The sequence below is a fragment of the Triticum aestivum genome, chromosome 6D, assembly GCF_018294505.1.
Source record: "Triticum aestivum cultivar Chinese Spring chromosome 6D, IWGSC CS RefSeq v2.1, whole genome shotgun sequence".
In the NCBI taxonomy this organism is placed as follows: Eukaryota; Viridiplantae; Streptophyta; class Magnoliopsida; order Poales; family Poaceae; genus Triticum; species Triticum aestivum.
Genome location: NC_057811.1, coordinates 490,943,695 through 491,015,783, shown reverse-complemented (window position 1 = coordinate 491,015,783; position 72,089 = coordinate 490,943,695). Strand labels below are relative to the sequence as shown.

At 44.1% G+C, this 72,089-nt stretch overlaps 2 protein-coding genes and 1 pseudogene across 2 annotated transcripts; 2 read left to right on the top strand and 1 right to left on the bottom strand.

Annotated features, from left to right (window-relative positions):
• Positions 1 to 3,339: 3,339 nt before the first annotated feature.
• Positions 3,340 to 4,062, bottom strand: LOC123142254 (putative ripening-related protein 1). Its single transcript, XM_044561243.1, has one exon. It carries the CDS (start codon positions 4,043 to 4,045, stop codon positions 3,503 to 3,505), a length of 543 nt encoding a protein of 180 aa, XP_044417178.1. The 5' UTR covers positions 4,046 to 4,062; the 3' UTR covers positions 3,340 to 3,502.
• A 15,215-nt stretch (positions 4,063 to 19,277) lies between these two features.
• On the top strand, positions 19,278 to 23,149 carry LOC123146332 (replication protein A 32 kDa subunit A). The gene is made up of 10 exons (XM_044565979.1): positions 19,278 to 19,531; positions 19,624 to 19,740; positions 19,842 to 19,939; positions 21,670 to 21,711; positions 21,840 to 21,917; positions 22,003 to 22,081; positions 22,199 to 22,294; positions 22,384 to 22,466; positions 22,640 to 22,708; positions 22,791 to 23,149. The coding sequence occupies exons 1-10, from the start codon at positions 19,445 to 19,447 to the stop codon at positions 22,873 to 22,875; spliced, it is 834 nt and encodes a 277-aa protein (XP_044421914.1). The 5' UTR covers positions 19,278 to 19,444; the 3' UTR covers positions 22,876 to 23,149.
• Positions 23,150 to 35,944: 12,795 nt separating this feature from the next.
• Positions 35,945 to 68,585, top strand: LOC123142805 (ran-binding protein M homolog; annotated as a pseudogene).
• Positions 68,586 to 72,089: the final 3,504 nt, after the last annotated feature.

Here is a 72,089-nt window from a genome sequence, read left to right as displayed (position 1 = left end):
GGGTCGCCACAACTCCCTGAGCGACCGCGTCTGCGAGAGCCTTTGCATCTCCGAGGAGGAGGATGTCGCTGTCGACGACCAGAGCTCTCAGCGACGACGTGGCCCGCCCGCGTCCCATCGAGGCCGTGGAGGCGTCAGTTAGTAAGGGCCACGGAGTGTAGAAAAGGGCGAGCGGCCATGCAGGTACGATGATTTACCACTCCTATTCTTCTGCATCTTGCAATTCTTTTCCTTTGTCCGTTGCCTCTGAATCTGATGTGCCGATTGGATTACCACAGGAGGCCAAGAAGGCCACAAGTGAGGCATCCAGCTCGACTTCGCCATGCGGGTCGCGCTGCACATTCGTCCCATCGCCGGCAAAGCATTCGTCAGTTGGGAAGGTGAGCAAGCAGGTAATGCCTTACGCTTTTTGTTGTTCATTTTCCGTTTCATTTCTTGATCAGCATTCGCGTCACCACTTCAGAATGCAGTTATCTGAAGCTTATCTTGTCTTCTTTGTACTCAAACATTATTGTGAGTACGCCATTTTATATTACTTCTTAGATTCTTGATCGACCGAGTAGATACTTTTGGAGACAAAATGACTCTTGTCTGAAACTTATGATCTCCCCAGTGTACTTACATTTTGGTAGCATGTGCACTTCACAATTATATTAGTAGAAGCACTGCTCATATTAGTAATTTATACGTACATACTCTCCAATTCACCACGCTTGAACATTTTGATCCGTGTATCCCGATAATTTCTTAGCTTTGTGAACATATAGTTTAGAAGCCGAATATACTGTTATCTGAAGCTTATTATCTAATCGGTGAAATTAGCACGCTGATGATTGTACTCTCCAGCTCTCCAGGCTTTAACATTTTGGTCAGTGTAACCTGATCATTTCTTAGCTTCTTCATAATTGATTAGACCATCAGATACTACATCGCTGATTTTCATCAATGGTTTGCTTTTCTGTTCTCAGGTTCAACAGCTTGATGGTCAATGCTGATGATTGGGATTCCATGGATCCATGCAATATATGTACATATTTGATCATGTCTCCTAGATCTGATCAACCTTGGTAGAAGAAGCCAACAATGTGGAGCAGTGCAATCTCTCTGCCACTTAGCCCTTGTAGGCAGTGCGGTAATTAGCCAATTAAACTCGAATTATAAATCTTAAAACACATGGTAAAATACTTAGCAAACAATTTTTTTCCCGGTACACATCAAATTTCAGGTTTGAATGTTGTATTATTGCATGAAACCAATACTATAGGTACTATACAATCGGCATTTAAATTTCTCAATGCGAAGCAATTTCACACCAAATACGATTAAATTTGACATTTTTTGCTTACCTCTTTGTTGGAGCTTGTAGGATTATTGTGATAGACTAAATGTAGAATTCTCTTGCGGGCGAGAATGTGTTGTACAAATTTTCCGAAGTATTTGTAGTGCCTATTTATTTACTCAAATATATTGTTTTTTCCTCAATATTTCTACTTTTGAGATTTTATGGCGGGGGCCTTTGCGAGAGAACTCTTTCTAGGAGCCAAAAGTGGTCACGATAAATCACAACATGTATCCAACTATCTATCAACCATCCTAGAGACTAATACACTTGAGACCCAAACATGAACCAGCTACAAGTCCATCAGACCTAAGAAAAAAGATCAACACACAACTTTCTTGCAATCCAATAGGACTCCTCTCTTCAATTGCATACCATGATTTGTAAAATGAAGGAGAGAAGCACGAGATGCAAGAAAGCACAACACCACTCCAAAGCTTTGCAAACAATGATATACAGATTACTTCCTGTCCCTAAAAAATATAGAGCAAAATTAGACGGGCACGGCAACGCGCGCCATCAATGATCTAGTGAAAAGTTATGATGGCACTATCTCGGTGAACCAGGGTCTAGCTGGGACTGGAGTGGTAGCTCGGGACGATCAACGAAACGTTATTTGTGGAAGGATTATGAAGTATGATTCTATCACGGATCCATTGGTGATTGAGACGCTGGCCTGCAGGGATGGCATGGCCCTAGCAATCGAAAAGGGTCTCACACATGTGGTGGTAGAGAAGGATTGGCAGACCGTTTGTAACCAGTGGATGAATGAAGATGCTTGATCAGTGGATGGTCGGGTGCGAAGGGAGATGCAAGCCTATCTCCATTTTTTCCAAGGGGTTTAAGTTGCAACATGTTAGTACAGAAGCAAATGGCGTCGCTCACACAAGTGCTAGAGAGGCGCTTAATATGGAAGCGTGTTTGTTTGAGTTTGATGTACCCATGTATTTCTGATTGACGATGTACAATCTGATTCAGTTACGCCTACAAATGAATAAAGGCCTTAAGGGCGGATTCTAAAAATAAATAAACTGAGGTTGCGAGGAGCGCTTCTCACGTGGGCACGCGTGACATAACCCTGGGAAATAGAACTTGGGATTGATTATTTTTAGTCAAAATAATTAATTAATATTAATATTAGCATGCATTAGTTTATAGACATCAAAGGGGATGTAGCTCAAATGGTAGAGCATTTAATCAGCTATTAAAAGGCAGGGGGATCGATACCTCCCATCTCCACATCCTCTTTTCACCTACTTTTATTTTGGCGAGATATTATTTTCCCCGCAGAATTTTTTTCTGTTAGCGGTTTCCCGCAGAAAATGAGACCTCCCAAAAGACGAAAGCAAAGCACATTGTTCAGCCCTTCTATGGGCTTCTCCCTGGATCTGTAACTGGGCTGGGAGGTGGAGACTGGTCCACGACGGAATAATCTGTAACTGGGCTTTCCCTGAAAGAACATATGTCACTGGGCTCGAATGTTGTGGAGGCTGCTTTTTTTTCGTGCGCATCTGAAAAGCCTCTCCATTGCCGAGTTCTACTACGTTTTTGCCACGTTTTTAAGGCTGATGCTCGCATTCTTTTTGTTTGCCAACGTCCTGATAAAAAGCACTCGGTAAAACTCCAGGCTCTTGGGAAAATCGAAAATCCTAGACGCACGGATAGTTACAGGCATCTCACGGAATCAACAAATATCTCTCCCCATGATTTTCTCGCCCTCCTAATCTCCAATCAAAAACCTCCACCTAAGCACAGTCCGTTGAATCCATAATAACCATCTCGTGCGTGTAGCATTACTCAGGGAAAATTGCCGATTCCAGCAAGGCCCTTGGTGTGATGGTCTTGCAACACTACTCCGTTTGCAATTTTAGCGAACCTAACAAAATAGGTGATTGGTAATTAGCGATGAGAAGTCTTTTGCTGTTACGAAAAAAAGAGCAGTTTACTTATTCATGGAGGAGACTACATTATACTCCCTCCGTTCGTAATTACTCGTCCCAGAAATGAATGTATCTGGATATATTTTAGTTGTAGATACATCCATTTTTATTCATTTTTGTGACAAGTAATTCGAGGGAGTATTTCAACACTACATCAAAACCACCACACGTACACATAAGCTTCAAATAAGCAAGAGAACACTACATTAAGGCACCACAGGCGTCATGCATCTGACCAGGTGATGCCGTACTCGCCGACCTCCTCGCCGGTGATGCCGAGCGCGTCCCACACCGCCTGGGACGCGTCGACGACGTTGTTGCGGCATGGCGGCTGGAAGGCGTGCTCGCGGTCGCACCCGTTCAGGGAGTCGCACTCGTCGACGACCTTGGCGAGCACGGACCTGCCGTTGGCTCGGATCCGTATGCGGTCGCCGCAGCGGGAGCCCCCGGCGTACCACCCCGTGGACAGCGCCACCACGCGCTCCGAGTTGCGGTGGAAGACTTCGTCGCACGCCGACGGGTCCCCGCCGTCACCACCCTCGTCGAAGTCGTTGAGCGTCATGATGGCCCTGGTGGCGCCGGCGACGACCGGCGGCGAGCACCGGTACGTCGGGTACGCCTTCCCTGCCTCGCAGCAGTCCTCGCACGAGTGGCCCTTGCCCGGCCGGAGCGTGCCGCTCCGCCTGCACTCCTGCGCGCCCACGGTGGTCGCCAGCAGCAGTGCCAGCACGACGAGGCAGCTCATGGTCATCTTCTTGTGAGACATCGGGTTGTGTTGGCTCCTCGATCGTCAGAGAAAGATTGCACCACTGGCTAGCATATATAGCTAGAATAGGACGCGTGTGTTCGTGATCTTGCTTGTTTGGGGTGGCCATGCGAACATAAAATACAACAAAGTCAAACTGACGTGGTGATGGGGAGAGGACACCACACTGATGTGGATGTGAGCACCCAAAAATTAGTACGTACTGTACTATACTAGGCGTGTCGTTAAGTTACGGGCTAATTCAATGCGACGACATATGAGATACTACTACATGAATTTGAACTATATATGTTTGATTCGTCAAGAGCGAACAAATATGAACTTGCTTAGATGTTGGGGCAACACATATATATAAAATTTGGATTCCTATAAAATTATGTAGTGGCTAGCATTCCTTTGTACTAGTTGACTTCTAAACTTTATTTGTCTTTTGTTATGCCACATCACTCGCTAATTATGTAATACTCCTAGTGTGTGATAAAGATTTGCCTTAGCACTGGTAGAAAAAAGCCCTTTAGTCCCGGTTCGCAAAGGCCTTTAGTCTCGGCTATGCAACCGGGACTAAATATGCGCGACTAAAGACCCCCCCTTTAGTCGCGCCTCTTACGAACCGCGACTAAAGGCTTTAGTCCCGGTTCTCGTGGCTGACCGGGACTAAAGGCCCGTCCACGTGGCCGCCAGGGGTCCATCGGGGCGGAGGACCTTTAGTCCCGGTTCTCGTGGCTAACCGGGACTAAAGGCCTCGTCCGCAGGTTTAGGGTTTTAGCCCCCCTAAACCTGGTTTCTTTTTAATTTGTAGTGTTTTATTTCTTTTATATTTTATTTCGTGTTTTGTTTTAATTTTGATGAAGTTTCAGTACACATATTCTACGATACTATATACATGCATATGAAATTTCAAACAAGAAGAATTCAAGAGGAATATATAATATATATTCAATCTCGGGTGACCATATACAACTTCGAACAAGTTTCCATACACAATTAGGATGGAGGACCATATACAACTTCGAACAAGTTTCAATCTCGGGTATGCATATAAATGTCTGCGTCCTCGGTATAGTGTTCTCCTTTAGGATTGATGACTTTTCTTAAGAAAAATCCTGCTAATTCATCTTGAATTGGTCGGAAGCGAGCTTCTAGACTAAGCCTCCTCCGCAAGTTATCCGTCGCCTTCCGCACGCTATCCGATGCCTTCCGCTCAGAGGTTAGTCTCCGGATGTTCTCACAAACATAGTATCCACATAGATTGGTCCCCGGTGGCTGCTTATCCACATTAACTAACCTTCTAAAATCTAGCTCATGTTTGAATTCATCGATAATTTCTTCTGAGAACCGTCTCCAAACCCTACAGGGCAAAGAAAATTAAATGAACAAGGGAGTTATTAGTTACTTGATATTAGGAAATGAACGAAAGAGACCGATCGATATAGAGCTCAAATGATTGAAAATAATTACTTTTGCAGCATTTTTCTCATGTCGGCCCAACGCTTTGGATCCGAATCCATAGAGTCCATGATTAGAACTCTAGAGGTGTGAAGTTCAATATTTAGCAGAATCCAGTGGAACCTGCGGACACGTTACATGCACAGTCATGCATAACTCATCGATTAGACATACCATGCATGGAGTAAACAAAAGAGAATGGGCACAAGAAAGAAACACTCACCCAAAATGGTAAGGAAATAGAATATGACTTTTGAGTTGATGCTTTCTAAGAAACTTGTACAAGTCTTTCTCCACGTCTTCGGGGTGATATTGTAACACATGTCCATTAACGATATGTGGGTCAATGAACCCAACATCATGGATGTTTCTTATATATATAGTGCAGGCAATGAAGAACGAGATGAGGTAGAAATAAATCACTTACAGAACGTAGCAAATCAGCATAGATTTGTCGAGGTCGCGCAGATTGAACAGCTGGAACAATTCACTCATATGAACTTGTACAGAGTACCGTTTGGTGTGATGCTCCTCTGTAACATCCGCATAAATATATTCTTTGTCGGCCCATGTTATGAATTGCTTGTACCAACATAGCAGATTTCGCATTTGTGGCGGTAGACTCTTCTCCCGCGCAGGCTCGACGAGAGGCCCATTCCGCACATATTGTAATGCTATCTCACATACTGTCGCATCCTCAAGGCCTAAGAAGGCACGAAGAGTCAAACCCATCTCGGACGCTTGTTTCATGGCACTCGCTACAGTCAATCCAAGTGCTGCCGCAGCTGCTATGATCTCGGGGTCCTCTTCCGGACCGGCTTTCACTATGAGCGGGGGGATCGATTGTTTCTTCAGCATCCCGAGCTGGTCAACTTGTTTCCCGCTTTTTTTACTTTCTTCTTTCTCCTCCTTCAATATTTTTGCTTGCCTACGAAGTTCATGTCCATAGTCGTCAGGCATATTCAGCTCGGCTTGGGACGGTGTCGTCAAAAAATCCTTAGCCCACTTCTTTTGCTTCTCAGTGAATACTTGCTTGGGCTCAGGCTCTTTTATCGCCTTCATATCCGCCTTCCATTTCTCATAATCAGCAGACGCGGCCAATTTGGTTTCAGCTTCACTAAGTTCCCCAGGCCTTGGGAGGAGAGGCTTCAGTGATGGCTCCGGTACCCTTGTGGTCTTAGGTACATAAGGGTCCGGGTTAATAGTCCAAGAGCGGGTTTCCTTGCTGTCCGCTTGCTTCTGCTTCTTCGCCGGAGGTGGATTGGGGGGCGTCGTACCCGCCGGAGGAGGATTGGGGGGCGTCGTACCCGCCGGAGGTTTTGGATCGGGGGATGGCGTCGAATGGCGTGAAGGAGGTGTAGGTGAACCACCACGACCACCACCACTGCCACCACCGCCACCACCACCACCATCGGAGGGGGTGGACTTGCTAGCCTTGGCGCGTCGCCTGGAAACACTATGTACTTCTTTTTCCATAGAATGATCTGGCGCTTGACATCTCCAAGTCTTCTCTCCCCTTCGGGTGTAGGTTTGTCAATCTCCAGGTCCTCAAACCCTTGGACTATGTCTTCCACCGTGACACGAGCATAGCCATATGCAATGGGGTTGTTGTGGTGGAGTGCTCCAGGTGTACAGGGTAAAGCACTGCCGCTAGCTACCTTCGTGGAAACGTTCCCCACGGGATAATGCAGATCACATTCTTTCATCTCCTTTACATCATCCACGGGGTAGTGAGGCTCCGGTGCACGAATCTCGATCAACGGTGCACTAGCACCAGGCGGGGATCCGTGGAAGCCACGCTGCTTCTCCGCTGCTGGCTTCCGCGATCCGCTTCATGATCTTCATGCGGCCCTGCAGCCGATTTTTCTTTTACTAGTTCATGCACGGTCTGCTTCAACTCATGGAGTTCCGATGCAAACTTCGTCATAAGATCTGCATCCCGGTCCGTCTTTCTCTTACGGCTTCTGCAACAGTACGGGTCATTGTCCTGGGAAAACCCTACTTTCCACGGAACTTTGCCTTTGCCTCGTACACGTCCTCCGTGTTCATCATTCCCGAGGGCTGTTGTCAGTGCGTCTTTCTCTCTGTTGAACTTGATCAAGCCCTCTTGAGCTTGGGTCATTGCGTCAATAAGGGCTTGGGTGGGAGCAAACTGTCTCTGCCGGTGAACACACACCCCTGTCTCCGGGTCTAGCGATCCCCCATGCCCGTACCACCAGCTTTTGGCCCTTGGGTCCCATCCCTCTGTACCTAGAGGGATTCCTCGCACCCTCAGGTCCTCCTCCATCTTCTGCCACCTAGGCTCCGAAAGGCGGTATCCTCCTGGCCCCATAATATGATGGAACTTTTTCTTACTCGCATTATCCTTATTTTTTTTCGATATTTCCTTGAAATGCTCCGATTGCTTTTGCCTCACAAATTCTGGCCAATCATCTTTCAGTTTCTCATGTTGTCCATTGAAATCCGGAGTCTTGCCCTTGTTGACATAGTCACGGGTTAAATTTTTCTTGAAGTTCCGGAATGCTTCGCCCATCTTCTGAAGAGCGAACTCTTTAACTAGCCTCCTCCTCTGACGTCCACCCGGAACCTCGTTACCGAATTCATCGACTTTGTTATATTCCGGAGGTAGAATGAAATGTTCCATAAGCTTTCTCCAGCAATCCTTTTTCGTTCTCTTTTCGACAAAACTGAAACCAAGACGTGCCTTCTTTGGCTCCTTCCATTCCTGGACGGTGATCGGGACGTTGTCTCTAACAACGACTCCACATTGGTTGATAAACTTTGAGGTGTGCTGTAGGGGCTTGCCGGTTTCACTGACAAACTCAATGGCATATGTTTCTCCTGTTTTCATCGCCTTGGATTTGCCACGCTTTGTCGTACTCGATCCGGAGGGCTAAAAAAAGAAAGAGAGTCACGCGCGTTAATACATATGTATTCACATTTCAGTAAGTTTGTATCACGAGAGGCTCAATGTATATATATACCTCGCCGGAGGTGGTTGCTACTTGCAATTCGAGATCGTTGTTTGTTGACGGTTGACCTCCGTCGACAATGTCCGTTCCTTCACCTTCTTGATTATCGACAATCTCTGTTCCACCGTCAAGGTTCAGAAAAGAAGAGACTACATCCTCTTCTTGCTCATATTCTGAGCCCGGCACATAAGGAATCTCGTTGTTGATGATGCCCATTAAATAACGTTCAGCCTCCGGATCCCTAAGCGGCTCGGCTCTATCGTCCGCCATATGTCACTCCTGCATGTAGTAAAAATTCTTTAAGTATAAAGGAATTAAAAAATAAGATTAAGGGGACATAGAGGAGGAGGAATTAAAAAATAAGATTATTGAGCACTGCCAAGTATTTTGTTTTTCCTTTTCTTTTTCCTTTTCTTCTTCCTTTTCTTTTTCCTTTTCTTATTTTGTTTTTCCTTTTCTTCTGTTTTGGTTTCTTTTGCATTGGTTTCTTTTGTTTTGTTTTCTTTGTTTTTCTTTTTGGTTTTCATTTGGTTTCTTTCTTCTTCCTTTTTTCTTCTTTTTTTCTTCATTTAACATTTAACATTTAACAGTTTCTTCCTTTTTTCTTTCTTCTTCCTTTTTCTTTTTTTTCTTCCTTTTTTCTTTCTTCTTCCTTTTTCTTCTGTTTTCTTTTGTTTTTCTTCTGTTTTTTTCTTCCTTTTTTTTCCTTTTTCCTTATTTCTTCTGTTTGTTTTTCTTCTGTTTTCTTTTGTTTTCTTTTTCTTTCTTCTTCCTTTTCTTTTGTTTTCTTTTTTTCTTCCTTTTTCCTTTTTTCTTCCTTTTTCTTGTTTTTCTTCTGTTTTTCTTTTGTTTTCTTCTTCCTTTTTTCTTCTTCTTCTTCTTCCTTTTTTCTTCTTTTTTCTTCATTTAACATTTAACATTTAACATTTTCTTCCTTTTTTCTTTCTTCTTCCTTTTTGTTTCTTCTTCCTTTTTTCTTCTTCTTCTTCCTTTTTCTTTTTTTTCTTCCTTTTTTCTTTCTTTTTCCTTTTCTTCTGTTTTCTTTTGTTTTCTTTTGTTTTCTTCTGTTTTTTCTTCCTTTTTCCTTTTCCTTTTTCTTCTGTTTTTTCTTCTGTTTTCTTTTTCTTTCTTCTTCCTTTTTCTTTTGTTTTCTTTTTTTCTTCCTTTTTCCTTTTTTCTTCCTTTTCTTGTTTTTCTTCTGTTTTTCTTTTGTTTTCTTCTTCCTTTTTTCTTCTTCTTCTTCTTCCTTTTTTCTTCTTTTTTTCTTCATTTAACATTTAACATTTAACATTTTCTTCCTTTTTTCTTTCTTCTTCCTTTTTTGTTTCTTCTTCCTTTTTTCTTCTTCTTCTTCCTTTTTCTTTTTTTTCTTCCTTTTTTCTTTCTTTTTCCTTTTTCTTCTGTTTTCTTTTGTTTTCTTTTGTTTTTCTTCTGTTTTTTTCTTCCTTTTTTCCTTTTCCTTTTTTCTTCTGTTTTTTTCTTCTGTTTTCTTTTTTCTTTCTTCTTCCTTTTTCTTTTGTTTTCTTTTTTTTCTTCCTTTTTCCTTTTTTCTTCCTTTTTCTTGTTTTTCTTCTGTTTTTCTTTTGTTTTCTTCTTCCTTTTTTCTTCTTCTTCTTCCTTTTTCTTTCTTCTTCTTCCTTTTTCTTTCTCCTTTTCCTTTTCCGGCGGGAGGCGCGCGGAGGACGGCAGGCAGGGGCAGCGGGCGGCGGGCGGCGGGCGGCGGGCAAGGGCAGGGGCTGCGGCGGGCAAGGGCAGGGGCACGCTGCGGCGGCGGCGGAGCGCTAAGGGCAGGGCACGGGCGGCGGCGGCGCTCACTGGGGCAGGGCTTCGGCGTCGGCGTCGGCGTCGGCGTCGGGGCAGGGCTTCGGCGTCGGCGTCGGCGTCGGGGCAGGGCTTCGGCGTCGGCGTCGGCGTCGGCGTCGGGGCAGGGCTTCGGCGTCGAGGGAGGAGAATGGGAAGTGGCAGAAACTGCTAAGTGCAGTATATATAGACATACCTTTAGTCCCGGTTTGGGAGGCGGACCGCGACTAAAGGTACCCTTTAGTCGCGGTTGGCCACACCAACCGCGACTAAAGGGTACCTTTAGTCGCGGTCCGCCTCCCCAACCGGGACTAAAGGGTTTTGCGCCGCTTTCGTTCCCGCGCACAAAGAGCCTTTAGTCGCGGTTGGGGACAACAACCGCGACTAAAGGGTACCTTTAGTCCCGGTCCGCCTCCCCAACCGGGACTAAAGGCATTGTGCTGCTACGCCCGCGTTGAAAGTTTAGTCCCACCTCGCTAGTTGAGAGGGGCGCGCAGTGGTTTATAAGCCCCACTGCCGCTCCCCTCTTGAGCTCCTCTCCATTGCAGGCTTACAGGCCTAATTGTCACTGCTATGCCTGATGGGCCTACTAGGCCTTCTGCGGGCCTGAATCCTGGCCCATCGATGGGTTTCTAGTCGTATTCAGGCCGTGGTGGCCCAGTAGGTGGCATATTTTTTATTTTTTGCCTGTTTTTTGTTTTCTTTTTTGCTTTATTTATTTTGTTTTGTTTCTACTTACAACAAAAAACTTATTTATTTTATTTTATTTTGTTTCTAATTACTTATTTATTTTACTTTATGATAATTATTTTTGCTATTAAAGTTTTTAACAAAAAAAGTTCTTTATGAAAATTCTTTTAGCTTTCAATGATTTTGAACAGAAAATACTTCGATTTTAAAATCTTGAAAATACAAATAATATATCAAAAAAATCAGAAAAATAAAACTAATTCATTTTAAAATCTTAAAAATACAATTATATATCAAAAAATCAGAAAAATAAAACTAATTCATTTTAAAATCTTAAAAATACAAATAATATATCAAAAAAATCAGAAAAATAAAACTAATTCATTTTAAAATCTTAAAAATACAATTATATATCAAAAAATCAGAAAAATAAAACTAATTCATTTTAAAATCTTAAAAATACAAATAATATATGAAAAAATTCAGTTCATCGATCCCTTGAAGGTTTGACAAAAAGTTTGATACATCATTCAGTTCATCGACCAAATACAAAATTTGGTACAATAAATTATTACACATCAATTCTTCCCTTGTGTCCCTGCTTGCTTACGATTGTGCCGTATCCATGGAGCATCCTCATCATTTAACTTAATGCTTGGGTCAGTGTTCACTTTGAAGGGCGGAATTTCACCAAACATATTATAATCTTCTGACATGTCTGTCTTGTCCTCCACTCCCACGATGTTTCTTTTCCCTGAAAGAACAATGTGGCGCTTTGGATCATCGCATGATGTACTGATCGTTTTCTTATCTTTTCGTTTCCTCGGTTTGCTACTCATGTCCTTCAAATAAAAAACCTGAGCGACATCTTTGGCAAGGACGAATGGTTCGTCAAGGTAACCAAGATTGTTGAAATGCACCATTGTCATTCCGTATTGCTCGTCCACCTTTACCCCACCTCCTGTTAGCTTGAACCATTTGCACCGGAACAAAGGGACCTTAAAGGAGGGTGCATAGTCAAGTTCCCATATCTCCTCTATGTAACCATAATATGTGACCTTTCGCCCATTCTCGGTTGCTGCATCAAAGCGAACACCACTGTTTTGGTTGGTGCTCTTTTTATCTTGGGCGATGGTGTAAAATGTATTCCCATTTATCTCGTACCCTTGGAAAATCGTTATAGTCGAAGATGGTTTCTTGGCCAACATGTACAGCTGATCTCCAACATCATTGTCATTCATTAAATGTTTTCGCAACCAACTGCCGAAAGTCTCCATGTGGGCCTTTCTAATCCAGGATTCAGGCTTCCCCGGGTTGTCCGAGCGTAAAATATTCTTGTGTTGCTCGAAGAACGGAGCCACCAAGCTGGAATTTTGCAGAACTGTGTGGTGTACTTCAGTCATAGAATGACCGTCCATACATATCGTTGATTTCCTTCCGATCGTGCCTTTTCCACTTAGTCTCCCCTCGTGCCGCGATTGAGGAATACCAATCGGCTTAAGGTCAGGAACATAGTCAATACAAACTCAATTACCTCCTCATTTCCATAGCCCTTGACGATGCTTCCTTCTGGCCTAGCACGGTTACGAACATATTTCTTTAATACTCCCATGAACCTCTCAAAGGGGAACATATTGTGTAGAAATACAGGACCGAGAATGGAAATCTCTTCGACTAGGTGGAGCAGGAGGTGCGTCATAATATCGAAGAAGGATGGTGGGAACACCAACTCGAAACTGACAAGGCATTGGACCACATCGTTCTGTAACCGTGGTAGATCTTCTGGATTGATTACCTTCTGAGAGATTGCATTGAGGAATGCACATAGCTTCACAATGGCTACTCGAACATTTTCCGGTAGGAGCCCCCTCAAAGCAATCGGAAGCAATTGCGTCATAATCACGTGGCAGTCGTGAGACTTCAGGTTTTGGAACTTTTTCTCCGCCATGTTTATTATTCCCTTTATATTCGACGAGAAGCCAGATGGGACCTTCATACTGCTCAGGCATTCAAAAAAAATGACCTTCTCTTCTTTGGTAAGAGCGTAGCTGGCACGACCTTGAAACCATTCCGGATGCCGGTCATCTGGGTCTTTCAAAAGTTGCTGGTCCTGCCGTGCTTCCTTTGTATCATTTGTCTTCCCATACACGCCCAAGAAGCTTAGCAGGTTCACGCAAATATTCTTCGTAACATGCATCACGTCGATTGCAGAGCGGACATCTAGGACTTTCCAATATTCTAGCTCCCAAAATATAGATTTCTTCTTCCACATGGGTGCGTGCCCGTCAACTCCCCGCGGAACTGATTGTCCGCTAGGACCCTTTCCAAAGATGACTTTCAAATCCTTGACCATATCAAATATCTCAGCACCAGTACGTTCCGCAGGCTTCGGCCGGTGATCTGCCTTGCCGTTGAAATGCTTGCCTTTCTTTCTTACGTTATGATTTCGGGGAAGAAATCGACGATGACCCAGGTACACGTTCTTCTTACAATTAACCAAACGTACACTTTCAGTCTCATGTAAGCAGTGCGTGCATGCATTGTATCCCTTATTTGTCTGTCCTGAAAGGTTACTGAGAGCAGGCCAATCGTTGATGGTTACAAAAAGCAACGCTCGTAGGTCAAATTCCTCTCCTTTGTGCTCATCCCAGACACGTACACCAGGTCTGGCCCACAACTGTAAGAGTTCTTCAACTAATGGCCTTAGGTACACATCGATGTCGTTGCCGGGTTGCTTAGGGCCTTGGTTGAGCACTGGCATCATAATGAACTTCCGCTTCATGCACAACCAAGGAGGAAGGTTGTAGATGCATAGAGTCACGAGCCAGGTGCTATGGCTGGAGCTCTGCTCGCCAAAAGGATTCATGCCATCAGTACTTAGACCAAATCTTATGTTCCTTGCGTCAGCTGCAAAATCTTTGAACACTCTGTCGATCTTTCTCCATTGCGTTCCATCAGCGGTGTGCCTCAACTCCCCGTCGGACTTACGGTCCTCTTTGTGCCATCGCAACGACTTGGCATGCTTTTCGTTCCTGAACAGACGTTTCAACCGTGGTATTATAGGAGCATACCACATCACCTTGGCGGGAAACCTCTTCCTGGGTTTCTCGCCCTCAACATCGTCACCAGGGTCATCGCCTCTGATCTTATAACGCAATGCAGTGCATACAGGGCATTCATTCAAATTCTCGTATTCACCGCGGTAGAGGATGCAGTCGTTAATGCATGCATGTATCTTCAGAACCTCTAAACCTAGAGGGCAGACAACCTTCTTTGCTTCGTACGTACTGGCGGGCAAATCGTTATTCTTCGGAAACATATTCTTGAACATTTTCAGCAAATTTTCAAATGATGAGTCACCTACACCTTCCTGTGCCTTCCATTTTAGCAAATCCAGTGTGCAGCCCAGCTTTTTCAGACTATTATCGCATCCTGGATACAACGACTTTTTGTGATCCTCTAACATGCGATCCAAATTCTCCCTATCCTTGTCAGTTTCGCAGCGTCTCCGTGCATCAGCAATGGTCCGACCAAGATCATCAGCGGGCTCATCATGTGCCTCTTCTTCACCTTCACCTAATCCTTCCCCACCTTCAGCATCATCCTCCATGAAAGTATCACCGAAATGACCATGATAGTTGTCATCGATATCATCCCCTTCTTCATCTTCTTCCATTCTAACCCCTCTTTCTCCATGCTTGGTCCAACAATTATAGCTTCGCATGAAACCGCGCCGAAGCAGGTGCATGTGAACCTCTCTTGAGGAGGAGTAACCCTTCTGATTCTTACAGACAGCACATGGACAGATAATAAAACCTCGCTGCTTGTTCGCATTTGCCACTACGAGGAAATCTTTCAAACCCGTAGTGAACTGGCCGGAGAATCGGGGACCGTACATCCATTGCCGATTCATCTGCATTATTATTATATAAAGTATATAATTAACCATCATGCATTTGTTAAACTAACTAGCTAGAAATAATACAAATTAAACAATGAACTACACACATGCATATTTTATCAATGACACATGAAAGGTTCAAGTTGCTAACCGCGATCGCGGAGGAAAAATAAATGAGAAAGCTCAAGTGTGGCTCGGACACTTCATATCATGTTTGTTTCAGGCTCTCGGGCATTTCATCGAACACCTTGTGTGCATAGGAGGAACCAAAAGCAAACCCACCACCCCCTTCTGAATATTGTGAAGTGAGCTGAGTGAAGTGAAGTGAAGTGAGCTGAGTCCTATATATAGGGATGGGCCTTTAGTCCCGGTTGGCCTGGCCAACCGCGACTAAAGGCCTTCGGGGACCTTTAGTCCCGGTTGGCTAGGCCAACCGGGACTAAAGCCCCTCCCGTCCGCCAGCTGGATGGGCCTTTAGTTCCGGTTGGCCTGGCCAACTGCGACTAAAGGCCTTCGGGGACCTTTAGTCGCGGTTGGCCAGGCCAACCGGGACTAAAGCCCCTCCCGTCCGCCAGCTGTCGACCGAGCGCGCTGGGCCCAGATAGTTGGTCGCGGGTCTCCTCCCGAACCGCGACTAAAGACCCCTTTTGTCGCGGTTCGATTATTTTGGGGACTAATGGGGGCGTATGGAAGCCTCTTTTTCTACTAGTGTAGCTACCTCCATCTCTTTCTTTTTTTGAAGTAAGACACCAAAAGGCATCTTGCATTTGATAGTTATCAAGAAAAAACAATAGCCAGTACAATGAAAGGACAACTGAAATTATAACTATCAATTAAAAATACAATTACATTAAAAATTATATTAGTCCTCTTTTTTCTCTGATTGTATTCCGCCCGTTGGAGATTTAAAATTACACTGAACCAACGGTAAGGAAAAGGGATACATGTGAATGTCATCACCATGCTATTCTTTAAAGACCGCAATAGCCACTCGCCGCTTCAGACAATATCTACAAATCATTGAAGAAACAACGGTTATAGCATTACCCCACATAGTACAAGCTTGCAATCCATCACCACCGGCCTAGAGAGTTGGAGAAACCAAACCATACCGCAGAACAACACGAAATAAGACATTGAAGTCGCCACACAAATACCCAATCTATTGTTCTCTTGATAGACATGCCAACTACCAAGATTCGGAGAGATCCAAACAAATCTAGCGGCACAAACTCTCACATGCCCTTCGTCTGCACCAGATTGGACGTCGTCGAGGTAAGAAGTTAGAAAGACCTTATTCCAACACACCGTCACCGCCACCACCTCGTCGATGCCACTAAGGAAACAAAACCTAAGGAAAATAAAAATGAAATGGCGGGTCCCCACTCCCCTTGCCGCTGAGGTGGCCTCTGGGGGAGAGGGGTGGGGCTGACGTGGGGTTGGGATGAGGACTTTCATGTCATACGTGGCCTCATGGCTTCTGGTTTTTCTTTTGCCTTAGCTCCATCTTGATATAGAATATCTGGTGGACACCAAGTTACAAGCAAAACTCTGTGGAAACCATGTTTTAAAGTTCTCAAAAGTTCTAAAAAGGTATTGGAGATGGTTTCGCTGCAAAGATAAGGGGTTGGTGTGAGTTTTGTGCTGCACTTGTATGCTTCCCTATCTCTCTCGTGCCTTGATTTGGATGGCTTAGGCATGGAGGCAGTGCATGGCAGCGGGTAACGGGGATTGATCATGGTGGTGTGACATTACAGAGTGGTACCTTGTGGTGCCGATATTGTTGGTCAGCAGACCAAGGTCCGGATGAGCTTGTGGCGGCAGATCGTGACCATGGAGTTGTGGTGAATATTAATGGTGTATTGTCTGAGGGCCGATGGCCATGACCCGAATTACCATCGATGTACACTTGTGATGGATATGTGGTATTGCCAGAGCGTCTCCAATGTGAGATTTTGGCAGTACAATCCTCTCTTGCCGGTGCTCTACGACTTGTGTCACACATATGTCAATGAGTGTTCTTGGCTACACATACAACTCTTTGGCGGATGGACTACTTTCTCAAGGTGTGCACGGTTTCAGTCGCGTGGTTGTGTCCACGTATGGATCATGTACACTTGCATCATCTTAGTTCAGTCAGGATCTGCGTCACCATTACTCTGTTTCCTTTTTCTTTTGGACTTAACAATAAAATGACTTTTCTATTATTAGTGATAAAAGATATCTTATTGAATCTCACTTATTAGCCTAACATGACTGGTGTGGATTGGAGACCCATTTATCAGCAAACAAGGATAGCCAATCAAGGGTGCACATTGTGGTCCCATTCGTCCTTTGTGAACTTCGGTCTTAAACCAACGCACGGCCGACATCTCTATTTTCTTCACTCACTTTTAGTCCCAACACAATCTATCGGGTGGAAAGGCCGGTTAGCTATCTTAATACCTACAATTAAAAACACCCTTAGTGGTTATTTGCATGAACAAAACCTATTTATTAATACATTTTAGTACAACATTTTGTAAAATCAACTTTATTAATAATCACGTTAAAGATAATTATGCATATAATATCGTATGGATGGGAATGGTAAACACGTGCGTAAAAGATGCACCCAACCGTTTTATTGTGAAACCTTAAATTATTATTTTTCCAGAAGCTCGGTTTCTGAGTTTTACAATTTAAGTTCTCTTTATTTTTCTATGCTAATCAAATAAATTTTTTGTTAGTTACAACAATAAACACATAGGCAAAACCGACTTAATAAAATCGTCATATTGAAATAGTCCCTTAGTTACAACAATAAACACATATAGAGATTTCAAATGGACTATCACATACGGATGTATATAGACATATTTTAAGTGTAAATTCACTCATTTTGCTTCGTATGTAGTCACTTGTTGAAATCTCTACAAAGACAAATATTTAGGAACGAAGGGAGTAGAAAATATAATCTCAAATCACAAGTTGTCCCAAAACAGTCTAATCCTCTATTTAGTGTTTTCGTGGCGTTTTTTAGCACTTGCCTCAATTTGTTTCTGGTTATAGCGATTTATTTAGAAAAGGGGAGGCTGTCACAACCAGCCCTCCCGTGCATTAGAGCCACGGTTTTCACACAAAGAAACGAAATGCAAATATTGGAAAGAAAAATTCGAACTGGGGATTGATTGTTTTTAGTAAAAAATAATTGATTTGTATTCATATTAGCTTGGATTAGTGCAATAGACATCAAAGGGGATGTAGCTCAAATGGTAGAGCATTTAATCAGCTATTAAAAGGCAGGGGGATCGATACCTCCCATCCCCAATTCGTATTTTTTTTACCTCCGTTCTATCTTGGCGATAGTCTTTTTTTATTTTTTGAATAAATCTTGGCGATAGTCTTATTTTCGCAGAAAATTTCTGTTACCGGTTTCCCGCAGACGCTCTATGGGCTTTTCCCTGGATCTTTAACTGGGCTGGGAGGTGGAGACTGGTCCACCACTTTGGAATAATCATTAACTAGGCTTTCCATGAAAGAACATCTGTCGCTGGGCTCGAATGTTGTTGTGGAGGCTGATTTTATATTTCTGTAATTACAATATATTTCGTTTATGCTTTGAGAGGAAATACACATATCTTCTGTATAAAAAAACTCACTCAGATCGTTTGTACCCCTTAAAATGATCAAAACAAATAATTCCAACATAAACAATTGAAGACTACTTGTCTGGTTTAATATTGCCATTACTACTACATTTTTTTTCTTTTTTTGCAAGAACAAAAAAATGTCTTCTTAGATTGTTCCTCAAAGCACAAAATCATCCCAAGATAGTAGAATTTTCTATTCTGTAACACGCTGGACCTTTTTAGCATGATTATTCTATATGCAAAAGTCTCTTTTTAACATAACATAATAAACATATTTTTCTAACTTGAAAGTCTCGCTAGGTCGTTTTAAATATAGAAGGCATACATATTTTATCCTAGGATCCAATTTTTTAAAACCTGACAAAATTTATAGAAAATATATCTGTAACTACAATACCGAACAAACAATATAGTGTTACTGCTATGGTATTAGAGCTTTGCTCATGGTACGTCGCCGGAGGATGTAGGAAGAAGAAGATTTCGACGCCCCAAATATATGGCTTTCGGCCTCTTTTTCAAGAAAAAATATATCCTTATAGGCTTTACATTTGGGAAGGATGGAATATTTGGTGATAATTTTGTTTTGACACTTACGTAGCAAAGAATTTTCCTTTTAACTTACTTGATTAATCTCACCGGCTGCTGGCATTTTTTTTTTTTTTTGAGGTTTGGCTGCTGGCAGTTGACTCTTGTGTAGCAGGGACCCACATGTCAGCCAGCAACGAAGGCCAAAGCCCGCGCCACCGAGAACTGGCGGGAAGCGTTGGTGTATTTCCCGCGCATTTGCCCCCGAATCTCCCGCGCTCGCCCCCTCTTATCCCCGTCTCCTCCGATCCCGACCCCGACCCCGCCAGACGCCACCACCCGCCGCCGCCGCCGCCAGAAGAGATCCGTCCATCCGGCCAAGCCGAGAGCAGAGCATAGCAGGGGAAGGAGACGGGAGAGAGGACCCGCAGCCATGATGTTCTCCAGCCAGGTCGACGCCTTCTCGCCGTCGCAGTTCACCCCGTCGCAGAACGCCGCCGCCGACTCCACCCCCAACAAGGTGCCCCCCTCCTCCCATCCTCCGTCCCCGCTTCCTCTCCAGATGGATCCTTGCCGTTTTCCTGATGTAGATCTTTTGGGTTGGTGTCGCAGTTCCGGGGCGCGTCGGGTACGATGCCGCTGACGGTGAAGCAGATCGCGGACGCGCAGCTGGCCGGCACCGGCGAGAAGGGCGCGCCCTTCGTCGTCGACGGCGTCGAGACGGCCAACGTGAGTGAAGGATCACCCGCCATATGTACGCCTCCGCTCGGCTCCGGGCTCGTCTGGATTGGCTTCATACCCTGCTGTTGTTTGGGTTGGGGGATCTGCAGGTCAGGCTCGTGGGGATGGTGAGCGGCAAGGCGGAGCGGAACACGGACGTCTCCTTCACGCTCGACGACGGCACCGGCCGCATCGACTTCATCAGATGGTGAGCGCATCTCGGCAAATCGCTTGCTTTTCACTTACTTGAGTTCCAGATGTGTTCTAGGGGTGGTACAATTTTAGGCCTTTGTTTAGGTTCCAATGCTGGATCTGTCTAATGCTGCAGCTTCAATCTTCACTAGATAGAAATGCTGTTGGCTGTTAGTACGACAAGGTAAGATTAATTCAGTAATCGAGTTCCAGATGTGCTTTAGGAGTACAAGTTTAGACCTTTGCGCTCCTGAGGCCATTGCTGGATGTTAGCTGTTAGATTCATCAAACCGTACAAGTTCAATTTGCACTAGAAACAATATGCAATTGCTTTACCATCTCTGACTAGTTAACCATTTGAGGGAGGGACATTAGTGGAATATATTTCTGCGAAACACTTAATTTGGTTTTGAGTCAGTATGAACAGGCTAAGCATAATAGTATGATAATGCAGACTATTGCAACTCTGCAAGTTCATAGACACCATATTTGACTAATTAACTATTTTAGAAATAGCAGGGGGATATGTTTCTCCAAAATACTTGTTTTTTTCTTCTGTGCAGCTGGCTTAGCCTACCAAATTAGTATACATTTCAGGTGTCCTGCTAACAAATGATTATTAGCATAGTTGAGTTCCAGATGTGTTTTAGGGGGTACAGTTTCAGACCTTTGTGCTCTGTTTGCCATTGCTGGGTGCTGGCTGTGGGATTTTTTGAATGTTCCAAGTTCAATTTTCACTAGAAATGCTGCTAGCTGTTAGGACAGCAATGCAAGCTATCCAGTAATGGTAAATCTGCTGGTTGTTATTAGCCATTTCAGGTTGATTAGCTATTTGGGGGACAGTAGGGGGATAAATTACTGTGAAATGCTTAAAATTTGAATTCTGTAACACTTGACAAGCATAATATACCAATATATATTACTAGAACACTGTGGCTCTCATCACAGTGCAAACAATTCAATAGTGGGGGATCTGCAATTACTTTACCATCCCTGACTAATCAATCAACCATTTGAAAGGCATTACTTATTAGGGTGTGTGTACATTACTGTGGAACGCTTCAATTCTTAGAACTGGCTAAGCATGACATATTTGTACAACTGAGATTCATGTACCAGTGAGATATTATTATAGTTTCTTCTGTCTTTGAGAATATAAAAGACCTCATTGCTGGCTATCTCTTGTTTGATTTGTCAAACCCAAAGTTCAATTTTCACTAGTAATACAGTTGCTCTTATCAGTGTGTGAGCAGTCCAAGAATGGGAAATCTGCAAATACTTTACCATGGTAGATATATCACTATAAAATTCTTACGTTTTCAGTCTTTAACGCTGGCTAAGATTATACTCCCTCTGTCCCAAAATAAGTGACTTGAGTTTGTACTAACTTTAGTACAAAGTTGAGTCACTTATTTTGGGACGGAGGGAGTATATTAGTATAGTTTATTGTTTTTTTTTGCTAGTTAATGAGATATCAGCAGAAAAAATGTGTTCTTTGGGAAGAGTAAATATCTGAAATGCTGTCATTAGGCTCATTGCAGTACCACCATATATTCTTTATAGTTAGCGGTTAATGGTATTTCATAGTTTATGCCATCAACAACAGTTAGCGTTTTTATAAGCTCAGGATTTGTAATGCCGTTCTGCTATTTAGACAAAGCTTTGTGGGCTAATCAAACATGATAGTATCTGCTGTCAGCAATAGGTATCAGTTTAACATCTTTGTCAATTTGATATGTTTTACAGGGTGAATGATGCTGCAGATTCTGCTGAAACTGCTGCCATTCAGTACGTATTACTGTAACCCTCATTTTTTGCTTGTCCTGCATACACAATCACTATTTGTTGAGGAAAGTTTCTGCCTTCCTCTCCCGAAGGACCGCCACCCTTTTCTAATACTTCCTTTGTTAATTAAGGAATGGTATGTACGTCGCTGTCATCGGTAGCCTCAAGGGAGTTCAGGACAAGAAGCGTGCTACTGCTTTTGCAGTCAGGTATTTGTTTTTGCTGCAAAATATTATGTTCCTGTTCCACTGATGTACTGGAACATGCTAACTGAATATAAATTTTCCATTTCAGACCTATAACTGATTACAACGAGGTCACGCTGCATTTCATTCAGTGTGTACGGATGCATATAGAGAACACAAAATCAAAGGTATGCTCCTGATCTGCAGCACCAATGCCCCTTGCAAACACTCATGCCATGGTAGTCTTTTGGTCATTAGCTACAAAGCCTGGTTAAAAGAATTATTCTGATTACGGTTAACTGTAGGTTGGCAGTCCTGCACACACCAATTCTTCTGTGGGAACCCCATTCTCCAACAGATTGAGCGAAGCAGCCACTCCACCCTCTGTGAAGTCCAACCCGGTAAGCTGTGATTACAACTGTTGTGTGGATCAAACAATACAACTCTTCTGGTGTTAACTAATCATTCATTTCCTTTTTCATTCCTGCAGGCACCAGTGACCAGCGGAACAAATGGATCCGAGACTGATTTTTACACGCAGGTGCTGAATGTCTTCCGCGAACCAGCAAACATGTAAGCTGTGCACCCACCAATCCTTCCTTCCCTTCCCTTGTAGGATGCTTGTCTTTCTGCTTGGCATCTATGCCACCAAGTCCATTGCCTGTCCTAACTCTGCATATTGTTCCTTTTTTACATCACTGGTGATTTGTTTTCATCTTTATGTAACCACTCTGTTTAATTGACAGTGAGAGTGACCATGGTGTGCATGTGGATGACATTGCCAAGCGGTTCAGACTACCAGCACTCAAGATCAAGTAAGCCTATCTCTCTCTATCAAACCCAGACACACCATGATGTATTGCTGCTGGCTAATAAAGCTTCACCTCTGATATGCAGGGAGGCTATCGACTACCACGTTGACGTCGGGCACATCTACTCGACCATTGATGATTTCCACTACAAGTCAGCGTTCGTCGACTGAGTCTGTAACCGAGTGCCGTCGTCACTCGCTAGCATCTGTCCTTAGATGTGCTGTTTAGGTAGCCTCCCAAAGGAAGCATCTTCTCGCTGGAGTTTGAGAGACATGACTCACTGTTGGCCTGAGAGGATGCTCCAGGGGCATGTATTACTTTAAATTCCTGTTGATCAGAGGCGTATGAGCCTTGATGCGATGAGAGTCTCGTCTTGTGAAATTATGGTTAGCGTCTCTCATGTTCTGCTCTGAGTGTGATATGGTGGGATGGATTTACATTTTACAGTCAAAGTTTGACAGTTACATCGCTCTACATCTGAATAACCGTTATGTGTTCTTTTGAGACAAAGTGCAAAGATTGATGCTAACTCTGCTCGCCACTAGTTTGAGTGCACAAGGGATTATTACACTGTCTGCGGAAACATCATCACTTACACTGAGCGAACACTCATAATTGACTAAAGCAAGTGCACTTTCCTCTGAAGATGAAGATTACTCTGAAGTGCACAAAGGGATTACACTGACCTATCTCTTCAAGGCATTCATTCTTTTTTTAGGGGATCTATTTGTTGAGACGAGCATTTCATATGAGGTTTTTGCCCCTTGTCTGTTCAGCACCTGGCTGGGTTTTGCTTCAGTAAATCAAATTAAATATAGTACTGTGTTGCTTGATTGTCAGTATTTTTTTTTGAGACAGAATCTTTTTTTGTAGCCAGAATCCGGAATGTCTCTCGGTCAGTCATGCTGGCAAATCCACGTAGGGAGGCCCAGATAAGGGAGCGGTGGTGGGCTGCTACGAGGAAAGGATATAAAAAAAATGTCCTTTTGTTTTCCTATAAAATAAAATAATTTCTATTTTTAAAACGAGGATGCTTTGATGTTGCAGGTGGGGACCGAGAAATGGTATCTCGGGAGCTCTAGACAAAACAAACAACATCGACTCCAAAAAGCTTACAAAATAGACATTTTGGACCACATTTCTTTTCAGATCTCTCCGGGCGTCAAATTTCTCGATGAAATTTTGCACACACCTCGAACGCTCAAGAATTTTTCATCTGTCCCCTAAAAAAGATTTGTTCATGCCAAGAAATTCCAGATTTCGTACTTTTTTAATCAAATTTACTGTTGATGCTGGGGCATATAGCTCGGGGTCCAGAAATGGCAGCTCTTTGAACAAAAGGTCCATACATTAATTTCTAGTTTTACTTACATTTACATATATCTAGCTCCTCCGCCGGGGATTATTAAGGCCCCTCGTATTTTGGGTCAAACTTTGACAATCAATATGACTAAGAGACTATAAACAATATTTTTTTGGTGATATAGTTTACCTTTTATTAGGTAAATTTATGATCAAACGAGTGTTTTGGTGGCTCCTTCTGGCGGCGGCAGTGGTCGTTCAGTGGTCCATAGAATTCAATTTAATTATTATTATGTTTGGTCGCATTGTACTTCTGATGAACCTTTATAATGGATCCAAATCATTTTCACTCAAAAAATCCCGAATTACTAATTTACAGTCAATTTAAGTCTTTTGGGCTTCATTCAAAATTTTCAACAGCTGGATCGCATGTTGAGATTCATTTACTAATTTTCACCACCCTTCATTAGTAATTTTAGTTATTATATATTTAGTTTTGGTTATCCTAATCTATAATTTTCAAATATTACAATTAATTAATTTCACTCTTCTTACACTGTGGCGGTGGTGATGCTGTCCTTACTTCTTAATGACTTTTTAATTTTTAGATTTTTGTTCTGACTGTACTATTCCCTTTTGCTTTCTCGAGTATTATTATTTTTTGTTAAATATAAAATAGTGATCTCCATTCAACCAAGTGTCATGTTTGCGCCTGGGTTTCTAAGGTTTTCCTGTAATTTTTTTGTTTAGTTTTCGGACCTTTTCTCATTTCAAGATTAGTTAGTCAAACAAATTGTTGTTATTGTGTTATATGCTGTCGGAACATCATTTTTGTTTTTGTTTATCGTTTGTTACTGCTGAAATTTCATGTAGCATTTTGTAATATTTTATTTTTTAAAGTATAACATTGCTTTTTATATTTATGTTTAACATGTGTTAGTGTCATATGCATCATGTATAATTGATTTGTATCCTATGATCATATTATTTTGTTTATTTTTTAGTTTTAATCAATATTCAATAATTGATTATTATTTCCCTATGTTTTTTAACATAATCAATATTATATTTTTTTATTTTAAATTTTAAAAATTGCAGCTGTCTCTCATACTTTTTATTCCTCATTTTTGTATTGTCAATGTAGCTTTAGCCCTTTTTTCTACTTTGCATGGTTAGTTTTATTGCCTGACCTTTCTGGATACAAATTATTAATTTTCTATAAAACTTCTGTTGCACTTGTATAGACCGTAGCCCACCAGAGTTCAATCCACTCGTAAAGAATCTTATAACTTTTTTAAAAAAATTAGTAAGTTTTGACGTACATATAGTTTAAACATTGATATACACGACGAAACAAATACATACATTGTTGGGTTGTTATTTTCTTAAAAAATTCGAATGCAGATCAATTGGAATTCTGTAAATTATCAAGTATATGGTCCCAAATAAAAGGTAAATTTTTTTAAATATTTCACAATTATTTATATTAAACCTTTTTTACTTTTATCACTTACTTATTCTCCGAAAAAATCATATATCATTTGATTACATTTACAATTTTTATTACAGTATTTTCTAAATTTTTTTCTTATTTTCCAAATAGTTATATCTCTATGTCAATGCTAAAAAGTGTCAAATGTGAATTTCGAGATTTTTGCAATTGAAAAATAATGAAAATAATTTATCATTACATATGTTGTTTTGTGCTAAACTGAAGACCTATTTTTGAATGGTGATTTTAGTTTGAAAATTTGGCAGGTTACATTCACCGACAAATTAAGGTGTGCCACTTAGTGTATAATATATTTATATATTTAGTGTCATGTAAATATCTAAATGTCTTGGTAGAATTTTCTAAAGCTATCCTGGCAGAGGATCCGCTCACATTTTTCGACAAAGGGTGGATTTTATTAGCTCAAGGCCTCCTTTGGTTTGGAGGAATTTTGTAGGTTCTGGGGTTTGCTTATTCTCTTGTTATATCTCTATGCAAATCCCGTATTGTTATCAATCCACTAAAAAGGGAAGAGATTGTTAGGGCATATTTCTCTCTCAGTGCTTTTGGTGATTGTTGACAATGGTTTTGCAGACTAATCTTATGCATTGGGCATTTAAGATATTCCTTCATATGGCACGAGATGATTTCTACCCCTCGGTGTTTATAAGAGAAGACGATGTTTTCCTTCGGTTCTTTTTGGTGCACTTGAGTCGTAGGATGTACCGTACTATCAAGAGGGGGTCCGTATCGGAAAGGTTTGGGTGGAATCAATACGTTTACATCTCCTTTGTACCCCCAGCTCTTTCCCGCTTCTCTGGAGTGTCCACCATTGTGTTGACAGTGTCTTTGGATGGTGCCAGCGGTAGTACCGCCGAGATCAACGGGCGATAGTACCACTCCAGTACCGCTCCTACTACCGCCTCGATTCTGGTCTCGAGGTTCTCGTGTCAGGTTCAGCGGTAGTCCAGCGGTGGTCCTCTGGCATACCACCGCTGGCCCAAACTAGACCCAAGTGAGCAACGGCAGTAGCAGTGACAGTTGGAGCGGTAGTACCGTGCCTACCCCCGCTGCTAGTACCGCTCGTGGTTTCTTTCCTCTGTCTCTCCCCTGTGCTCTCGTAAGACGTTGTGTGCTGTCCCAGCGGTAGTACCGCTGGGGCAAGCGGCAGTGGCGCTGCCGCAAGCACTAGTACTGCTCCGTTGAGTGGTAGTACTGCGTGCATGTGGGCTGAGCATGGGAATAACAGTTGGATTTGTTCACCACTATAAAACGAGGTCTTCTTCTCCAAGAAGACCTACCTCTTCCTCCGCCAAGCTCCACTGTTGCTCCAAAGCTCATTTTCGCTCGATCTCTCTTCCTAGCCAATCGAACTTGGTGATTTCCTAGGGATTGGTTGAGAAGGCCCCGATCTACACTTCCACCAAGAGAAATTTGATTCCCCACACTAATCCCTTGCGGATCTTGTTACTCTTGGGTGTTTGAGCACCCTAGACAGTTGAGGTCACCTTGGAGCCATATTCCATTATGGTGAAGCTTCGTGGTGTTGTTGGGAGCCTCCAATTAAGTTGTGGAGATAGCCCAACCTTGTTTGTAAAGGTTCGGTCGCCGCCTTCAAGGGCACCACTAGTGGAATCACGACATCTCGCATTATGTGAGGGCCTGAGTGTTAGAGTCCAAGACACCGACGACATCTCATCTTGGAGTACACACAAAGATATTACCAGATCAATAGCTTCCATGTATGGTTACGGGCTTGTGTTGTAATTAAACTCTGTAATCATCTCATGCTATAAATATATGAGGAGGCTTGCCGAGGCTGGCATTGAGGCGCCCGGTATTTTCTCTATTACATGGTATCAGGCCGATCGGTCCTCTCCTACCTCGAACCTGATCGCACACCCTAATCGCCCTCCTCACCACCGCTGCTTCCCTCAGCCTCCACCCTCCCTCTCACCATGAACGCTGACGATCTGAAGAAGCTCGAAGAGGAGCTGAAGAACCGCGAGTCCATCGTATGGGCTCGTGAGGAAGAACTCAAGCGTCTTGACGAGGAAAAAGGAAAAATTGTCCTCATCCCTGCTCCGGCACCCTCGTCTTACGCCGCCTCCATCAAGACGTATGTTCCCATCACTCTCGATCTTTCGGACTCCAACTACGTCAAGTGGCGTGAGCTGTTTCTCGTCGCCCTCGGACGCTACGGCCTCTCCAACCACGTCGTCGGCAACGTCGCCGCCACTCCGTCCGACACTTCGCCTACCTCCGATTGGGGGCGAGACGACTTCACGGTGCTCTCCTGGATATACGGCTCGATCTCCATCGAGCTTTTTGGCATCATCATGGCTCCCAGCTCCACGGTGCGGCAAGTCTGGGACTCCATCGCCAACCTCTTCCACGACAACAAGAAAAGCCGTGCCCTAGCACTTGATGCCGAGTTCCGCAACATACCTCAAGGAGACATGTCCATCCACGACTACTGCGCCAAGCTCAAGTCTCTTGCCGATGCTCTCAGCGACGTCGGCCATGACATCACCGACGAGACTCTCGTCCTCACAGTGCTTCGCGGTCTCAACGAACAATTCAGCCATCTTCGGTCTTTTCTTCCATTCCAAGTGACGTTCCCTTCGTTCTTGCAGACGCGTTCCGCGCTCGTCCTCGAGGAGACGCAGAAGAAGACGGACACCAAAAATGCGGCCGCTACAGCGTTATGGGCAAGCGGCAACAGCATTCTCCCTCAGGCTGGCGGCGAGCGTGCTCCTCCTCCTGGACGTGGTGCCGGCTACACCAGCAACGACTCCCGCACTGCCCACTCCCACCCCATCATGCCCTACACCAACCCTGGCCGTGGTGGTGGAAGCAGCGGCGGCCGCGGGCGTGGCGGCGGCCGCGGACGCAGCTGCGACAACCCATGGATGTTCAATCCATGGACTGGCCTCCCGACTCATGCGCAACATCAACAGCAGGCTCCCATCATGTCGTCCCAGCCTCGGTGGCGTGCTCCCAACGCCGGTGTTCTGGGCCCTCGACCCAGTCCTGCTTCCTTTCAGGCGTATGCTGCCTACAGCCCCCAGCACACCAACAACAACCCCATGATGCCGTCTCCATCTGCTGGCTATCCAGGAGGCCAACAATAGCCATAGCTTGATCCAACACTCCTCAATGCACTACAGAACATGCATCTCCCCGGACATCAAGAGTGGTACATGGATTCTGGAGCGTCCTCTCATATGGCATCTGATCACGGTATACTTTCCTCCTCCCAACCCTCCTCTGCTCACACTGTCACCGTTGGTAATGGTGCATCTCTTCCGATCTCACACATTGGTTCACACACACTACCTTCTCTTTCTAAACCTTTATATCTTAACAATATTCTTGTTGTTCAGCACATCATAAAAAATCTTCTTTCTGTTCGAAAACTTACCACCGACAATTTTGTTTCAATCGAATTTGACCCTTGGGGTTTTTCTGTGAAGGCACTTCCCACCAGGATCGAGATTCTTCGATGCAATAGTCCTGGCCCACTCTACTCCGTCTGCCGCCCCACACCACCGAAGCACACGTCATCACCACCACCCTCGACCTTGGCATCGGCGACTTGGACATCCCGGTCACCACACTATGAAGCGTCTTCAGAGTTCTCAACTTATCTCCTACAATAAAGTCGTGCCACCCCTTTGTCATGCTTGTCAACTTGGGCGACATGTTAGATTACCGTTTTACTCTTCTGTTTCATCCACTAGCAAAACTTTTGCTTTATTACATTGTGATCTTTGGACCTCTCCAATTCCTAGTACGTCCGGATTTGTCTATTATCTTATTATAGTTGATGATTTTACTCATTATTTTTGGACATTCCCGTACACAAGAAATCGGACGTGTATGCTACTCTTCTTGCTTTTCATGCCTACGCCCGCACACAATTCGATTTATCTATTTTAGCCTTCCAATGTGATAATGGACGGGAATTCGATAACACTAAAATAGATACATTCTGTGCCACCCAAGGTATCCTTCTTCGCTTCTCCTGTCCATACACTTCCCAACAAAACGGCAAGGCCGAACGAGCCATTCGAACCACCAACAATGTCATTCGTACTTTGTTAGTTCAAGCCTCTCTTCCTCCATCCTTTTGGGCTGAAGCACTACACACTGCCACCTTCCTCATAAACATACGGCCAAACTCTTCTACCAAGTTTCTCACACCATATGAAACTCTTCTTGGCTCACCACCTCCATATGACTCTCTTCGTGTCTTCGGTTGTCTTTGTTATCCCAACACTACATCTACCTCTCCCAATAAACTATCCCCTCGCTCTACCAAATGTATATTTCTTGGCTACCCAACACGTCACAAAGGCTATTGTTGTCTTGATCTAACCACAAGGCGAATCATTATATCTCGCCATATTGTTTTTGATGAGTCCTCCTTTCCCTATGCACCACTGCCATCTCCTTCCCCACCACGGTGCACTGAAATTTTTGATCCACCAGAACCTGTACGTGTGCTCGCTCCCACCTCTATGCATGCCCCTATTATGCATGCACCCACTATGCATGCACCCAGCAGCCCCCCATCCACGCCTCCCCGTTCCAACCAGCCTTCTACACAACCTGCTGCTAGTCCACCCGCTAACACTCCCTCCTATTCCTCCTCTCCTAACGGGTCACAACCAATCCCACCTCCGATGGCCTCCCCAGTTCCCGTACCACCACAGCCCGCGCCCATCATCCATCGCACACGATCTACAACTGGCCGAATTTCTCCACAAATACCATGCTGATGGCTCTCTTGCTCGTCACAAAGCTCGTTGGGTCGTTCGTGGTTTTTCTCAACAACCCGGCGTGGATTTTGATGAAACCTTCAGTCCAGTTGTTAAACCCACAACCATTCGCATTGTACTCTCCCTTGCTATATCTCAATCTTGGCCCATTCACCAACTAGATGTAAAAAAAGCTTTTCTTCATGGTCATCTCGATGAAGTTGTCTATAGTCAGCAACCCTCCGGTTTTGTTGATCCTCATCAGCCCACTCATGTATGTCGCCTACATAAATCTCTATATGGTCTCAAACAAGCTCCTCGTGCATGGTTTCAGTGTTTTGCCGAGTTTGCTCGCACTATTGGGTTCACTGAATCCAAATCCGATGCCTCTCTTTTTATCTTTCACCATGGCACCAATCTCGCATATCTTCTTCTTTATGTCGATGACATCATTCTTACAGCGTCCAGCTCATCTACTCTAGCTACTATCACCAACGCAATGACATGCGAATTTTCTATGAAGGATCTCGGCCCCCTACATCACTTCCTTGGCATCTCTGTCACACATACATCCACTGGAATTCATCTCTCTCAACGTCAATACATTCTTGACATCTTGTCTCGTGCTGGCATGCGCGATTGTCATCCAGTCACCACCCCTATTGACACCAAAGCAAAGCTCTCTTCCACCTCCGGGTCCTCTGTTGCTGATCCTTCTTTGTATCATAGCTTAGATGGCGCTCTGCAATATGCTACCCTCAAAGGTGTGAAATTGAGTAAAGACTCAAAGCCCGACCACGGCAAAAGATAGAAAGAGAATGAAAGTCATTCCCTATGCCTTGGCCATAGGTTCTATAAAGTATGCCATGCTGTGTACCAGATCTATTGTATACCCTACACTGATTTTGGCAAGGGAGTACAATAGTGATCTAGGAGTAGATCACTGGACAGCGGTCAAAATTATCCTTACTGGAATAAGGATATGTTTCTCGATTATGGAAGTGACAAAAGGCTCGTCATAAAAGGTTACGTCGATGCAAGTTTTGACACTAATCTAGATGACTCTAAGGCTCGGTCTAGATACATATTGAAAGTGGGAGCAATTAGATAGAGTAGCTCCATGCAGAGCATTGTAGACATAGAAATTTGCAAAATACTTACGGATCTGAATGTGACAGACCCGTTGACTAAAATTATCTCACAAGCAAAACATGATCACACCTTAGTACTCTTTGGGTGTTAATCACATAGCGATGTGAACTAGATTACTGACTCTAGTAAACCCTTTGGGTGATGGTCACATGACGATGTGAATCATGGGTGTTAATCACATGGTGATGTGAACTATTCATGTTAAATCACATGGCGATGTGAACTAGATTATTGACTCTAGTGCAAGTGGGAGACTGAAGGAAATATGCCCTAGAGGCAATAATAAAGTTATTATTTATTTCCTTATATCATGATAAATGTTTATTATTCATGCTAGAATTGTATTAACCGGAAACATAATACATGTGTGAATACATAGACAAACAGAGTGTCACTAGTATGCCTCTACTTGACTAGCTCGTTAATCAAAGATGGTTATGTTTCCTAGCCATAGACATAAGTTGTCATTTGATTAACGAGATCACCTCATTAGGAGAATGACGTGATTGACTTGACCCATTCCGTTAGCTTAGCACCCGATCGTTTAGTATGTTGCTATTGCTTTCTTCATGACTTATACATGTTCCTCTAACTATGAGATTATGCAACTCCCGTTTACCGGAGGAACACTTTGTGTGCTACCAACAACGTAAATGGGTGATTATAAAGGTGCTCTACAGGTGTCTCCAAAGGTACTTGTTGGGTTGGCGTATTTCGAGATTAGGATTTGTCACTCCGATTGTCGGAGAGGTATCTCTGGGCCCACTCGGTAATGCACATCACTATAAGCCTTGCAAGCATTGTGACTAATAAGTTAGTTGCGGGATGATGTGTTACGGAACGAGTAAAGAGACTTGCCGGTAACGAGATTGAACTAGGTATCGAGATACCGACGATCGAATCTCGGGCAAGTAACATACTGATGACAAAGGGAACAACGTATGTTGTTAAGCGGTCTGACCGATAAAGATCTTCGTAGAATATGTGGGAGCCAATATGGGCATCCAGGTCCCGCTATTGGTTATTGACCGGAGACGTGTCTCGGTCATGTCTACATAGTTCTCGAACCCGTAGGGTCCGCACGCTTAAAGTTACGATGACAGTTTTATTATGAGTTTATGTATGTTGATGTACCGAAGGAGTTCGGAGTCCCGGATGAGATCGGGGACATGCCGAGGAGTCTCGAAATGGTCGAGACGTAAAGATCGATATATTGGACGACTATATTCGGACTTCGGAAAGGTTCCGAGTGATTCGGATATTTTTCGGAGTACCGGAGAGTTACGGGAAGACGTATTGGGCCTTATTGGGCCATACGGGAAAGAAGAAAAAGGGCCTCAAGGGTGGCCGCACCCCTCCCCTTGGTCTGGTCCGAATTGGACTAGGGAAGGGGGGCGCCCCCTTCCTTCCTTCTCTTTTTCCCTTCCTCTTTTCCTATTCCATATGGGAGGTGGAATCCTACTAGGACTAGGGAGTCCTAGTAGGACTCCACACTTGGTGCGCCCCCTCCTAGGGCCGGCCTCCTCCTCCCTTGCTCCTTTATATACGGGGGCAGGGGGGCACCCCAGAGACACAACAATTGATTCTTGAGATCTTTTAGCCGTGTGCGGTGCCCCCTCCACCAAATTACACCTCGATAATATCATTGCGGAGCTTAGGCGAAGCCTTGCGTCGGTAGAACATCATCATCGTCACCACGCCGTCGTGCTGACGAAACTCTCCCTCAACACTCGGCTGGATCGGAGTTCGAGGGACGTCATCGAGCTGAACGTGTGTAGAACTCGGAGGTGCCGTGCGTTCGGTACTTGATCGGTCGGATCGTGAAGACGTACGACTACATCAACCGCGTTGTGATAACGCTTCCGCTGTCGGTCTACGAGGGTACGTGGACAACACTCTCCCCTCTTGTTGCTATGCATCCCCATGATCTTGCGTGTGCGTAGGATTTTTTTTGAAATTACTACGTTCCCCAACAACGGCAACTCTTACAGGAACTTCGACGACCGATATCAAGTGCCACCATTGTCTATTGTGACAACGTCAGTGATATATACTTGTCCGCTAACCCTGTTCAGCATCGTCGGGCCCAACATATTGAACTGGATATTCACTTCGTTCGGGAGAAGGTCGCACTTGGCGACGTTCGCGTGTTACATGTGCCCTCCTCCTCTCAGTTTGCAGACATCTTCACAAAGGGCTTACCTACTGCTCTCTTTCAAGAGTTTCGCTCCAGTCTTAAGGTCGAGTCATCTCCCCATTCAGACTGTGAGGGCATGTTAGAGTCCAGGACACCGACGGCATCTCATCTTGGAGTACACACAAAGATATTACCAGATCAATAGCTTCCATGTATGGTTACGGGCTTGTGTTGTAATTAAACTCTGTAATCATCTCATGCTATAAATATATGAGGAGGCTTGTCGAGGCTGGCATTGAGCCGCCCGGTATTTTCCCTATTACACTGAGGATAATATGGTGGCCCTAGTGGCTTCTTGGGGAGCATTGTGCCTCGACACCGCTCCAACAGAGACGTACTTCCCCTCAAAGGGAAGAAACTTCGGTGACACATCCTCGTCTCCACCGGCTCCACTTGTGGTTATCTCTTACCTTTACTTTGTGCAAAGCCTTTATTGTGTTGTATCCCTTGATTGCACTTGTTGAAGTTGTTGTTAGGATCATATAGGTTGTTCATCTAGTTGCACTTCTAGACCACCTACTTGTTGCTTAACCTAATTTGTAAAGATTAGCTAAAAATTGGTAGTTGCCTATTCACCCTTCTCTAGTCAACCATATCGATCCTTTCACGTGGGTTAGTCATGCATGCGGACCATCAAGCCAACGCAGTAACTGCGGGCCCTTGAGCGATCTCTCTTCTTAGGGTAGAGAGTGCGAAGCACACACTGGAAGAGGATGTAATATGGGTACTTGAAGATCGATACCTCGTTGGGTGGATACTCACGCTCCTCCAGAGTGAGCAGACGGGCAGGCTTAACAAGAGGCAGACATTCATCAATACCCATAGGTCTATGCTGGGGATTCATACTGTGGATCTGATGGCTAACACCGGATAAACCCAAAATCTGAACAAAACGATCATAGGTGATGCTCAGAACAACATTGTCGGTCATCCACGTGAGAGTGTTGTCTGGTCCAAAGAAACAAGTGGCATAGAATTGAAGGATGGAAGCTTCATTCTAGTCACACTTGAAGGTCATCGCCGGACGAAGAGTCATATCATCAATGATCTTGACCATATTGTCAGGAAATATTTCAGGATGAGCGCGCATGAACGTCAGATCCAAAAACTTATGAGGAGCAAGGCCACGACTGCGGCAGATCCAAATACCATATGTCCATGATTCACACACCTTTGTCATCCAGGGACTAACACGTAAGATTTACTTGACGAACATATTTAGTCCCCTACATGTATATTGTCATCAACATAAAAAACTTGATGTAAGGGCATGAGTGCACTTTCAAATATATTGTATCACTAAGCTCCCTAGGAATGAAGGCCTCTCATTCAATTGAGGTCACCAGTTTGGAATTGGGTCACTGATTTTGACTGAGTCAACAGTCTCTCACTCAATTCTTTTAATTCACTATACTCTCTAATTTGGGAGCTCTCTTATTGCATTGAGAAATTCAATTGGATTTGGTTCATGATTTGGACTGGGTCAACAATTTTTCAAATCAATCGGAAGCAGCAGGCCTATAAAAATATATCAACCCCGCGCACCCTCTCATCACCTAGAAAAAAGAAGGCTCAACATGTGATACTTTAGCACCAATATAGTACTTGCAGCCACCACCGTAGAAAATTTCCCCACATAAGTATAAGTTGATTAGCAGAAAAAACAAAATCACACCGCGAAAGGCCTACCAAAACACCGGGTTATATGAATAAAAAAGAAAACACACTCCATCATCATCCGCACTAACCAAACCAAATACTCACTTGGTTCCAAAATACAAGGTGTATTAGTTTATTGAAAAGTCAATTTTCTTAAACTTTGATCAAGTCCAGAGCCAAAAATATCGACATCCACAATATTAGATAAATAATATATGGAAAATCATTTCATGATGAATCTAAAGACGAGATTTGATTATGGATACTGATATATTTCTACACAAATGTGGTCAAACTTAAAAGAGATTTGACTTTTCAGAAAACTAATACACCTTATATTATGAAATATATGGAGTAATAAATAAATTATGAAAATTCAATAACATCAACCGTGCAGCAAAGCGCGCCCAACCCTTCTAGTAGTAGAGAACTATTTCCTAATGATGCTGTAATTTCTCTTCACTTCTCTTTTGAGAAAAACCTCGTAAAACCGACAAACTCTCATCACTTGTCCGGTCCTACTAGGGCGAAAATAAAAGTTCTCTCACGCGCCATCACCACGAGCCCTGGAAAGCAGCCAGGCAAAGAAAAGGAGGAAACCCTTTTTCGGGGAATCTCGGCTCCCCCAGTGACAGGCAGCGTCCGGCGCCGACTTCCTGGACCTCTCCTTCGCTATGATGGACTTGGATCCCCGCCTCTACGAGGACGCTCACTCTCCACGCTCCTCATTCGTTCCCCCTCGCCCCAACACCACCACTCGTATAACTTGCTTGGTTCTGGTGTTGGCTATTGTTCGTCGCGAATCCGGTTAGTACTGGCCGGAGATAGGGCGACGAGGTAGGTGGGGGGCTCTTGTTGTTGGGGAACGTAGTAATTTCAAAAAATTTCCTACGCACACGCAAGATCATGGTGATGCATAGCAACGAGAGGGGAGAGTGTTGTCCACGTACCCTCGTAGACCGACAGCGGAAGCGTTATCACAACGCGGTTGATGTAGTCGTACGTCTTCACGATCCGACCGATCAAGTACCGAACGTACGGCACCTCCGAGTTCTACACACGTTCAGCTCGATGACGTCCCTCGAACTCCGATCCAGCCGAGTGTTGAGGGAGAGTTTCGTCAGCACGACGGCGTGGTGACGATGATGATGTTCCACCGACGCAGGGCTTCGCCTAAGCTCCGCAACGGTATTATCGAGGTGTAATATGGTGGAGGGGGGCACCGCACACGGCTAAGAGATCTCAAGGATCAATTGTTGTGTCTCTGGGGTGCCCCCCTGCCCCCGTATATAAAGGAGCAAGGGGGAGGCAGCCGGCCAAGGGGAGAGGCGCGCCATAGGGGGGAGTCCTACTCCCACCGGGAGTAGGACTCCTCCTTTCCTTGTGGGAGTAGGAGAAGGGAAGGGGGAAGGAGAAAGAAGGAAGGGTGCGCCCCCCTTCCCTAGTCCAATTCGGACCAGACCATGGGGAGGGGTGCGGCCACCTTTTGAGGCCTTTCTCTCCTTTCCCGTATGGCCCATTAAGGCCCAATACGAATTCCCGTAACTCTCCGGTACTCCGAAAAATACCCGAATCACTCGGAACCTTTCCGAAGTCCGAATATAGTCGTCCAATATATCGATTTTTACGTCTCGACCATTTCGAGACTCCTCGTCATATCCCCGATCTCATCCGGGACTCCGAACTCCTTCGGTACATCAAAACTCAATAAAACTGTCATCGTAACGTTAAGCGTGCGGACCCTACGGGTTCGAGAACTATGTAGACATGACCGAGACACGTCTCCGGTCAATAACCAATAGCGGGACCTGGATGCCCATATTGGCTCCCACATATTCTACGAAGATCTTTATCGGTCAGACCGCATAACAACATACGTTGTTCCCTTTGTCACCGGTATGTTACTTGCCCGAGATTTGATCGTCGGTATCTCGATACCTAGTTCAATCTCGTTACCGGCAAGTCTCTTTACTCGTTCCGTAACACATCATCCCGCAACTAACTCATTAGTCACAATGCTTGCAAGGCTTATAGTGATGTGCATTACCGAGTGGGCCCAGAGATACCTCTCCGACAATTGGAGTGACAAATCCTAATCTCGAAATACGCCAACCCAACAAGTACCTTTGGAGACACCTGTAGAGCACCTTTATAATCACCCATTTACGTTGTGACGTTTGGTAGCACACAAAGTGTTCCTCCGGTAAACGGGAGTTGCATAATCTCATAGTCATAGGAACATGTATAAGTCATGAAGAAAGCAATAGCAACATACTAAACGATCGAGTGCTAAGCTAACGGAATGGGTCAAGTCAATCACGTCATTCTCCTAATGAGGTGATCTCGTTAATCAAATGACAACTTATGTCTATGGCTAGGAAACATAACCATCTTTGATTAACGAGCTAGTCAAGTAGAGGCATACTAGTGACACTCTGTTTGTCTATATATTCACACATGTATTATGTTTCCGGTTAATACAATTCTAGCATGAATAATAAACATTTATCATGATACAAGGAAATAAATAATACTTTATTATTGCCTCTAGGGCATATTTCCTTCAGTCTCCCACTTGCACTAGAGTCAATAATCTAGATTACACAGTAATGATTCTTACACCCATGGAGCCTTGGTGCTGATCATGTTTTGCTCGTGGAAGAGGCTTAGTCAACGGGTCTGCAACATTCAGATCCGTATGTATCTTGCAAATTTCTATGTCTCCCACCTGGACTAAATCCCGGATGGAATTGAAGCGTCTTTTGATGTGCTTGGTTCTCTTGTGAAATCTGGATTCCTTTGCCAAGGCAATTGCACCAGTATTGTCACAAAAGATTTTCATAGGACCCGATGCACTAGGTATGACACCTAGATCGGATATGAACTCCTTCATCCAGACTCCTTCATTTGCTGCTTCCGAAGCAGCTATGTACTCCGCTTCACATGTAGATCCCGCCACGACGCTTTGTTTAGAACTGCACCAACTGACAGCTCCACCGTTCAATGTAAATACGTATCCGGTTTGCGATTTAGAATCGTCCGGATCAGTGTCAAAGCTTGCATCAACGTAACCATTTACGATGAGCTCTTTGTCACCTCCATATACGAGAAACATATCCTTAGTCCTTTTCAGGTATTTCAGGATGTTCTTGACCGCTGTCCAGTGATCCACTCCTGGATTACTTTGGTACCTTCCTGCTAGACTTATAGCAAGGCATACATCAGGTCTGGTACACAGCATTGCATACATGATAGAGCCTATGGCTGAAGCATAGGGGACATCTTTCATCTTCTCTCTATCTTCTGCAGTGGTCGGGCATTGAGTCTTACTCAACTTCACACCTTGCAACACAGGCAAGAATCCTTTCTTTGCTTGATCCATTTTGAACTTCTTCAAAACTTTGTCAAGGTATGTGCTTTGTGAAAGTCCAATTAAGCGTCTTGATCTATCTCTATAGATCTTGATGCCCAATATATACGCAGCTTCACCGAGGTCTTTCATTGAAAAACTCTTATTCAAGTATCCCTTTATGCTATCCAGAAATTCTATATCATTTCCAATCAGTAATATGTCATCCACATATAATATCAGAAATGCTACAGAGCTCCCACTCACTTTCTTGTAAATACAGGCTTCTCCAAAAGTCTGTATAAAACCAAATGCTTTGATCACACTATCAAAGCGTTTATTCCAACTCCGAGAGGCTTGCACCAGTCCATAAATGGATCGCTGGAGCTTGCACACTTTGTTAGCTCCCTTTGGATCGACAAAACCTTCTGGTTGCATCATATACAACTCTTCTTCCAGAAATCCATTCAGGAATGCAGTTTTGACATCCATTTGCCAAATTTCATAATCATAAAATGCGGCAATTGCTAACATGATTCGGACAGACTTAAGCATCGCTACGGGTGAGAAGGTCTCATCGTAGTCAATCCCTTGAACTTGTCGAAAACCTTTCGCAACAAGTCGAGCTTTATAGACAGTAACATTACCATCAGCGTCAGTCTTCTTCTTGAAGATCCATTTATTTTCAATGGCTTGCCGATCATTGGGCAAGTCAACCAAAGTCCATACTTTGTTCTCATACATGGATCCCATCTCAGATTTCATGGCCTCAAGCCATTTTGCGGAATCTGGGCTCACCATCGCTTCTTCATAGTTCGTAGGTTCGTCATGGTCTAGTAACATAACTTCCAGAACAGGATTACCGTACCACTCTGGTGCGGATCTTACTCTGGTTGATCTACGAGGTTCAGTAATAACTTGATCTGAAGTTTCATGATCATCATCATTAACTTCCTCACTAATTGGTGTAGGTGTCTCAGAAACTGGTTTCTGTGATGAACTACTTTCCAATAAGGGAGCAGGTATAGTTACCTCATCAAGTTCTACTTTCCTCCCACTCACTTCTTTCGAGAGAAACTCCTTCTCTAGAAAATTTCCGAATTTAGCAACAAAAGTTTTGCCTTCGGATCTGTGATAGAAGGTATACCCAACAGTCTCCTTTGGGTATCCTATGAAGACACATTTCTCCGATTTGGGTTCGAGCTTATCAGGTTGAAGTTTCTTCACATAAGCATCGCAGCCCCAAACTTTAAGAAACGACAACTTTGGTTTCTTGCCAAACCACAGTTCATAAGGCGTCGTCTCAACGGATTTTGATGGTGCCCTATTTAACGTGAATGCAGCCGTCTCTAAAGCATAACCCCAAAACGATAGCGGTAAATCAGTAAGAGACATCATAGATCGCACCATATCTAGTAAAGTGCGATTACGACGTTCGGACACACCATTACGCTGTGGTGTTCCGGGTGGCGTGAGTTGCGAAACTATTCCGCATTGTTTCAAATGTAGACCAAACTCGTAACTCAAATATTCTCCTCCACGATCTGATCGTAGAAACTTTATTTTCTTGTTACGATGATTTTCAACTTCACTCTGAAATTCTTTGAACTTTTCAAATGTTTCAGACTTATGTTTCATTAAGTAGATATACCCATATCTGCTTAAATCATCTGTGAAGGTGAGAAAATAACGATATCCGCCACGAGCCTCAACATTCATCGGACCACATACATCTGTATGTATGATTTCCAACAAATCTGTTGCTCTCTCCATAGTTCCGGAGAACGGTGTTTTAGTCATCTTGCCCATGAGGCACGGTTCGCAAGTACCAAGTGATTCATAATCAAGTGGTTCCAAAAGTCCATCAGTATGGAGTTTCTTCATGCGCTTTACACCGATATGACCTAAACGGCAGTGCCACAAATAAGTTGCACTATCATTATCAACTCTGCATCTTTTGGTTTCAATATTATGAATATGTGTGTCACTACTATCGAGATTCAACAAAAATAGACCACTCTTCAAGGGTGCATGACCATAAAAGATATTACTCATATAAATAGAACAACCATTATTCTCTGATTTAAATGAATAACCGTCTCGCATCAAACAAGATCCAGATATAATGTTCATGCTCAACGCTGGCACCAAATAACAATTATTTAGGTCTAAAACTAATCCCGAAGGTAGATGTAGAGGTAGCGTGCCGACCGCGATCACATCGACTTTGGAACCATTTCCCACGCGCATCGTCACCTCGTCCTTAGCCAATCTTCGCTTAATCCGTAGCCCCTGTTTCGAGTTGCAAATATTAGCAACAGAACCAGTATCAAATACCCAGGTGCTACTGCGAGCATTAGTAAGGTACACATCAATAACATGTATATCACATATACCTTTGTTCACCTTGCCATCCTTCTTATCCGCCAAATACTTTGGGCAGTTCCGCTTCCAGTGACCAGTTTGCTTGCAGTAGAAGCACTCAGTTTCAGGCTTAGGTCCAGACTTGGGTTTCTTCTCCTGAGCAGCAACTTGTTTGCTGTTCTTCTTGAAGTTCCCTTTCTTCTTCCCTTTACCCTTTTTCTTGAAACTGGTGGTCTTATTGACCATCAACACTTGATGCTCCTTTTTGATTTCTACCTCCGCAGCCTTTAGCATTGCGAAGAGCTCGGGAATTGTCTTACTCATCCCTTGCATATTATAGTTCATCACGAAGCTCTTGTAGCTTGGTGGCAGTGATTGAAGAATTCTGTCAATAACGCTATCATCCGGAAGATTAACTCCCAGTTGAATTAAGTGATTGTTATACCCAGACATTTTGAGTATATGCTCACTGACAGAACTATTCTCTTCCATCTTGCAGCTGAAGAACTTATTGGAGACTTCATATCTCTCAATTCGGGCATTTGCTTGAAATATTAACTTCAACTCCTGGAACATCTCATATGCTCCATGACGTTCAAAACGTCGTTGAAGACCCGGTTCTAAGCCGTAAAGCATGGCACACTGAACTATCGAGTAGTCATCAGCTTTGCTCTGCCAGACGTTCATAACATCTGGTGTTGCTCCTGCAGCAGGCCTGGCACCCAGCGGTGCTTCCAGGACGTAATTCTTCTGTGCAGCAATGAGGATAATCCTCAAGTTACGGACCCAGTCCGTGTAATTGCTACCATCATCTTTCAACTTTGCTTTCTCAAGAAACGCATTAAAATTCAACGGAACAACAGCACGGGCCATCTATCTACAATTAACATAGACAAGCAAAATACTATCAGGTACTAAGTTCATGATAAATTCAAGTTCAATTAATCATATTACTTAAGAACTCCCACTTAGATAGACATCCCTCTAATCCTCTAAGTGATCACGTGATCCATATCAACTAAACCATGTCCGATCATCACGTGAGATGGAGTAGTTTCAATGGTGAACATCACTATGTTGATCATATCTACTATATGATTCACGCTCGACCTTTCGGTCTCCGTGTTCCGAGGCCATATCTGTTATATGCTAGGCTCGTCAAGTTTAACCTGAGTATTCCGCGTGTGCAACTGTTTTGCACCCGTTGTATTTGAACGTAGAGCCTATCACACCCGATCATCACGTGGTGTCTCAGCACGAAGAACTTTCGCAACGGTGCATACTCAGGGAGAACACTTATACTTTGATAATTTAGTGAAGGATCATCTTATAATGCTACCGTCAAACAAAGCAAGATAAGATGCATAAAGGATTAACATCACATGCAATCAATATAAGTGATATGATATGGCCATCATCATCTTGTGCTTGTGATCTCCATCTCCGAAGCACCGTCATGATCACCATCGTCACCGGCGCGACACCTTGATCTCCATCGTAGCATCGTTGTCGTCTCGCCAACTTATTGCTTTTACGACTATCGCTACCGCTTAGTGATAAAGTAAAACTATTACATGGCGATTGCATCTCATACAATAAAGCGACAACCATATGGCTCCTGCCAGTTGCCGATAACTCGGTTACAAAACATGATCATCTCATACAACACATTATATCACATCATGTCTTGACCATATCACATCACAACATGCCCTGCAAAAACAAGTTAGACGTCCTCTACTTTGTTGTTGCATATTTTACGTGGCTGCTACGGGCTTAGCAAGAACCGTTCTTACCTACGCATCAAAACCACAACGATAGTTTGTCAAGTTGGTGCTGTTTTAACCTTCGCAAGGACCGGGCGTAGCCACACTCGGTTCAACTAAAGTGAGAGAGACAGACACCCGCCGGTCACCTTTAAGCAACGAGTGCTCGCAACGGTGAAACCAGTCTCGCGTAAGCGTACGCGTAATGTCGGTCCGGGCCGCTTCATCTCACAATACCGCTGAACCAAAGTATGACATGCTGGTAAGCAGTATGACTTATATCGCCCACAACTCACTTGTGTTCTACTCGTGCATAGCATCAACGCATAAAACCAGGCTCGGATGCCACTGTTGGGGAACGTAGTAATTTCAAAAAAATTCCTACGCACACGCAAGATCATGGTGATGCATAGCAACGAGAGGGGAGAGTGTTGTCCACGTACCCTCGTAGACCGACAGCGGAAGCGTTATCACAACGCGGTTGATGTAGTCGTACGTCTTCACGATCCGACCGATCAAGTACCGAACGTACGGCACCTCCGAGTTCTACACACGTTCAGCTCGATGACGTCCCTCGAACTCCGATCCAGCCGAGTGTTGAGGGAGAGTTTCGTCAGCACGACGGCGTGGTGACGATGATGATGTTCCACCGACGCAGGGCTTCGCCTAAGCTCCGCAACGGTATTATCGAGGTGTAATATGGTGGAGGGGGGCACCGCACACGGCTAAGAGATCTCAAGGATCAATTGTTGTGTCTCTGGGGTGCCCCCTGCCCCCGTATATAAAGGAGCAAGGGGGAGGCAGCCGGCCAAGGGGAGAGGCGCGCCATAGGGGGGAGTCCTACTCCCACCGGGAGTAGGACTCCTCCTTTCCTTGTGGGAGTAGGAGAAGGGAAGGGGGAAGGAGAAAGAAGGAAGGGTGCGCCCCCCTTCCCTAGTCCAATTCGGACCAGACCATGGGGAGGGGTGCGGCCACCTTTTGAGGCCTTTCTCTCCTTTCCCGTATGGCCCATTAAGGCCCAATACGAATTCCCGTAACTCTCCGGTACTCCGAAAAATACCCGAATCACTCGGAACCTTTCCGAAGTCCGAATATAGTCGTCCAATATATCGATTTTTACGTCTCGACCATTTCGAGACTCCTCGTCATATCCCCGATCTCATCCGGGACTCCGAACTCCTTCGGTACATCAAAACTCAATAAAACTGTCATCGTAACGTTAAGCGTGCGGACCCTACGGGTTCGAGAACTATGTAGACATGACCGAGACACGTCTCCGGTCAATAACCAATAGCGGGACCTGGATGCCCATATTGGCTCCCACATATTCTACGAAGATCTTTATCGGTCAGACCGCATAACAACATACGTTGTTCCCTTTGTCACCGGTATGTTACTTGCCCGAGATTTGATCGTCGGTATCTCGATACCTAGTTCAATCTCGTTACCGGCAAGTCTCTTTACTCGTTCCGTAACACATCATCCCGCAACTAACTCATTAGTCACAATGCTTGCAAGGCTTATAGTGATGTGCATTACCGAGTGGGCCCAGAGATACCTCTCCGACAATTGGAGTGACAAATCCTAATCTCGAAATACGCCAACCCAACAAGTACCTTTGGAGACACCTGTAGAGCACCTTTATAATCACCCATTTACGTTGTGACGTTTGGTAGCACACAAAGTGTTCCTCCGGTAAACGGGAGTTGCATAATCTCATAGTCATAGGAACATGTATAAGTCATGAAGAAAGCAATAGCAACATACTAAACGATCGAGTGCTAAGCTAACGGAATGGGTCAAGTCAATCACGTCATTCTCCTAATGAGGTGATCTCGTTAATCAAATGACAACTTATGTCTATGGCTAGGAAACATAACCATCTTTGATTAACGAGCTAGTCAAGTAGAGGCATACTAGTGACACTCTGTTTGTCTATATATTCACACATGTATTATGTTTCCGGTTAATACAATTCTAGCATGAATAATAAACATTTATCATGATACAAGGAAATAAATAATACTTTATTATTGCCTCTAGGGCATATTTCCCTCACTTGTGATTTCTCCCATCTGTGCGGAATTCTGTCTGAGTACTCATTGCTTCGTTCATTGTTCAGCTATTGGATTCGCTTGGGTAGATTTCCATGTACTATGACTGCCTGGACTGGATGATCTGCTCGTGCTAGAGTTTTTTAGTGAGTGAGAGAAGGTCCAAACTTTGTGGATGAGGTTCTTGTGGTAGGAAAGGAGAGAGAGTTTTTTAGTGAGTGAGAGAAGGTCCAAACTTTGGGGATGAGGTTCTTGTGGTAGGAAAGGAGAGAGATCGATTCTCTGTCGATAATAAGAGAGGTGGCTTGTAGTGCACAAGATTGGGACTTCGTCAATTGCGTGGGTTTCTAGTGAAAAAGAGATTGGAAATTAATTTCTCGATAAGGTACCCTACGGTCCAGTGGAATCAAAGAGATGCTCTATCGGGGTGGTAAGCGGCATAGGGAGCTTTCTTTCTGAGTGTTTAGTGGGTCACTCTATCGGGGCGATTCTGCAGCGAGCCAGTTTAGCATTCAACAACATGAGTACATGCTTCTTAATATGTTATTATGTCAATGGAGACTTAGATAGTTCCCTTATGGCAAACACGCAAGTAGTAGTAATGACGTTAAAACGATATCCGATCAGTAGAAAAAGATGTTTTACTTTTACATGCCATTAATTCTGGCGAAACCCCAATGCCATATTTATTAATACCTGAATCTTATCAGTGGCCTGAAATTAAACGTCTATATATACATGCAAGTGCAACCCAACCATTGCTGTCCTGTGCTTGCTATTGGTTGCCGGCCACCAGTCTACCGCTCATTACCACCTCCCTTCTTTTTGCCACTAGATACCCGATCCATATAGATGTGCTTTGCTCCTTAGATACCCATGCATATTCATGTTGTATTCATGCATTTACAAACTCTGCCAACGCTTCAAATTTCAAGCGTCCACCCCCCTCCCCCCGGCTTGAAACTACAACTCAACTAGATGCCTGCATCTCAATAGGGAATGGTTCTGTAAAAGAATGTCCCCTGGGTCCTTACCCTTTGTTGAACTTATGCAGTTGTCATTTGCAATTTCAAACTATTAAAGCACGCCAACAATAAACATATTTGTTTTCAATCGGAACATATTCAGTTGTCATTTGTAATTTCACAAATATCTACACAAATGCTTTTATGATATTAATATGTACAACAAATAGGAATTTGGACACTACTAGGTAAGAGAGCACTGTTATCTCAGTGTGACCATGGATAATAAATGCAACTATATGTGCATGTTGAAGTGAGTATAAAGTAGTCTTGGCGTTGCCAAATTCACTTAACGGAAATAACCTATTACCGTTGTTGAGGCAGATGACTAGAGTTCTTCTCCCTAAATTTTCATGACACTAGTTATGCTTTCATCTTACTTTTGGTAATAGCCTGCTAGTGACATTGAAATTTCTTTCAACCGTAGTCTGTCAGCGATAACAATGTTCGAAACATAGTGCTATCTTATCTTATGCACAATTGTTTTAAGGAGACCGCAAAGACCTTCCTATCCAGCACTTACCTGTTGATTATAATGTAGACGTGGATAAGCGTAAAGGTATATATTTGCAGGTCAATACTTAATCTTTTATTGGTATTGTTCAGGGATGTGTAATTGCGTATTACTCCCTCTGTAAAGAAATATAAGAGCGTTTTAGTGATCTAAACGCTCTTATATTTCTTTACAGAGGGAGTACTTGTTAAATTGCATACAAGGAACCTCTCTATATTTCTGCAAATTTCTTTCAGTTCTGGTGTACATTAACTTTCCAATTTCTGTATTCTTATATTCGTTCAAACCCGTCCCTTACGATGTCAATGTTAATTAAAGATGATGAAGGATCCATTTTCGTCTTATTAGAAAAGATGTGTATTAATAGTACTAATTACTAATTTCAGTTAACTGAAATACTCCTACTGAATCAACTGGTCAATGCAAGTATGGAACTGCACTTCATTTGGCGGATGGGATATCAACATGTAGCCAATTCAGACATGATTGTTGTTCACTGTCATTTGTACTTTGTCACTAGTGGCTGGATGTGATTCCTGTTGACACTTGACACCATTAGAAATACAAGTTCTATCATGCACTTTAACCTATTGATTTGATTTACCATGTCACATTAGGCTGCTTAGTTTTACCCAAGTAAACCTTAGGCCTGAGGGTAATTCCTTCATGTTTTACATTTTTTGATTTTTTGGGGATACTTTCATGATATTTTCTTTTTGACGGTATCTTTCGTTTGCTCCCTTTGTTCTTCCGTAGTGCCTTTGAAATAATCGTGGTTGAACTAGATCTTAAATGTATCTGAGCTTACATATCATGAATTCATGAAAATATGGAGTATGTCAGTTTACAAAATGACCATTTCCATCCCCATTTGTCTACATGCATGGGCTATTTGCATCTCATATTCTAATGTTGTGCTGGGAGTTTGTTTTAGCGATCTTAAATTTTGTGGTGGAAGGGGATGCCGTGAAGGCCATAGAGCTGACAAAAGAGTTGGCGCCCAACTTGCTAGAGAATGACACGGATTTACATTTTGATCTTATAAGTCTTCACTTCATTGAACTAATTCGTTCCAGAAAATGGTAACTGGCCGAATTTATTTTGGAGGTGGGAAATTGGGTTATATGGTTTTATTAATCTGGCTATTTTTACTGCCTGCACAGAAGCACTTGAGTTTGGCCAGAAAAAGTTGACACCCTTTGGTAAAGTTTCCAAGTATGTTGAGAAATTAGAGGTATAACTTTTATAACCCTAGACGTATTAGACAACTTCAAATACATTTTAATATACTAGTAGGAATTTGGTTGTCTGTGATAGATGAGATATTATGCATTCGTATGGAAGGATATATCAAAACAGTACGGATGCCAGACCACCTAAATTTCTCCTGTGTCGTAGTCATCTGGATTCTGATTGATGTCACCATCTTTGTTGACTTTGCCAAACTACGATGTGGTTTCATTATGTTTAATGATTACAACAGATCCAATTTCAGCATGATATTTGCATTGAATTAGTTTTAGCTTGTCACATACTATCAATACAACATGATCTTTTGTGTTGCCCAAGTACGGAGAAGTAGCCCATTATCATCACCGATACCGGGTGTTGCTGGATTTTTTTTTGCATCGAAATTAGGAGCTTTATTGATCAAGTATCATGAGGTTACAATCTGCCTTTAGGCAGGAGCGAAGGAACTCAGGGCTGGTGCTAAGCCAGCTTTCAGTGCCATCAAGTGAGCAAGCAAAGCGAGCACACTGATCGGCTGGTCCATTGCAAGATCTACCAATATGAGTAACCGTCAAAGAGGCAAAACTAGCACTTATCTCCTCTATTTCCTCCAAGATAGGCGCAACAATTGAGCGAGAATTGTCGCGCAATTTTCAGATGTTGACTAGCTCCAAGCAGTCAATCTCCAATACCACGTGTGAGAAGCCACGAAGTTGAGCAAAGATCATCCCCCCCCGAAAGGCTAAGAGTTCAGCGATGAACGGATCGGTGACGCCTGACAGAGGTTTACTCCATGCTCCAAGGAAGGCCAGGTGCGAGCAAGCCACCCCTCCCGCTCCAACTTTCATGTCTCCGACACTCATAGCACCATCCGTGTTTATGGTCACCCACCCTGCCTCGGGCGGGCGCCAACACTGGGTCGCCGTGCTCTTCTTGCACGATGACGGAAGATCCAAAATCGCCAAGGTTTCATGAATCCACTTTAGAGCCTGAACTGGGTCATAGCCATCACGATCATGGGTCCAACAGTTCCGTGATGACCATATACTATGCATGATCGTGATAATTCTACAACGATCATCTTCTGCGAACTGGGAGTCCAGAAGAATATCCCGCGCCCATGTGTCCGGTGCAGCCGAGGTAGCCGAAGCTGGAATCTATCTACATCCGCCATCCAGAACTGCCTTGCATGAGAGCAATGGACTAATGCATGAAGCAAATTTTCTTCTGTGGCCTTGCAGATATCACACCGCCCCAAGGGTTTAATGTGTCGATACTGCAAAGTTACCGAGTCCGGTAGAATTCCCCGAAGTACTCTCCACCAGAATACACGGACCTTGGGAACCACGTGTAATTTCCATAGGGCATTCCACATCTGTTTGTTAGCTGATGAAGCTTCTGTAATCGTCCCTTCCTCTAATGAGTGGTGCTCATTCTGAGTCACGAGAGAACGATACGCGGATTTTACAGAGTAGTTGCCAGATTTTTCCAAGGCCCAAGCCAAAGAATCCTCACCACCGGCGTTGTTTAGGGGTATGTTTAAGATAGCCTCAACGTCCGGTTGCAGGAGGTTTGCCTGAATGATATCCACATTCCAATTGTCTGTGTACTCATCGATCAACTCTGAGACCGTGGCCAACGGGGCAGAACTAATGCGGCCCATCGGTTTCAGAAAGAGATTGCCAGGGATCCAGGAATCTGTCCAGGTGGAGATGGTAGAGCCGTCTCCAACTCGTTTGATAAGCCCGACATCCAAAGCCTTTCTCCCAGCAATGATTGCCTTCCAAGTAGCCGAGGCTCGAGCAGGAGCACTCGCATTAAGGAAGTCAGTATGCGGATAATATTTGCCCTTCAATACTCGTGCGCATAGAGACTCTGGTTCAGTAAGAATGCGCCAGCCATGTTTCTGAGCATCGCAAGGTTGAACACATGCATATCCCTAAAACCCATGCCGCCCTTCACTTTGGGTGTTGCTAGATTTACTAAACACAACATGAGTTGCATATGGTTGAAGTAGAGAAGCACCATTCAACCAGTTATATGTAACTTCTTTTGCATGTCACATATGGGGATGTTTTGATTTTGTTGTGCGTGAGTAACTATTGGAGATCCTTGTGTTGTTGTGCGGGACTTTATGGCCCTCTTAGCTTATGAAGAGCCTGAGAAGTCACCTATGTTTCATCTACTAGCCCCAGAGTATAGGAAAAATGTTGCAGATAGCTTGAATAGGGCTATTCTCGGTGCGCTCCAAGATACTCTCTTTCGCTTGATCAAAAGATGACTTTCGCTTTAGCTTCTGGTATTGTAACCTCCATGTATGATCATATTTTGATGTTTATCTGGTGATCAATGGCAACACATGCTAATCTATCAGCATATTTATCATTGGAGAGAGTTATACAGCAGTCGGCCGTGGTTAGACAATCTCTACAGCAGGAAGTTGACAAGGTAATATAATATAGCACTAATCCTGTCCACTGGTAGAAAAAGGGCCTATTGTCCCGGTTTTTGAACCGGGACTAAAGGGTCGTTACTAATGCCCTGACCCTTTAGTCCCGGTTCTTACACGAACCGAGACAGATGGGCCTCCACGTGGCCGGCGCGGCGAGCCCAGGCAGGAGGGCCTTTGGTCCCGGTTGGTGGCACTAACCGGGACCAATAGCCTCCACGTGGCCGGCGCGGCGAGCCCAGGCAGGAGGGCCTTTGGTCCCGGTTTGTGGCACTAACCGGGACCAATAGGCATCCACGCGTCAGCATTTTAGGGGCTGGGGTTTTTGTTTTTTTTAAGGGGGGGGGGGGGGTTGGGGGTTTGGGGGGTTAATTTAGGTGTTTCATATATTGTGTTAGCTAGCTAATTAGTAGAGAGAAGTGTCCTCTCTTATCTCCGTGCTTGGTCGACGCTACGTACTATATACGTATAGAGAGGACTAGACACGCTAGCTAGTAAGCAAATGAAGGAAACAGAAGATCGTCATGAACATATATATGCATACAGAGAGAAGTGATATCGACCACCTCTCCTTCTCCGAGAGATTGGCCGAACAACAAGTTCTCATATATCTATCCGACACTACCGGCTACATATATACAATAATTATCTCTTACAATATAATCTCCTAATTATATATGAACACAGGGTCCACATAGTATTCTCCGTTTTCAACGATCACGTGGTCAAGGAAGAATGCCGCAAATTCCTCTTGAATTGCTCGCATACAATCTGGTGCTAGGAGTTCATCCCGCATCCAAAAGATCTAATTTGAAGAAGGGGGTCAATATATATATATATATATATGAATAAATGAAACTCGACACAAATGATGGTAATAAAATAAAATTGTGAATATTATTGCTTACGCACTTCATATTGTTCGTCAGAGTAGCCCCGCTCACAGGTCGTGTGGCGGATGGACTCGGAAACGTAGTATCAACAGTAATTATTCCCGGGTTCCTGCCACAACCACTTTACAAAAATAGAGGTCAATCAAACTGATAAGCAAGCATGCTAAATGGTATTGATGAAACTAGCGCTTGAATCACTAGGAGATGCGCGGAACATGCTACTATAGTACTTACTTTCGGGTGTCTAAATTACAGCTTCTTCGGCAGTCCCGGAGCTTTTTTGGTGAATTTTATCCAAACCCTGCCAGACAAAGAAAACAATTACTTGATATCAGGAAATGAACAAAGTTGCTGATATGATGGATAATGATCGATTTAACTTACTTCTCGAGCATTTGAGTCATGTCTGCATAGTCCTGGGGATCTTTTCGTCTCGAGTCTAAGACGGTTACTACTCCCTGCTCAAGCTTAATCTCTAGGAGAATATAGTGGAAGCTGCGCACGCATGCATAAGTCATCAATTACATTACCATAACCTGGACTAATAAGGCAAACTAAATATGCACAAGACAGTAACACTCACTTGAAGTTGTAAGGAAAGAGTATTATATCTTTGTTTTCATTTAGTACCAATGATCGTAGCAAGTTGGCCTCGGTATTTTCGGCATGATATTTAACCTCAGTTGCATCTATGAGATTTGTGTTAATGAACCCAATATCACCGATTTGTCTTTTCTTCAATTCGGCGATCTTCAATCTGCATAATATAGTGAGGATAATTATAAATACATGCAATGAAAGAGCTGACCTATATAGAGAGACTTAATGACAGAAGTAGTACTACTTACAGACAGTAGCAAGTGATCGTTGGTTTATCGAGGGCCTTTTGATTGAAAAACTGGAAGAACTCCTCAAATGGAACATTCAACAGTTCAATTCCAACGAGGTCATGCTCCGGTTTAACTCTCAGCGTCAAAGTATTCCTCCCCCCAGACTCTCTGCAGGTTTTGATGTACCAATCATGTAATCTTCGCATCATCGTTGTTAGAGATCTTTCATCTTTGACGAGAGGCTTCCCGTAATGGTATTTGTGTTCGTCCACCTCCAAGAAATCATAATGTACATCGTCGGGCAGGTAATCTCCAAGATTGCTATAACCGGGCACCATCCTCGGATCTGCAGCGACGCTCGTCGCTAGACACCTTGAGCGGGGGGCATGATTGGTTCGCTTGTTCGCCGAGCTGGGCAATTTTTTTCCCAGCTCGTCGTTCTTTTAACCTTTGATCACTGACAGTACTTCCCGACCGCTCCGCTTCGGCAAATGTCTTTGCAAGAATGCGCTCATAGTTGCCTCTCGGCGGAGACTTTGGTGGTTTTGTCAGGGCAGCCAGAGTGTGCTTCGCTTTCACCGGATCTACCTTCTCCTTCGGAGGTGGATGTTTCTTTGCTTTCACCCCTTCAAAGTAGTTCGTCACTTCGGCTCGCACGATCTTCGTGGTTTCCTCCTCGGTCCTCTCGTATGGTAACTTCTCTGGAGTCTTCAGAGAAGGACCGAATCTGTATTGCCTCCCGCCTCTGGCAGCTGAACTGCTAGACGCCGGCAGAGCAGACGGAGCGACTGCGGCTGTCTTCTTTCCTTGCTTACGAGGCGGAGGAGAAGGACTGCGACGCGCCGGAGCAGCCGTGCGGCGGCGGGTCTCTTCCGCCCTTGCTGACGAGGCGGAGAAGGAGGAGGCTGGCTGCTCTGGCACGCCGGCGCAGGTGGAGAAGGAGGCGGAGTGCCGCCACGCGCCGGAGAAGGAGGCTGAGTGCCCTGATCACTCGCCGGAGGAGGAGGCGGAGTGCCCTTACTCGCCGGAGGCGTCCAGTTCGGAAGGTTGATGAGCTCCTTCCGCCATAGGCATGGAGTCTTCAGAGCAAAACCCAGCCGAGTCTCCCCTTCACCGGTAGGGTGGTCAAGCCGGAGGTCCTCAAATCCCTCCGTTATTTCATCCACCATCACCCTAGCATATCCTTCTGGAATCGGCTGGCAGTGGTAGGTTGCGCCGAGTTCAGGAGGTAAAACAGAGCCAACAGCCGCCTTGACTTTGAAGTTCTGCCATTGCGTCATAAGGTGGCAATGTTGAGACTCCGTGATAGCATCCACGGGGTAGCTAGCAGGAGCCGTCAAGACATGCTCCGGCTAAAGAAGCTCGGTGGAAGCCACGCCGCTTCTCCGCTGAGATGGCGGGGTAGCTTCGGGGGTAGTTTCGGCATGTCGATTGGCGTCTCGTTCCTCTAGCGCTTGAACCCTTTCATGCAGCTTCTGAATTTGGGTCTGCTCCACTTTTTTCCTCGTCTCCTGGCTTTTGTAACCGCCTGCGTCCGGAAAACCAGCCTTCCATCGAACGGAGCCTGGCGTGCCTCGTGTCCGTCCAGGGTGCTCAGGATTCCCGAGGGTCATTGTGAGCTCGTCGTTCTCTCTGTCTGGAACGAATGTCCCTTGCTGCGCTGAATTAATATAGTGCTGAAGCCTCTTGACTGGTATTCTCAAAAGCTCGTCCATCCAAACGCACCTCCCTGATACAGGGTCCAATTTTCCGCCAGCCCCGAAGAACCAAGTCCGGCAACGGTCTGGCCAGTTCATTGTCTCTGGTTCGATCCCTTTATCAAGCAGATCATTCTCAGCCTTGGCCCACTTAGTCCGGGCTTTGAGGTAGCCAGCTGACCCCGTGCGATGGTGAAGCTTCTTCTTCGCAACATTCTTCTTGTTTGTCGCTGACATCTTCTTACTCTTTTTCGATGTCTTCTGGGCCAAAAATGCGGGCTAGTGATCTCTGATCTTCTCATACCGGCCGATGAATTCTGGTGTCTCTTCTTTGTCGACAAACGTTTTCAGCTCATTCTTCCACCTCCTGAATAGGTCTGCCATCTTCTTAAGAGCATGAGACTTGATTAATTGCTCTTTAACTGGCTTCTCCGGATCCTCCTCTGGCGGTAGGGTGAAATTTGCCTTCAGCTCAGTCCAAAGATCAGCTTTCTGCATATCATTGACATAAGACACCTCAGGGTCTTCCTTCTTAGGCTTATACCATTGGTGGATGCTGATCGGGATCTTGTCCCTAGCAAGAACCCCGCACTGAGCAGAAAATGCTTCCTTTGTCCGGATGGGTTCAATCGGTTGGCCGTCGCGCGCGATTGCTGTGATCTCAAACCTTTCATCCGAGCGCAACTTTCTCTTCGGGCCTCGTCTCTTTACCAAAGTTGTGCTTGATTCGGAGGGCTAGAAAAAAGAAGAAAGACGAGAGTTAATTAATATGTGTACATACCAAAACAATGAATGCATCAATTAGCTAGTCAGCACGGGCTTAACTAATATATTTACCTGGCCGGACTCTGTTCGGTCACCGGAGCCGTCACCACGGGCTCCTTCTTGCACCAGCATTGGGTCACCGGAGCCATCATAATCATGTCTTTCCTCCTCCACTCTTCGATCACCGCAGCCTGCTTCTTCACCCTGTTCTTCCAGACCATCACTGTCGTTAAGATACGACAAGACATCACCTCCGGCTAAGATTATGTCCCGAAACACCTCTTCTGCTTCCTCGTCTCGTCCGTGCTCCATTGTTTCTGCAAATATTACAACATGGCAATTATTATACAAACATGACAGCAGGTGGATATATTAGTGCAAATGTAGACCTAGCTTATTCCGTGTTTGGGGTTGGCCTCGGCAACGCTTCAAGGGTAGGGGCGCGGCGGGAGGGGGTAGGAGACCGACATTGTTTTTTCTATGGTTTGGGTGTCCTCGAGAGTTTTGGTCGAGCGAGAGGGCCGGGGGGGGGGGTGCTTCCGTGGTATAAGTTATCACGGTCGAGAGGGGGTATATATATCGACCGCCCCTCATGTCGAAGTTATCCGGGAGGGGGTTATATCGACAACGACGACATACATACATGGGAAAATAATGTTATCGGGGAGGGGGTATATCGACCCCCCCCCTCGTGTTGAAGTTATCGGGATAGAAGAGAAGAAGAAAAAAAATAGAATTTTCTTATTTTTTTCTTCAATGTAACTTTTGCATATATGAACATACATACATAAATTATACATACATGGAAAAAATTGCTATGAACAAAAAAATCATATATGAATATTTTGTATATACATCCATATCCATCCATCCATCCATTCATACATACATACATGCACAAAAAATGCTATGAACAAAAACATCAGTAGAATTTTCTTTTTTTTTTCTTAAATGTAACTTTTTGCACTAGAACTATTTCAAATAATTCCTTTCAAATGCCACAAAATTTTTGAGAAGTCCTCTGATGCCTATAGATCATTTTTATTCAAAAACCGACTTTGGTCATTTGAAAATTTTGAGCACAACTTCCATTTTTCAATTTTGGACCAATCTTGGCATTGAACTACAACCCTATTTTTCCTTGCTAAAAACATTCTGAATTTTTTACATCTTGTAGTCCTTCCTACTAAACCCTTAAGTCCAGAAGGGCAGCCCCAATTTCATCTAGCAAGTCCACCAAAAATATTCATGTAGTTTCTGTCCAGCACTAAATTTTAATAAAACTTGCACTAACAAGTTTTTCCTTTTAACAAACCAACTTGACCATCTTCACCAACATCCAAGGAGACATCATCCTGCCATGTTTCACATAAAACAAAGTTCCCTAGCTAGCCCTAGCATTTCATCAAACACCTTGTGGACATGGCTGAAAACATGCAATTCTCTGAAACTTTGCACTGAACCAACTTCACCATCATCACATACATGAAGGAAGGACAGAGGAGAGGGGTGGGAGGGAGGAGGGACTACCGGCCTGTTCGGCGGGCAGTGGTGCGGCGGCGTTGACGGCAGGGCAGCGGCGTGGCGCAGCGTCGGGGCAGGGCAGGGGCGCGGCGGCGTTGGCGTCGAGGTCGAGGCAGGGGCGCACGACGGCGTCGTCGGGGCAGAGTAGGGGCGCGGCGGCGTTAGGGCGAGGCAGGGGCACACAGCGTCGGCGTCGGGGCAGGGCAGGGGCGCACGCCGTCGGCGTCGGAGCACGACAGGGGCTCGGCGACGTCGGGGCAGGCAGGGCACGGCGACGGCGTCGGGGCACGGCAGGGGCGCGGCGGCGTCAGGGCAGGCAGGGCGCGGCGACGACGTCGGCGTCGAGGTCCGGTAGCCTGGCGGCGTCGAGGTGTTCGTCGGTGTCGAGGCGTTCGACGACAGAGAGGCAGATCGAAGAACTGAATGAAAAGTTTCACAAGTCCAACTTATATACACAGAGCATTGGTCCCGGTTGGTGCCGCCAACCGGGACTAATGCCCCCTTTAGTCCCGGTTGGTGCCACCAACCGGGACCAAAGGCCTCTTTTCAGCAGCCCAAAGGGCGGGAAGCGGCGGCCTTTGGTCCCGGTAGGTGGAACCAACCGGTACTAAAGGGGGGGGGGAATTGGTTTCGGTTGGTGGGACGAACCGGTACCAATGCCCACCTTTAGTCCCGGTTGGTGCCACCAACCGGGACCAAAGGACATGTGCTGCCTGCGTCGCGACCAAAGTTTAGTCCCACCTCGCTAGTTGAGAGAGCTCGAGAGTGGTTTATAAGCGCTGCTGCGCCCACCCTCTCGAGCTCCTCTCAATTGCAGGCTTTCGGGCCTAACCGTACACTCTGTGCCTGTGGGCCTACTGGGCCTCCTGCGGGCCTGAATCCTGGCCCATGGTTGGGTTTCTAGTCGTATTCAGGCCGTGGTGGCCCAGTAGGTGGCACTTTTTTTTCTTTGTTGCTTTATTTATTTTATTTTGTTTCTACTTACAACAAAATACTTACTGTTGCTATTTTTATTTATTTTATTAAATTTTATTTTTTAATTCTTTTTGCTTTTAGGTCACAAAAATTATAAACTTTCTGTTAGTGCCATTAGTTTTCAAATTTGAATTCTTGGAAATTTCTGTGATTCTTTTTCCTGCTATTTAATATTACTGTGTTTTATGATTCTATTCAAAAACAGATTTTGTTATTTTAGTTTCTAACAAAAAAATCTTTATGATAATGCTTTTTACTATTAAAATGTCTAACAAAAACATTCTTTATGAAAATTCTTTTTCCTTTTAATGTTCTGAACAGAAAATGATTTGATAATTTTAGTTGCATAAATTTTATATAATTTAGTTTCAATAATACCGGAGGTTTATACAAGTTTTTTTGTTGATTCCTTTTGCTATTGGAGTTTTATAAAAGCTTTTTAGTTGATTCTTTTTGTTATTGAAGAATATTATAGTTGTTTTAGTTGGCATGGTATCATCATTTCACGCACATAGCATGTGCTAAAAAGTTGAGAGGGTTACGGAAAAAACTGGATGCACTTCGTGTACAAAACGGACAATCTCTTTCGAAGAATCAGGGTTTCGGACGGAAACTCATCAGTTACAAAGGGATTTCATTTTTTTGAATTTTTTTGAACTGCAGACTTTTTGTCTGTTTAAAATGCACCATTCAAAGCCACATCATCAATTTTCAACCTTTTCTGACTTCATTTGTTATTTTTCATGCATGTACTGAATTTTTTGAGCTAAATGACCCTGAAACTGAAAAGCACTTCAGATGAACTCTGAAAAGGTTGAAAGTTGGCATGGTATCATCATTTCATCCACATAGCATGTGCTAAAAATTTGAGAGGGTTACGGAAAAAATTGGATGCACTTCGTGTACAAAATGGACAATCTCTTTCGAACTATCAGGGTTTCGGACGGAAACTCATGTGTTACAAAGGCATTTCATTTTTTTGAACTTATTTGAAATGCAGACTTTTTGTGTGTTCAAAATGCACCATTCAAAGCCACATCATCAATTTTAAACCCTTTCTGACTTCATTTGTTATTTTTCATGCATTTACTGAATTTTTTGAGCTAAATGACCCTGAAACTGAAAAGCACTTCAGATGAACTCTGAAAAGGTTGAAAGTTGGCATGGTATCATCATTTCACCCACATAACATGTGCTAAAAAGTTGAGAGGGTTACGAAAAAACTGGATGCACTTCGTGTACAAAATGGACAATCTCTTTCGAACTATCAGGGTTTCGGACGGAAACTCATCTGTTACAAAGGCATTTCATTTTTTTAAACTTATTTGAATTGCAGACTTTTTGTGTGTTCAAAATGCACCATTCAAAGCCACATCATCAATTTTCAACCCTTTCTGACTTCATTTGTTATTTTTCATGCATTTACTGAATTTTTTGAGCTAAATGACCCTGAAACTGAAAAGCACTTCAGATGAACTCTAAAAAGGTTGAAAGTTGGCATGGTATCATCATTTCACCCACATAGCATGTGCTAAAAAGTTGAGAGGGTTACGGAAAAAACTGGATGCACTTCGTGTACAAAACGGACAATCTCTTTCGAACTATCAGGGTTTCGGACGGAAACTCATGTGTTACAAAGTCATTTCATTTTTTTGAACTAATTTGAACTGCAGACTTTTTATGTGTTCAAAATGCACCATTCAAAGCCACATCATCAATTTTCAACCCTTTCTGACTTCATTTGTTATTTTTCATGCATTTACTGAATTTTTTGAGCTAAATGACCCTGAAACTGAAAAGCACTTCAGATGAGCTCTGAAAAGGTTGAAAGTTGGCATGGTATCATCATTTCACCCACATAGCATGTGCTAAAAAGTTAAGAGGGTTATAGAAAAAACTGTTGGAAATATGCCCTAGAGGCAATAATAAAATGGTTATTATTCTATTTCCTTGTTCATGATAATTGTCTATTGTTCATGCTATAATTGTATTAACTAGAAACCGTAATACATGTGTGAATACATAGACCACAACATATCCCTAGTAAGCCTCTAGTTGACTAGCTCGTTGATCAATAGATGGTTATGGTTTCCTGACCATGGACATTGGATGTCATTGATAACAGGATCACATCATTAGGAGAATGATGTGATGGACAAGACCCAATCCTAAGCAAAGCACAAGATCGTGTAGTTCGTTTGCTAAGAGCTTTTCTAATGTCAAGTATCATTTCCTTAGACCATGAGATCGTGCAACTCCCGGATACTGTAGGAATGCTCTGGGCGTACCAAACGTCACAACGTAACTGGGTGGCTATAAAGGTGCACTACAGGTATCTCCGAAAGTGTCTGTTGGGTTGGCATGAATCGAGATTGGGATTTGTCACTCCGTATGACGGAGAGGTATCTCTGGGCCCACTCGGTAATGCATCATCATAATGAGCTCAATGTGACCAAGGGGTTGGTCATGGGATCATGCATTACGGTACGAGTAAAGTGACTTGTCGGTAACGAGATTGAACGAGGTATTGGGATACCAACGATCAAATCTCGGGCAAGTAACATACCGATAGACAAAGGGAATTGTATATGGGATTACTTGAATCCTCGACATCGTGGTTCATCCGATGAGATCATCGAGGAGCATGTGGGAGCCAACATGGGTATCCAGATCCCGCTGTTGGTTATTGACCAGAGAGTCGTCTCGGTCATGTCTGCGTGTCTCCCGAACCCGTAAGGTCTACACACTTAAGGTTCGGTGACGCTAGGGTTGTAGAGATATTAGTATGCGGTAACCCGAAAGTTGTTCGGAGTCCCGGATGAGATCCCGGACATCACGAGGAGCTCCGGAATGGTCCGGAGGTGAAGATTTGTATATAGGAAGTCCAGTTTCGGGCACCGGGAAAGTTTCGGGGGTCAGCGGTATTGTACCGGGACCACCGGAAGGGTCCCGGGGGTCCACCGGGTGGGGCCACCTATCCCGGAGGGCCCCATGGGCTGAAGTGGGAAGGGAACCAGCCCCTGGTGGGCCGGTGCGCCCCCATGGGCCTCCCCCTGCGCCTAGGGTTGGAAACCCTGGGGGTGGGGGGCGCCCCACCTGACTTGGGGGGCAAGTCCCCCCCTTGGCCGCCCCCCCCTTGAGATTAGATCTCTAGGGGCCGCCCCCCCAGGGCCCCTATATAAAGGGAGGGGGAGGGAGGGCTGCGCACCCAAGCCCCTGGCGCCTCCCTCTCCCCCCCGTAACACCTCTCCCTCTCGCTGAGCTTGGCGAAGCCCTGCCGAGATCCCCGCTGCTTCCACCACCACGCCGTCGTGCTGCTGGATCTCCGTCAACCTCTCCTTCCCCCTTGCTGGATCATGAAGGAGGAGACGTCTCTCCCAACCGTACGTGTGTTGAACGCGGAGGTGCCGTCCGTTCGGCGCTAGGATCATCGGTGATTTGGATCACGACGAGTACGACTCCATCAACCCCGTTCTCTTGAACGCTTCCGCTCGCGATCTACAAGGGTATGTAGATGCACTCCTCTCTCTCGTTGCTAGATGACTCCATAGATTGATCTTGGTGATGCGTAGGAAATTTTAAATTTCTGCTACGATCCCCAACAGTGGCATCATGAGCTAGGTCTATGCGTAGATTCTATGCACGAGTAGAACACAAAGTAGTTGTGGGCGATGATTTGTTCAATTTGCTTGCCGTTACTAGTCTTATCTTGATTCGGCGGCATTGTGGGATGAAGCGGCCCGGACCGACCTTACACGTACTCTTACGTGAGACAGGTTCCACCGACTACATGCACTTGATGCATAAGGTGGCTAGCAGGTGTCTGTCTCTCCCACTTTAGTCGGATCGGATTCGATGAAGAGGGTCCTTATGAAGGGTAAATAGCAATTGGCATATCACCGTTGTGGCTTTTGCGTAGGTAAGAAACGTTCTTGCTAGAAACCCATAGCAGCCACGTAAAACATGCAACAACAATTAGAGGACGTCTAACTTGTTTTTGCAGGGTATGCTATGTGATGTGATATGGCCAAAAGGATGTGATGAATTATATATGTGATGTATGAGATTGATCATGTTCTTGTAATAGGAATCACGACTTGCATGTCGATGAGTATGACAACCGGCAGGAGCCATAGGAGTTGTCTTAATTTATTGTATGACCTGCGTGTCAATGAAAACGCCATGTAATTACTTTACTTTATTGCTAACCGTTAGCCATAGTAGTAGAAGTAATAGTTGGCCAGACAACTTCATGAAGACACGATGATGGAGATCATGATGATGGAGATCATGGTGTCATGCCGGTGGCGAAGGTGATCATGCCGCGCCTCGAAGATGGAGATCAAAGGCGCAAGATGATATTGGCCATATCATGTCACTTTATGATTTGCATGTGATGTTTGTCATGTTTACATCTTATTTGCTTAGAACGACGGTAGCATAAATAAGATGATCCCTCACTAAAATTTCAAGAGCCGTGTTCCCCCTAACTGTGCACCGTTGCGAAGGTTCGTTGTTTCGAAGCACCACGTGATGATCGGGTGTGATAGATTCTAACATTCGCATACAACGGGTGTAAGCCAGATTTACACATGCGAAACACTTAGGTTGACTTGACGAGCCTAGCATGTACAGACATGGCCTCGGAACACAAGAGACCGAAAGGTCGAACATGAGTCGTATAGTAGATACGATCAACATGGAGATGTTCACCGATGACGACTAGTCCGTCTCACGTGATGATCGGACACGGCCTAGTTGACTCGGATCATGTATCACTTAGATGACTAGAGGGATGTCTATCTGAGTGGGAGTTCATTAAAAAATATTATTAGATGAACTTAATTATCATGAACATAGTCAAAAGGTCTTTGCAAATTATGTCGTAGCTTACGCATTAGTTCTACTAAGATATGTTCCTAGAGAAAATTTAGTTGAAAGTTGATAGTAGCAATTATGCGGACTGGGTCCGTAAACTAAGGATTGTCCTCATTGCCGCACAGAAGGCTTATGTCCTTAATGCACCGCTCAGTGTGCTGAACCTCGAGCGTCGTTTGTGGATGTTGTGAACATCTGACATACACGTTTTGATGACTACGTGATAGTTCAGTGTGTAATGTTAAAATGGTATAGAATTGAGGCACCGAAGACGTTTTTGAAACGTCGCAGAACATATGAGATGTTCCAAAGACTGAAATTGGGATTTCAGACTAGTGCCCATGTCAAGAGGTATGAGACCTCTGACAAGTTTCTTAAGCCTGCAAACTAAGGGAGAAAAGCTCAATCGTTGAGCATGTGCTCAGATTGTCTAAGTACTACAATCACTTGAATCGAGTGGGAGTTAATCTTCCAGATGAGATAGTGATGGTTCTCCAAAGTCACTGCCACCAAGCTACTAGAGCTTCGTGATGAACTACAACAAATCAGGGATAGATATGATGATCCTTGAGCTATTCGCGATGTTTGACACCACGAAAGTAGAAATCAAGTAGGAGCATCAATTGTTGATTGTTAGTAAAACCACTAGTTTCAAGAAGGGCAAGGGAAAGAAGGGATACTTCATGAAACGGCAAATCAGTTGCTGCTCTAGTGAAGAAACCCAAGGTTGAACCCAAACCTGAGACTAAGTGCTTCTGTAATGAGGGGAACGATCACTGAAGCAGAACTACCCTAGATACTTGGTAGATGAGAAGGTAGGCAAGGTCGACAGAAGTATATTGGAAATACATTATATTAATGTGTACTCCTAGTAGCACCAGGGTATTAGATACCGGTTCGGTTGTTAAGTGTTAGTAACTCGAAATAAAAGCTGCGGAATAAACGGAGACTAGCTAAAAGTGAGATGACGATATGTGTTGGAAGTGTTTCCAAGGTTGATGTGATCAAGCATCGCATGCTCCCTCTACCATCGAGATTGGTGTTAAACCTAAATAATTGTTATTTGGTGTTTACGTTGAGCATAGACATGATTGGATTATGATGTTCATTTAAGAAGAATAATGGTTACTCTTTTTATTTGAATAATACCTTCAATGGTATTGCACCTAAAATAAATGGTTTATTGAATCTCGATCGTAGTGATACACATGTTCATGCCAAAAGATATAAGATAGTAATGAAGTACCACATACTTGTGGCACTGCTATTTGAGTCATATTGGGATAAAACGCATGAAGAAGCTCCATGTTGATGGATCTTTGGACTCACTCGTTTTTTAAAAGATTGAGACATGCGAACCATGTCTATTGGCATATATGCATGAAGAAACTCCATACAGATGGATCATTTGGACTCACTTGATTTTGAATCACTTGAGACATGCAAATCATACCACATGGGCAAGATGACTGAAAGGCCTCGCTTTCAGTGAGATGGAACAAGAGAGCAACTTGTTGGAAGTAATACATTTTGATGTGTGCAATCCAATGAGTGCTGAGGCACGCAGTGAATATCATTATGCTCTTACTTCACAGATGATTTGAGTAGATGCTAAGTATGTTTACTTGATGAAACACAAGTCTGAATTATTGAAAGGTTCAAGTAATTTCAGAGTGAAGTTGAAGATCATCGTGACAAGAGGATAAAATGTCTATGATATGATCATAGAGATGAATATCTGAGTTACGAGTTTGGCACACAATTAAGACATTGTGGAAATTGTTTCACGACTAATACCGCCTGGAACACCATAGTGTGATGGTGTGTCCGAACATCATAACTGCACCCTATTGGATATGGTGCATACCATGATGTCTCTTATCGAATTACACTATCGTTTATGGGTAAGGCATTAGAGACAACCGCATTCACTTTAAATAGGGCACCACGCAATTCCGTTGAGACGACACCGTATGAACTATGGTTTAGAGAAACCTGAGCTATCGTTTCTTAAAAGTTTGGGGCTGCGATGCTTATGTGAAAAAGTTTCAGGCTGATAAGCTCGAACCCAAAGCGGATAAATGCATCTTCATAGAATACCCAACACAGTTGGGTATACCTCCTATTTCATATCCGGAAGCAAAAGTGATTGTTTCTAGAAACGGGTCCTTTCTCGAGGAAAAGTTTCTCTCGAAAGAATTGAGTGGGAGGATGGTGGAGACTTGATGAGGTTATTGAACCATGACTTCAACTAGTGTGTAGCAGGGCACAGGAAGTTGTTCCTGTGGCACCTACACCAATTGAAGTGGAAGCTTATGATAGTGATCATGAAACTTCGGATCAAGTCACTACCAAACTTCGTAGGTCGACAAGGATGCGTACTACTTCAGAGTGGTACGTAATCATGTCTTTGAAGTCATGTTGCTAGACAACAATGAACCTACGAGCTATGGAGAAGCGATGGTGGGCCCGGATTCCGACGAATGGCTCGAGGCCATAAAATCCGAGAGAGGATCCATGTATAAAAACAAAGTGTAGACTTTGGAAGAACTAGTTGATGGTCGTAAGGCTGTTGGGTGCAGATGGATTTTAAAAGGAAGACAGACAATGATGGTAAGTGTCACCATTAAGAAAGCTCGACTTGTCGTTAAGATGTTTTCCGGCAAGTTCAAGGAGTTGACTGTGATGAGACTTTCTCACTCGTAGCGATGCTAAGAGTCTGTTGGAATTATATTAGCAGTTAGTGCATTATTTATGAAATCTTGCAGATAGGATGTCAAAACATTGTTTCCTCGACGATTTTCTTGAGGAAAGGTTGTATGTGATACAACCAGAAGATTTTGTCAAACTATTAAAGCACGCCAACAATAAACATATTTGTTTTCAATCGGAACATATTCAGTTGTCATTTGTAATTTCAAAAATATCTACACAAATGCTTTTATGATATTAATATGTACAACAAATAGGAATTTGGACACTACTAGGTAAGAGAGCACTGTTATCTCAGTGTGACCATGGATAATAAATGCAACTATATGTGCATGTTGAAGTGAGTATAAAGTAGTCTTGGCGTTGCCAAATTCACTTAACGGAAATAACCTATTACCGTTGTTGAGGCAGATGACTAGAGTTCTTCTCCCTAAATTTTCATGACACTAGTTATGCTTTCATCTTACTTTTGGTAATAGCCTGCTAGTGACATTGAAATTTCTTTCAACCGTAGTCTGTCAGCGATAACAATGTTCGAAACATAGTGCTATCTTATCTTATGCACAATTGTTTTAAGGAGACCGCAAAGACCTTCCTTTCCAGCACTTACCTGTTGATTATACTGTAGACGTGGATAAGCGTAAAGGTATATATTTGCAGGTCAATACTTAATCTTTTATTGGTATTGTTCAGGGATGTGTAATTGCGTATTACTCCCTCTGTAAAGAAATATAAGAGCGTTTTAGTGATCTAAACGCTCTTATATTTCTTTACAGAGGGAGTACTTGTTAAATTGCATACAAGGAACCTCTCTATATTTCTGCAAATTTCTTTCAGTTCTGGTGTACATTAACTTTCCAATTTCTGTATTCTTATATTCGTTCAAACCCGTCCCTTACGATGTCAATGTTAATTAAAGATGATGAAGGATCCATTTTCGTCTTATTAGAAAAGATGTGTATTAATAGTACTAATTACTAATTTCAGTTAACTGAAATACTCCTACTGAATCAACTGGTCAATGCAAGTATGGAACTGCAATTCATTTGGCGGATGGGATATCAACATGTAGCCAATTCAAACATGATTGTTGTTCACTGTCATTTGTACTTTGTCACTAGTGGCTGGATGTGATTCCTGTTGACACTTGACACCATTAGAAATACAAGTTCTATTATGCACTTTAACCTATTGATTTGATTTACCATGTCACATTAGGCTGCTTAGTTTTACCCAAGTAAACCTTAGGCCTGAGGGTAATTCCTTCATGTTTTACATTTTTTGATTTTTTGGGGATACTTTCATGATATTTTCTTTTTGACGGTATCTTTCGTTTGCTCCCTTTGTTCTTCCGTAGTGCCTTTGAAATAATCGTGGTTGAACTAGATCTTAAATGTATCTGAGCTTACATATCATGAATTCATGACAATATGGAGTATGTCAGTTTACAAAATGACCATTTCCATCCCCATTTGTCTACATGCATGGGCTATTTGCATCTCATATTCTAATGTTGTGCTGGGAGTTTGTTTTAGCGATCTTAAATTTTGTGGTGGAAGGGGATGCCGTGAAGGCCATAGAGCTGACAACAGAGTTGGCGCCCAACTTGTTAGAGAATGACACGGATTTACATTTTGATCTTATAAGTCTTCACTTCATTGAACTAATTCGTTCCAGAAAATGGTAACTGGCCGAATTTATTTTGGAGGTGGGAAATTGGGTTATATGGTTTTATTAATCTGGCTATTTTTACTGCCAGCACAGAAGCACTTGAGTTTGGCCAGAAAAAGTTGACACCCTTTGGTAAAGTTTCCAAGTATGTTGAGAAATTAGAGGTATAACTTTTATAACCCTAGACGTATTAGACAACTTCAAATACATTTTAATATACTAGTAGGAATTTGGTTGTCTGTGATAGATGAGATATTATGCATTCGTATGGAAGGATATATCAAAACAGTACGGATGCCAGACCACCTAAATTTCTCCTGTGTCGTAGTCATCTGGATTCTGATTGATGTCACCATCTTTGTTGACTTTGCCAGACTACGATGTGGTTTCATTATGTTTAATGATTACAACAGATCCAATTTCAGCATGATATTTGCATTGAATTAGTTTTAGCTTGTCACATACTATCAATACTACATGATCTTTTGTGTTGCCCAAGTACGGAGAAGTAGCCCATTATCATCACCGATACCAGGTGTTGCTGGATTTTTTTTTGCATCGAAATTAGGAGCTTTATTGATCAAGTATCATGAGGTTACAATCTGCCTTTAGGCAGGAGCGAAGGAACTCAGGGCTGGTGCTAAGCCAGCTTTCAGTGCCATCAAGTGAGCAAGCAAAGCGAGCACACTGATCGGCTGGTCCATTGCAAGATCTACCAATATGAGTAACCGTCAAAGAGGCAAAACTAGCACTTATCTCCTCTATTTCCTCCAAGATAGGCGCAACAATTGAGCGAGAATTGTCGTGCGATTTCCAGATGTTGACTAGCTCCAAGCAGTCAATCTCCAATACCACGTGTGAGAAGCCACGAAGTTGAGCAAAGATCATCCCCCCCCCCGAAAGGCTAAGATTTCAGCGATGAACGGATCGGTGACGCCTGACAGAGGTTTACTCCATGCTCCAAGGAAGGCCAGGTGCGAGCAAGCCACCCCTCCCGCTCCAACTTTCATGTCTCCGACACTCATAGCACCATCCGTGTTTATGGTCACCCACCTTGCCTCGGGCGGGCGCCAACACTGGGTCGCCGTGCTCTTCTTGCGCGATGACGGAAGATCCAAAATCGCCAAGGTTTCATGAATCCACTTTAGAGCCTGAACTGGGTCATAGCCATCACGATCATGGGTCCAACAGTTCCGTGATGACCATATACTATGCATGATCGTGATAATTCTACAACGATCATCTTCTGCGAACTGGGAGTCCAGAAGAATATCCTGCGCCCATGTGTCCGGTGCAGCCGAGGTAGCCGAAGCTGGAATCTATCTACATCCGCCATCCAGAACTGCCTTGCATGAGAGCAATGGACTAATGCATGAAGCAAATTTTCTTCTGTGGCCTTGCAGATATCACACCGCCCCAAGGGTTTAATGTGTCGATACTGCAAAGTTACCGAGTCCGGTAGAATTCCCCGAAGTACTCTCCACCAGAATACACGGACCTTGGGAACCACGTGTAATTTCCATAGGGCATTCCACATCTGTTTGTTAGCTGATGAAGCTTCTGTAATCGTCCCTTCCTCTAATGAGTGGTGCTCGTTCTGAGTCACGAGAGAACGATACGCGGATTTTACAGAGTAGTTGCCAGATTTTTCCAAGGCCCAAGCCAAAGAATCCTCACCACCGGCGTTGTTTAGGGGTATGTTTAAGATAGCCTCAACGTCCGGTTGCAGGAGGTTTGCCTGAATGATATCCACATTCCAATTGCCTGTGTACTCATCGATCAACTCTGAGACCGTGGCCAACGGGGCAGAACTAATGCGGCCCATCGGTTTCAGAAAGAGATTGCCAGGGATCCAGGAATCTGTCCAGGTGGAGATGGTAGAGCCGTCTCCAACTCGTTTGATAAGCCCGACATCCAAAGCCTTTCTCCCAACAATGATTGCCTTCCAAGTAGCCGAGGCTCGAGCAGGAGCACTCGCATTAAGGAAGTCAGTATGCGGATAATATTTGCCCTTCAATACTCGTGCGCATAGAGACTCCGGTTCAGTAAGAAGGTGCCAGCCATGTTTCCGAGCATCGCAAGGTTGAACACATGCATATCCCTAAAACCCATGCCGCCCTTCACTTTGGGTGTTGCTAGATTTACTAAACACAACATGAGTTGCATATGGTTGAAGTAGAGAAGCACCATTCAACCAGTTATATGTAACTTCTTTTGCATGTCACATATGGGGATGTTTTGATTTTGTTGTGCGTGAGTAACTATTGGAGATCCTTGTGTTGTTGTGCGGGACTTTATGGCCCTCTTAGCTTATGAAGAGCCTGAGAAGTCACCTATGTTTCATCTACTAGCCCTAGAGTATAGGCAAAATGTTGCAGATAGCCTGAATCGGGCTATTCTCGGTGTGCTCCAAGATACTCTCTTTCGCTTGATCAAAAGATGACTTTCGCTTTAGCTTCTGGTATTGTAACCTCCATGTATGATCATATTTTGATGTTTATCTGGTGATCAATGGCAGCACATGCTAATCTATCAGCATATTTATCATTGGAGAGAGTTATACATCAGTCGACCGTGGTTAGACAATATCTACAGCAGGAAGTTGACAAGGTAATATAATATAGCACTAATCCTGTCCACTGGTAGAAAAAGGGCCTTTTGTCCCGGTTTTTGAACCGGGACTAAAGGGTCGTTACTAATGCCCTGACCCTTTAGTCCCGGTTCTTACACGAACCGGGACAGATGGGCCTCCACGTGGCCGGCGCGGCGAGCCCAGGCAGGAGGGCCTTTGGTCCCGGTTTGTGGCACTAACCGGGACCAATAGGCATCCACGCGTCAGCATTTTAGGGGCTGGGGTTTTTGTTTTTTTAAGGGGGGGGTGGGGGTTTGGGGGGTTAATTTAGGTGTTTCATATATTGTGTTAGCTAGCTAATTAGTAGAGAGAAGTGTCCTCTCTTATCTCCGTGCTTGGTCGACGCTACGTACTATATACGTATAGAGAGGACTAGACACGCTAGCTAGTAAGCAAATGAAGGAAACAGAAGATCGTCATGAACATATATATGCATACAGAGAGAAGTGATATCGACCACCTCTCCTTCTCCGAGAGATTGGTCGAACAACAAGTTCTCATATATCTATCCGACACTACCGGCTACATATATACAATAATTATCTCTTACAATATAATCTCCTAATTATATATGAACACAGGGTCCACATAGTATTCTCCGTTTTCAGCGATCACGTGGTCAAGGAAGAATGCCGCAAATTCCTCTTGAATTGCTCGCATACAATCTGGTGCTAGGAGTTCATCCCGCATCCAAAAGATCTAATTTGAAGAAGGGGGTCAATATATATATATATATATATATATGAATAAATGAAACTCGACACAAATGATGGTAATAAAATAAAATTGTGAATATTATTGCTTACGCACTTCATATTGTTCGTCAGAGTAGCCCCGCTCACAGGTCGTGTGGCGGATGGACTCATAAACGTAGTATCAATAGTAATTATTCCCGGGTTCCTGCCACAACCACTTTACAAGAAATAGAGGTCAATCAAACTGATAAGCAAGCATGCTAAATGGTATTGATGAAACTAGCGCTTGAATCACTAGGAGATGCGCGGAACATGCTACTATAGTACTTACTTTCGGGTGTCTAAATTGCAGCTTCTTCGGCAGTCCCGGAGCTTTTTTGGTGAATTTTATCCAAACCCTGCCAGACAAAGAAAACAATTACTTGATATCAGGAAATGAACAAAGTTACTGATATGATGGATAATGATCGATTTAACTTACTTCTCGAGCATTTGAGTCATGTCTGCATAGTCCTGGGGATCTTTTCGTCTCGAGTCTAAGACGGTTACTACTCCCTGCTCAAGCTTAATCTCTAGGAGAATATAGTGGAAGCTGCGCACGCATGCATAAGTCATCAATTACATTACCATAACCTGGACTAATAAGGCAAACTGAATATGCACAAGACAGTAACACTCACTTGAAGTTGTAAGGAAAGAGTATTATATCTTTGTTTTCATTTAGTACCAACGATCGTAGCAATTTGGCCTCGGTATTTTCGGCATGATATTTAACCTCAGTTGCATCTATGAGATTTGTGTTAATGAACCCAATATCACCGATTTGTCTTTTCTTCAATTCGGCGATCTTCAATCTGCATAATATAGTGAGGATAATTATAAATACATGCAATGAAAGAGCTGACCTATATAGAGAGACTTAATGACAGAAGTAGTACTACTTACAGACAGTAGCAAGTGATCGTTGGTTTATCGAGGGCCTTTTGATTGAAAAACTGGAAGAACTCCTCAAATGGAACATTCAACAGTTCAATTCCAACGAGGTCATGCTCCGGTTTAACTCTCAGCGTCAAAGTATTCCTCCCCCCAGACTCTCTGCAGGTTTTGATGTACCAATCATGTAATCTTCGCATCATCGTTGTTAGAGATCTTTCATCTTTGACGAGAGGCTTCCCGTAATGGTATTTGTGTTCGTCCACCTCCAAGAAATCATAATGTACATCGTCGGGCAGGTAATCTCCAAGATTGCTATAACCGGGCACCATCCTCGGATCTGCAGCGACGCTCGTCGCTAGACACCTTGAGCGGGGGGCATGATTGGTTCGCTTGTTCGCCGTGCTGGGCAATTTTTTTCCCAGCTCGTCGTTCTTTTAACCTTTGATCACTGACAGTACTTCCCGACCGCTCCGCTTCGGCAAATGTCTTTGCAAGAATGCGCTCATAGTTGCCTCTCGGCGGAGACTTTGGTGGTTTTGTCAGGGCAGCTAGAGTGTGCTTCGCTTTCACCGGATCTACCTTCTCCTTCGGAGGTGGATGTTTCTTTGCTTTCACCCCTTCAAAGTAGTTCGTCACTTCGGCTCGCACGATCTTCGTGATTTCCTCCTCGGTCCTCTCGTATGGTAACTTCTCTGGAGTCTTCAGAGAAGGACCGAATCTGTATTGCCTCCCGCCTCTGGCAGCTGAACTGCTAGACGCCGGCAGAGCAGACGAAGCGACTGCGGCTGTCTTCTTTCCTTGCTTACGAGGCAGAGGAGAAGGACTGCGACGGGCCGGAGCAGCCAGAGCGGCGGCGGGTCTCTTCCGCCCTTGCTGACGAGGCGGAGAAGGAGGAGGCTGGCTGCTCTGGCACGCCGGCGCAGGCGGAGAAGGAGGCGGAGTGCCGCCACGCGCCGGAGAAGGAGGCTGAGTGCCCTGATCACTCGCCGGAGGAGGAGGCGGAGTGCCCTTACTCGCCGGAGGCGTCCAGTTCGGAAGGTTGATGAGCTCCTTCCGCCATAGGCATGGAGTCTTCAGAGCAGAACCCAGCCGAGTCTCCCCTTCACCGGTAGGGTGGTCAAGCCGGAGGTCCTCAAATCCCTCCGTTATTTCATCCACCATCACCCTAGCATATCCTTCTGGAATCGGCTGGCAGTGGTAGGTTGCGCCGGGTTCAGGAGGTAAAACAGAGCCAACAGCCGCCTTGACTTTGAAGTTCTGCCATTGCGTCATAAGGTGGCAATGTTGAGACTCCGTGATAGCATCCACGGGGTAGCTAGCAGGAGCCGTCAAGACATGCTCCGGCTAAAGAAGCTCGGTGGAAGCCACGCCGCTTCTCCGCTGAGATGGCGGGGTAGCTTCGGGGGTAGTTTCGGCATGTCGATTGGCGTCTCGTTCCTCTAGCGCTTGAACCCTTTCATGCAGCTTCTGAATTTGGGTCTGCTCCACTTTTTTCCTCCTCTCCTGGCTTTTGTAACCGCATGCGTCCGGAAAACCAGCCTTCCATGGAACGGAGCCTGGCGTGCCTCGTGTCCGTCCAAGGTGCTCAGGATTCCCGAGGTTCATTGTGAGCTCGTCGTTCTCTCTGTCTGGAACGAATGTCCCTTGCTGCGCTGCATCGATATAGTGCTGAAGCCTCTTGACTGGTATTCTCAAAAGTTCGTCCATCCAAACGCACCTCCCTGATACAGGGTCCAATTTTCCGCCAGCCCCGAAGAACCAAGTCCGGCAACGGTCTGGCCAGTTCATTGTCTCTGGTTCGATCCCTTTATCAAGCAGATCATTCTCAGCCTTGGCCCACTTAGGTCGGGCTTTGAGGTA

Coding starts and splice junctions, on each gene's coding strand:
- LOC123142254 (XM_044561243.1), bottom strand. CDS start 4,045: ATGTCTCACAAGAAGATGACCATGAGCTGCCTCGTCGTGCTGGCACTG.
- LOC123146332 (XM_044565979.1), top strand. CDS start 19,445: ATGATGTTCTCCAGCCAGGTCGACGCCTTCTCGCCGTCGCAGTTCACC. Junction 22,082..22,198: donor TAGAGAACACAAAATCAAAG/GTATGCTCCTGA, acceptor GGTTAACTGTAG/GTTGGCAGTCCTGCACACAC. Junction 22,709..22,790: donor CTACCAGCACTCAAGATCAA/GTAAGCCTATCT, acceptor TCTGATATGCAG/GGAGGCTATCGACTACCACG.